General features: G+C 40.9%; 2 protein-coding genes across 4 annotated transcripts; both read right to left on the reverse strand.

Moving 5' to 3' along the window:
• Positions 1-292: 292 nt before the first annotated feature.
• Positions 293-34014, reverse strand: PAXBP1 (PAX3 and PAX7 binding protein 1). Its single transcript, XM_082624949.1, has 18 exons — positions 33356-34014; positions 31784-31912; positions 26622-26798; positions 24845-25066; positions 24224-24327; positions 23100-23317; positions 22402-22591; positions 18437-18560; positions 14932-15031; positions 14729-14844; positions 12672-12871; positions 11056-11200; positions 10291-10412; positions 9384-9460; positions 8717-8783; positions 5089-5235; positions 3027-3181; positions 293-536 (listed from the first exon to the last, which is right to left on the reverse strand). The coding sequence occupies exons 1-18, from the start codon at positions 33696-33698 to the stop codon at positions 419-421; spliced, it is 2754 nt and encodes a 917-aa protein (XP_082481075.1). The 5' UTR covers positions 33699-34014; the 3' UTR covers positions 293-418.
• Positions 34015-47542: 13528 nt separating this feature from the next.
• Positions 47543-68698, reverse strand: EPCIP (exosomal polycystin 1 interacting protein). 3 transcript variants are annotated; one of them, XM_082624815.1, is made up of 2 exons: positions 68645-68698; positions 47543-50972 (listed from the first exon to the last, which is right to left on the reverse strand). In XM_082624815.1, the coding sequence occupies exon 2, from the start codon at positions 50911-50913 to the stop codon at positions 50254-50256; it is 660 nt and encodes a 219-aa protein (XP_082480941.1). In that variant the 5' UTR covers positions 50914-50972; positions 68645-68698; the 3' UTR covers positions 47543-50253. The 3 variants fall into 3 exon arrangements, with proteins under 3 accessions (XP_082480941.1, XP_082480940.1, XP_082480939.1); XM_082624814.1 differs by lacking the exon at positions 68645-68698 and adding an exon at positions 51270-51350; XM_082624813.1 differs by lacking the exon at positions 68645-68698 and adding an exon at positions 51180-51308.
• Between the last annotated feature and the right edge of the window lie 3391 nt (positions 68699-72089).

The following is a 72089-nucleotide window of genomic DNA, read 5'->3' on the forward strand; positions in this document are numbered from 1 at the left end:
TCTGCTGTTAAAAGGCTTACTCTGTAGAAAAACACCACAAATTTCCAGTGTGAAAGTAACTCCATGGTGGTATAAATATATATATATATATATATGCATAATTATACAATTTACACTGCACACATTGTTTACAGAGGACAATTAGCTGAGAGAGTTAATTTAAATGACCATATAAAATACTTCTGTAAACAAAGTATGACAGGCAGTAAGGAAACCATTCACAGACCTCCTAGAAATAATCTGAATTCCTTTCATTCCGAAGAAATCGCATTTAAGGACACAGTATTGAATATTAATAATGTTCTTTGTATTAAAACAAGAGTCAATATTTTACAGTTTAAGAAACTTTACATATATACACATTTTTTACATTGGGAATGGTATTAGAACAAATAGGCTTCTTTTCAGTCTCATAGATCTATTTTCCTTCGATCAAAGACTTAAATTCTTTCACGTTGTGGTCACTTGCAACAGACATAGCATGATCCAGAGCTCGAACACTTGCAAGGAGTTTTACTATCTGTTTTATGTTTTCCCTAAAGGAGAAAAAAGGAAACACAGATCAGCAGGTTACAGCATGTGGAAAAAAAAAATTGTCCATATTAAAAAAAAAACCTGCCTATGTTTAAATGCCCAGAAACAGAGGACCCATTTTCAAAAATAAAAACACCCCAAAATCTCATTCAGATCCATGATTTTCATTAATACCGAGAAAGGAGAGAAAGCACTCTATTGTCTAACTTAACTACCTCAGAGCCCTGCCTTCCATTCCTTCCCAAACCAGAGTCCTAGCTCTCCTAGAGTACACCTGGAACACAAATTATATTCGTGGGTATTCATGACCAACCCATCAAGATCCAGAGTAAGTTCCACTCCTCCAAAATTCACTAATAAAGTATAACCTGGCTTCTTTTGTCACCCAGCTAGAAGTCATTCTCAGTAATCCTCAAATTTTAGCATACATCAGGATTACCTAGAAAAGTGCTAAAACACACATCACCAGGCCCCACCTTCAGAATTCTGTTCAGTAGGTCTGGAGCGGGACCTGAGAATTTGCATTTCTAACAAAGCTCCCAGGTGATGCTGCCAGAAACTACTTTTAACATTTACAATAGTTTGAACCACTTGTGAGAAACAACACACAATGTGACATTATTAGCTGTCTCTTCTCTACAAAATTGTAGTAAAGCACCTTTTAGGGGAGGATTATAATTTTTAAGATTTTGTGACTCACACTCATAAAGTGGAACCTACTTTATGTGCACTGCACACAGCAGGTGCCTAAACAGCTGCTGAAATTCCTTTCCATAGGAAAGTAAATACTGTTTGTTGATATTTACTCCCAAACAAAAACAGTTACATATATAAATCAAAGTTTAAAAAAAGTGAAGTGAATAGGATTTATCTAGTAAAAAACAACACATTGAGAAGAAATATTAGAGCTAATAAATAATAACCAACAGCAAAATGACACGTTAAGGATGAAATAAAAACATAAACCAGGGAGTTCCCTGGTGGTCCAGAGGTTAGCACTCCGAGCTCTCACTGCCAAGGGCCTGGGTTCGATCACTGGGCAGGGAACTAAAACCCCACAAGCCTCACAGTGTGGCCAAAAAAACCCCCCAAATCACCTGGCAAAGATTTTTTTAACCACTGAAGTATTACTATCTACTTTGCTTTTAATTTTATTATAAAAGATAGCAAATTTTCTCTCAAGAAAATAAGGTTCTTTTTCCTGGAAGGGGAACAGGGGAAGAGAAAAAGATTCTGTTAGGCGGTATGACTAATGGTGTAATCAAAATGAAAATGAAACTCTGACATTAGGAAGAATATATGAAACTTTAAAACATAAAATTCGTCTTTGGGAATTCCCTGGTGGTCCAGTGGTTAGGACTCGGCACTTTCACTGCGGTGGGCCTGGGTTCAATCCCTGGTCTGGGAACTAAGATCCCACAAGCCATGCAGCGTGGCCAAAAAAACAAAAAACGAAAAACAAAACAAAAATAAAAATTCTTCCAAATGGTACTAGTTGTTATTATTAATATTACTTACTTTTTATGCTAGAGATCTACCCCCAAATTCCATGAACACCCAAGACAATGTACTGAAAAGGGGGTAATGGTTTGTTCATTCCTTCCTTGAAACCTTGATAAAAAATATGTATAAGCTGCTCCCCATAAATCATGAGTGATGACTTAGTCCATGATATGGATATAGAAAAACTCAACACAGAGTACAAACATCTCAAAATTGAGATATAACCTTCAATATACTTTGGGTTTCAGTGGCTATCTTTTCTAGGGTTTATAATCTGTAAAATGAACCTCCAAAGACCAAGATCCATGACATTCTAAGAGCCTGAGATTTCCCCAATTATTCAAGGGAGGAGACAGAAAAAGCAATGATTCACTTACCAGAAACCTTCCCTTAATATCTTCATAAATAACATATTGAAAAAAGATTAGGTAAAAGTTGCAAAAATGAAAAAATAATGTGCATTTTTGGTAGGTTTATCAATACTAAGTCAATGTTTACAATTTAAAGTAAAATATAGGGCTTCCCTGGTGGCACAGTGATTAAGAGTCTGCCTGCCAACACAGGGGACATGGGTTCAAGCCCTGGTCCGGGAAGATCCCACATGCCGTGGAGCAACTAAGCCTGTGCGTGCACCGCAACTACTGAGCCTGCACTCTAGAGCCTGCGAGCCACAACTACCAAAGCCCATGTGCCTCGAGCCTGTGCTCTGCAACAAGGGAAGCCACCACAATGAGAACCCTGCGCGCCGCAACGAAGAGTAGCTGCCGCTCTCTGCAACTAGAGAAAGGCCGCATGCAACAGCAAAGACTCAAGAGCAGCCAAAAATAAATAAATTAATTAATTTTTAAAAAAAGAAAGAAAAGAATCAAAATAAAATAAAAATTAAAGTAAAATATAAACATGTCTCTACTGAAAACATTTTAATAATACTAAACCTAACAACTAAAGACTCTAGATCACTGTTTCATTCAATAATTACAAATAATTACCTTGCATTTCTTTTTTCCACATCAGAGCACCCGATACTGTTTCTGTAAATTGTATCTGCTAAGTGTACAAGGTATCGACAGAAGTTTTCTAACTGAGAAATAGTCCTTTCTCCTTTCAGATTCATGAACCACTGCTTGGGGAAACAACTGATCACCTGTGAAGAAGAAAGATGTAAACAGTTAAAACAAAAATAAATTAAAGCATCTGAAAGCTGAGTCTAGATAATGCATATAATGTTTTTAACTAGAAGACTTGCTATTGAGCAACATATAACTAATTACTTAGAAGGGATATTCTTTTAAACCTGATTTTCTACCTAAACTACACAAATACACCTAGATATACCCTAATTTTAAACTTCAATATATAGACACTCAAAGCAAAAGATAAATAATTTCTCCAATATTTAAGTAAATTAGGGACATAAAATTGATAACCAATTACTTCATTTTCCAGTCTTCCAGAAAGCCCTAAATGAAGTGAACTGTCCTTTGATCAGCAGCTTTTATTTATTTATTTATTTATTTTTTCCGGTACACGGGCCTCTCACTGTTGTGGCCTCTCCTGTTGTGGAGCACAGGCTCCGGACACGCAGGCTCAGCGGCCATGGCTCACGGGCCCAGCCGCTCCGCGGCATGTGGGATCTTCCCAGACCGGGGCACGAACCCATGTCCCCTGCATCGGCAGGCGGACTCTCAACCACTGCGCCACCAGGGAAGCCCTGATCAGCAGCTTTTGATGTAAGAACATGTATAGCGTAAGTACGAAACTGCAGCCTCTCCCCGTGCCGAACAGTTCAGTAAGTAGGCATCCTTGCTGGCAGCAGGAGCCGTGCTGGCCCAGAATGGAGTGAAGATAGCATCACACCGGAGGGGCAGCCTAGGGCAAGAGCCCAAGCAGGACGTGAACAGGGCATGGTGGCAACCTGGCATGGGGTACCAAAACCTGAGCAAGGGGAGGCTGTTTCCCACCCGGGAGAAAGCAGCCAGTGGGTAGAGATAGCTCCCCACCAAAGAACCCAGGGATGCTTAGAGAAACAACTGATTCCAGAGCTGGGCCAAGCAGGTACAAGGTAAGCCTGGAACATCGTGTGCCAGAAAGCAAGAAAGTGCTCCCCCCAAATTAGAGGACATGCCACAAGGTCACAGAGGTCAACTTGAAGGGACTCACACTAATGAAGTCTAGGACAATTCCTGACAAAGATGCAAAATCTGAATCTATTCATGAGAGAATAACAGACAAACCCAAATTGAGGGACATTCTACAAAATAACTGGCTTATCATCTTCAGAAGTGTCAAGGTATGAAGGTCAAGGAATGAAGCACTCTTCCAGATTAAAGGAGACTAAAGAGACATGACAATTAAATGCAAAGGATGATCTGGGAATTTCTTTTGCCAGTTCCTTTGGATATTATTGAGATAGCTGATAAAACGTGAAAAGGGGCCTAAGGATTAGGTGACAGTAATATATAAATGTTAATTTCCTGATGTTGATGGTCATATTGTAATCATGTACAGGAAAATCCATGTTTATAGGAAACAGACACAAAACGATTTGAGGGTGAGGGAGTATCATGTCAAGAGAATTAGTCTGATGTGGTTAGGTCGAAAAGCCGTACTGTACTTGCACATTTTCTTTAATCATACGATTGTTTAAAAAATAGTTTAAAAAATTATCAAAACTGTATTCACTCACGTATATGAAGTCAAAAAAAATTAACTGAAATTATTTCTTAAATGAGATAAGAGACCATGAGACCATTTCTTTAGTAACACTTAAAATAGCATTCATTCAACTGTTAAAAAATTATCCCCAAATTAAAACGTTTATTAATACCTATAAAAATATTGATACAGATAGATGGATAGAAGGACAAATATACACAGATATAACAGTACAACTTTTTATGTAAAAAATGCTAAGGGGAGATTGTCAACGTTACACCAACTTCGATAATCAAAGCGGCGTTCGTGAAATTCTCAAATCTCTTCCAACAAAGAAAACTTAATCCGTCTTAACTCGTGTGCTTTAACAACTACAATGTGCGTCATTTAACTCACATTTTGGGCTTTTCTGATGCTGTCATCGCCATATTCTGAATTCTGAAAAGCCATGAGAATGTATCTATTTAATAAACCGTCTATTGATAATTCCTGAAGAGTTTTGTTTGAGAAAATGCCATACCATTGAAGAAAATTCCCTAAGAGCTAGAAAGAAGAAGAGAATTATTTTCTCCCCAGTTTTCTTGAGATATAATTGACATGTAACATTGTGTAAGTTTAAGGCATACAACATGATGATTTAAATATACATTGTGAAATAATCACCGTAAGTTAACATCCTTCCCCTCACACAGTTACACATCTTTTTTCTATTCTCTTAGCAACTTTCAAATATACAATACACTATTGTTAATTACAGTCATCATGTTGTACATTACATCCCCAGAACTCATCTTACAACTGGAAGTTTGTACCTTTTGATCCCCTTTATCCAATCTCCCCACAACTCCCCACCTGTGGCAACCACAAATCTGATCTCTGTTACTAAAAGTTTGGTTTTCTGAGAAGGAAAAAAAATTGCGAGGCAATGTAAAGCAATTAAATTAAGTACAAAGTAAATTACTTACACAATAAAACACCTTATGAAATACCCTGGACCATGTCTTGCCAAAGCACTAATAAGCAGTTTGGAAGGGTCTGAATATTTCTGATGATGACTGAGGTTAACTAAAATTTAAATAGTCACACGGAGCTAGTGGTTACTATAGTGGACAATGCAGATACAGAACATTTTCCATCGTAACAGAAAGTACTGGGTGGGCAAATGATGTTGTTTAGATAAATGTCCTCCCTTGAAAATCATGCCTAAACCAGTCCTATCACCCTGCAAAAAGATGGAAATTCTCTTTTTGACTACCACATGGCATGTTTACCAGACTTCATGAACCTGGATATTGGAACTACTTAAGCTCAATACATATAAAATGGAAGCCCCCGCCCATTCCACCATCAAAGTCTAAGTTCCCAGTATTTCTCATCTTAGGAAATGGCAACACTATCCAACAAATCAATCAAGCCAGAGCCTACGTGAGCTGGATCATTCTCGACCCCTCCCTCAAGCTGTCGAACCCCACCTCTCCCCATCCTGGACCTTCCTCTCAGGCCTTGCCGCCACGCCCCTGATCGAAGCTGCCGTCATCTCTTTGTGGGCCCTGCAGTTATTCAACTGACTACAAGCAACGGCGCTGGTCTAGTTCTTCTCCAGCAGGGCTCCGTGAGAGAACTAAAACCTACAGAAAATGATCTGAGTGACTCCTTACATAATTTTCCCCAAGGATGGTACAAGCTAGTACCATTCTAGCTGCATACGCAGTGGAGGCCTTAGGGCATCAGGTATTCATTCTTCCACAGAAACCCAGCTGAGAAGAGCTGCTCAAGAGTTTGACTGGCCTGAGTTAGACTCCCATCTCTACCACTTAACAAAGGGACGAGCCTGGGCAGGTTATTCTGTGCCTCACGGTCCCATCAGCAGAGCCAAGCTCATTGGGCTGATGTGAGGATTCAATGAGATAACGTGTGCTACAGTGCTTGGCACACAGTAAATATGTATTAAGTACTAATTTCCAATTTCATTATTACTATCTTCACCTACTTCATTTCATTATCCCCACACAGAAGCCAGAATATGTTAAAAAGGGCAATATTTTCATGTCACTTCCCTACTAAAAACCCCTCCACAACCCATATAAGAGCAAATGATTCTCAGCAAAGGTACAAAAGCAATTTAATTTTAAAAAGGATAGTCTTTTCAACAAACTGTGCTGGGACAAAGGAACTTCAAGGCCTCATGCCCTATATAAAAATTAACTCAAAATGGATCACAGACTTAAACGTAAAACCTAAAACTATGAAATGTCTAGGAGAAAGGACAGGAAAAAAACTCTGTGGCCTTGTATTAGGCAAAGATTTCTTAGATGTGACACCTAAAGCACAACTCATAACGGGAAAAAATAATAAGTTGGCCTTCATCGAAATGAAGAACTTCTGCACTCTGAAAGACTGTTAAGACACAGACTGCGGGGGGAACTCTTTGCAGATCACGTATCTGATAATGTACATGTACCAAGAATACAAAACTCAAAGCTCAATAATAAGAAAACCCAATTTTTAAAAATGGGCAACACATTTGAACAGATACTTCATCGAAGAACATATACAAATGGCAAGTAAGCACATGAAAACATGCTTGGGCTTCCCTGGTGGTGCAGTTGTTAAGAATCTGCCTGTCAATGCAGGGGACACAGGTTCAAGCCCTGGTCCGGGAAGATCCCACATGCTGCGGAGCAACTAAGCCCGTGCGCCACAACTACTGAAGCTCGCGTGCCTAGAGCCCATGCTCTGCAACGAGAGAAGCCACTGCAATGAGAAGCCCGCGCGCTGCAACGAAGAGTAGCCCCCGCTAGCTACAAGCAGCAGCAAAGACCTAACGCAGCCAAAAATAAATAAATAAAATAAATAAATTTATTAAAAAAAAGAGGAAGAAAAAGGAAACATGCTCAACATCATCAGTTGTTAGGAAAGTGCAAATTAAAACAATAACAAGACACAACTATACACCTAGGAGAATGACTTAAAAAAAAAAAAAAAAACCCTGAAGATACCAAGTGCGGTGAGTGGTGAGAAAGAATAACTAGAACGCGAATATATTGTTGGTTTAGAAAACAGCTTTGCCTAGGTATTTTCCCAAGTGATGAAAACGTATATACCCAGAAAAACCTGTGTGCAAACAGGTTTATTCATAATTACTCCAAACTGGAAACAATCCAGTGTCCCTCAATTGGGGAATGGATAAAAATCAAAACAAAAAAACCTGTGGTATATCCACCATACGATGGAAGACTACTTGGCAATAAAAAGGAGTGAACACAAGATAACACTGATAAATCACGAGTGCATTCTGTTAAGTGAATGAAGCCAGACTCAAAAGGCTAGTTAGTATATAATTCCATTCCTAAGACGTTCTTACAAAGAAAACTACAGGACAATAAAAAGGGGTGGCCAGGCTGTAGGGATGGGCTTGACTACAAAGGGGCATGGGGAATTTGGGGGAGATGATGGAAGCATTATACATCTTGATTTAGGGAGTGAGTACATGTCTACGTGTAAATTAGAGCTCCCATATCATCCGAACTGCTCATCTCTTCCCTAACTCTAGCCATCCTGGCCTTTTCTCAGTTCTAGTATACCTTGCTCTCCCTTACCTCAGGGCCAACTAATAACCTAAATATCACTTCCTCAGGGTGGAGGGGAATCTTCTGTGACGCATCCATCAGGTATCTGTGCCCCTTGTCATATGCCCCCATACAACTTTGATTTTTTTTCAGAATTTATCACACCTGAGATTACTTATTTGCTACTGTCAATTGAGCTTGGTTATAAACGCCATGAAGGCTCTACTTCTATCTTAATTCAGTGCTATATTTCCGCAACTTAGAAGAGTATCTGGTACTCTATTTGCTGTGGTTTAGTAAGGCATTTTGTTGGCTAGTTTGGACCTTACTGGAACTCAGAATACATTTTCACCTCTGCAAACATCAAACCTGAATAAAATTTATTTTGGAATAAAATCAGTTTGTATGAAGTCAAACAAAATCTGAAGTCTTTTAGATAGCCTACAGACACGTACCTTAACTGAAGACCAAAACTGTCGTTGAAAAAACAAGTAAGGCCCAGAATTTTTATTTTCCAAGACACTAAGAAAAAAAGAGAAGCACATCATGATCAAAGTTTTGTGTTAAATGCCACCTGATTCCTAGAAGTTTTCTGTAAGTAAAAGAGGTGAACATAAGAAGTTAACTAATTTTTCAAAATTTCAAACAACTGTACTCCAGAAGATAATTTTAAAAGGTAATGGCGGGCTTCCCTGGTGGCGCAGTGGTTGAGAGTCCGCCTGCAGATGCAGGGGACGCGGGTTCGTGCCCCGGTCCGGGAAGATCCCACATGCCGTAGAGTGGCTGGGCCCGTGAGCCATGGCCGCTGGGCCTGCGCGTCCGGAGCCTGTGCTCCGCAACGGGAGAGGCCACAGCAGTGAGAGGCCCGCGTACCACAAAAAAAAAAAAAAAAAAAAAAAAAGGTCATGGCAATTTATTGTGAGATGCTAAGGGAGGACTATTTGCGTTATGCTGCTTAAGGGAGCAACTTCCCCACTGAGCCACTCTCTTTGGGCTACAGGTTTACACTATGTAGGTAAAGCTTGTATTTCAAACTATGCTTAGTGTTCCGGAGTTTAAGAAGTCTTCTCTGAAAAATAATGGAGAATATTACCATCTTTAATGTTCTTAGGAGTTACTTACTTTTTGGGATACAAGGGCATGAATACATCATCATCTAAAGTTCTCCTCATTCTCAAGAGAAGCGCTTTTAGGTACATCTAAAGAGTTAAAAATAGATCATGCATTTTAATAAGGGTTATGATAAAAGTTAAATTTTAGTAAATAAAAATAAGCAATATTCCAAATCATATAGAGTATTCAATTTTGAGTGAACAGCATCTCAAGTTTTTTAACTTTCCCCCCTGAAGGTCCTAAGGTCTTTAATATTTACTACTTACTCTTCGTTCAGCCCTCATCAATTACCAAGCAATAAAGCCACTTAGAAATCTTCCAACCTCTTAACCTACTACATAAAGATTAAAGATCAGACCTATAATCTGGTTCCTCTCAAAATGAGGTCAGTGAAAATAAAACAATGATAAGGAGTACTTCCTCATATCTAAATAGCTCCTAAGAATGTTCAGTGCGGGCAGCGGCAATCTGAAGTTTTGAAACTTTGTAAAACAATACCTAGTTATTTTACATGCTGTTTAAATGTTTCAGCATTTAAATGATCAATTGTTACCCATTCCAGTAGGTTTTCTTTTCCCTCCAAAAATACAGGTCTTCAAGGGATGTCTGGTTAGTCCGATTGCGAATGGGGGTGGGGTGGTGAGGAGCGTGAGAACAATACAAATGCGAAGCTATCTAGACTAATTTCATCATCCTTCCCAATCGATATTTTGAAACTAAAAACTACTATCTCGAATTTTGTATATTTCAGGCTATAAAGGACAGACGCCTCAAGTGGGAGAATCAGATTTTCTCGTTGGCTCAGAATATAACCACTCATTCTCTCAACTCTTGCTCATTTTCAAAGGGAAAGAGAAGATAAAATAATAAATTAAAAAAAATTTTTAAAACCTTTCATGGATAATAATTAAATTACCTGTGTATTTTTGTTTTCTGCATTCACTACTGAAGGATATCCATTTACTAATTTTAGAGTAATTCCAACCATTCTTGAAGTCTGTGTTGTAGAAAAGGGGTCCCACATATTTTCAGCTATCACTATTAAGAAAAAAAAAAAAGCAGAATGTACTGAGATACAGAAATAAATTGCTGCTGACTTAAATCTGATGTCAAGCAGTCCCCAACTTAGCAATGCCAATCATGATTTTTTTCTTCCTCTAGGGTGTAAGCTTCAGTCTCCTTTGTCCTCTTAACCGTGGGAATGTTGAAGATTAGGCACATGTGGCGAGGGGAAGCAGGATTTCTATATCCTAGGAGATGTTGTGCCAGCATCAAGAATTTCTAACTGAACTTGAGCTATATTTTTAATATCAATATTTTAAATAGGTCCCTATGTCAATGATTCCTAATTTTTTTGTGAGAAATTGATGAAAGTAATGAAACTGCCCCCCAGAAAAATGCATATCCCCCCTGAAACTATGTATTCAGTTTTGCTTCAGGCAGTCCTTAAGAGCCTGAAATTTACCTGTGGATCAATTACTGCCCCCAACTCCAGGCCCTCCCCAAGGTGGTCTTTAAGTCCCAAGTTAAAAGACAAGTACCCTTTAGCCATCTCTGGGTCTGGTGGTAACTTTATTATTAATAATGTACTTTCTATGAGAAAATAGGCTCTGATTAAAAACTCCTGAAAATAGATTTGAAAAACCCAATGTGTTTGAATGTTCAATTCAGTAATCTCTACCTGTTAGTTTAGGGAGAATCACCTTTTCCACAATGGTAGGTAACAGTGCAACATCTACATCGTCTTTTTCTTGCTCTCGCTCTTCACAACCGTAAAACAGCAAAGATTCAAACCACAGCATATTCTCAAAGTCACGACATTTTGCCTAGAAAATATTTAAAAGGTTACCCAAACACTGAAAATAGTGGTTGTTTCTGCTTCTAGCCATGAAAAGAGTAACAGGAACTGGATTTAGCCTTCAGTCGTCAACTGCAAACTGGACAAATATATGAAACATCTATTTTCAGACAATGGACCACAGGCAGTATAGGACTATGACCCCTGAAAGAACGGAATCAAGTGAGGTGAGCTCCTGGTCGGAAGAGGAGATCAGGGTAGGCAACTGCAAGCAGAGCAGTCCTGCTGAGTTAGGAGACAACCTAAGTTCAGGAAGGCTGGAACGCTGGAAGCTGTGGGGCAGAGGAAGGAGCTACACAGAAGGAGAGCTCCCAGATGCACACAAGTGTCTCCGAGCCTCTGCTGGACACTAAGAAACACATGCACAGGGTGGGACCCCACAAGGTCTGGCAAAGAGCAATAAGGAGCTGGGAGCTGAATGGCTCCCAGGGCTTAGATTTTTTTCCTCTTGTTTTCAGGGCTTCAATCTCAGCCTCCTTTTCGTTATAGTTCACATATTCAACCCAGCCCATCTCATTCATGCCCACGGCTCCATCCATAGGTTGGTAACTTAAAAAACCGTATCTTAAACATGACCACTACATGTATACAGACAATTTGAGTTTCCTCTCTTATGTAACAGGCAAAGAGGTCCTATTGATTCCACCTCTTAAATCTATCAGTTTATCTCATCCTCCTGATTTCCATCACCACTGACTTAGTTCAGGGTCCCATTTCACAGCTTCCTCATTGAGCTTTCCCATGATGTTCTGTTTTTCTGGAATCAAAGAACCAAGTTCTTATTCATTCATGTTCATATCTCAGCGTCACTACATGTAATTTTAGTTGACTGAGAAAGACACTGTATAAAAATCGAAAAGCAAGAGACAGTTCTCTTGAGGAGGAACAGAACATAAAAGGAAAGATGGTAAGATTATACCCAGTGATAATGTGTCAATTATAGCCCTGTGGGTGACCTATCTCCCCTGAAAAACACTTTGCTGAAGCTTACATCTCTAGCTTTGAGATTAAAATTACCCAAGGCATCATGGTATATTGCTTTTTTTTTTCTTTTAGAAGAAAGTGTTTTTTGTTTTTGTTTTTTTTTAATTAATTAATTAAATTTATGGCTGCACTGGGTCTTGCTGTGCGCAGGCTTTCTCTAGTTGCAGCAAGTGCGGGCTACTCTTCATTGTGGTGCGTGGGTTTCTCATTGTGGTGGCTTCTCTTGTAGCGAAGCATGGGCTCTAGGTGCGCGGGCTTCAGTAGTTGTGGCTTGCGGGCTCTAGAGCTCAGGCTCAGCAGTTGTGGCGCATGGGTTTAGTAGCTCCGAGGCATGGGGGATCTTCCCGGACCAGGGCTTGAACCCATGTCCCCCGCATTGGCAGGTGGATTCTTAACCACTGCGCCACCAGGGAAGTCCAGTATATTGCTTTTCAACAGTGACAGAAGCCACTCACCTCAAGAGGAGTCCAAGTGAGAAGCTGCAGCCTTATGAGGGGATTGAACAACTTTGGCAAGCAAAGGCCGATGTAAGCATCCTTGTAGGATGTGTAGTATTTTGAACGCCATGCTTCAAACTGGGATTTAATACAATCGATTGAACAGAAACTTTCAAGGACATCTTCAAAAACCTTGCTGGACTCTTTTGAAATGCGATCTAAAAACAACAACAAAAAACCCCCAGAGAATCAAAACTTAGTATGCAGTAGAAAAAACACAGTTCAAATATTTTCAGTGTTTTCTTTGTAGCTTGAGTATCAATAAGATAGGCTCATTAGCAAAGGAATAATTGTTAACTGCAACTTAAAAGAAAAGAACCAGAGATAAGTTTAGGTTCCAAACGTCTATCATGCAAACCACAGTGCAGGTAGTCTCCGTTTTGCATAGTTCCGATATGTACTATTATCTGTCACCACAGTCTAAATAACACCTGTCCCCAAAAACTCAGTTCAAATTTCAAGCACCACGGAATAGTATCTGTGAGTAATTGCATAAAGTACAAACTCTGTTATCTAGCTCTTCAGCCCACAAATCACCACGTAAATGACAGATGTGTAGTATCATTATCAGTGACCAATCATATCTCTTCTTTCAAAGTCTGTTGGTGATTGCAATAACGGACATAGACAAGAATCAGCAACGGATGCTAGGATCTTTAAGTAAAAGGTTACTTAATGCTCCACACGACTTGGAACAGCAGACTCTTTATAATGAAGAGACCAAGTCATGACAACCTACTTCTCAAGATCCATCTTAACACCACGAATAGTGGGCAGCCTAACATTTGCCATCTGGTATCGTGCTGGTACCAGCATCTTGTGTGAAGTATTCTTGCCAGAAAAGCTTTCACCTGAATCTAACCAAGACTTAACTTCCAGTTTACAAGAAATATAGTGACTGGAAGAACAAGTTAAAACCATGAGGAAACAGACAAATTTAGAATGTAGGATGTTTTACAAGATAAGTGGCCTGGTCTCTTCAGAAAGTTAACGCCTTAAACAAATAAAGAATAGGGGTGTGTGTATGTGTATAAGGAACCATGATATTCACTAATTCTACATAAAAAGATGTAACAACCAAGTGCGATGCAGGAACCTTGTGTGGATCCAGGTTTAGAAAATACAGAGTAACAGACATCTGGGCGGGGTGGCGGGGGGCTGTTACGGAGGAGAACTGAATGCAGACATGATACTAAAACTTCTAGGTAATTTTCACAGGTGTGACAATCGTGTGGTAGTTAGGTAGAAAAGCATCTTTTTTTTTTTTTTTTTTTTTTTAAAGAAGACATTAAAGATGTTAAAGTTTTTAGAGGGAAGCGCCATGAGGTCCGTAAGTTAATTTCAAATGTTTCAGCAACACACACACATGTGCAAAGCAAACTTGGCTAAATGATGGTAAGAATTGCTGAATTTGGGTGACAGGTGTATACGGGTGATCACTGTGCTATTCTTTCCAATTTTCCGTATGTTTGGAAATGTTCACCGTAGAAAGAGTGGGAGAAAGAAATAAGCTTATCCCACTAAGTTCCAAAGGGTTCGCAGTCAATATAATTCCAAATAATCACAGCCAGTGGTGGGAAGTAAAGACTTGTACTTGGGGATCCTTCTGGAAATGTCTTCATGTAACAGAACTAACTATTCCTCTTGATTGAATTATTTGGGGCTCCCCAAATCAGGAATTCCCTTTAGGGCTCTGCCAACCTTCACCTTTCTAGACCAGACAGGCTGCATTAGGGCTGCCCCTGGGATCTGAAACATCTTCTTGTCACTTTTAAAAGTCTGTGATTCGAAGAGCAATATCATTTATAATGCAAGTACTAGATGAATCCCACAACAAAGTGTTACCACTAATTTTGAGAACTCATCAATAAAAATGGGTGCACGTTTTTATAATTAAACCAAAGTGCCTAGTTCTAAAGCAGAGGCCACAAAACTTCAAATTATTTCACGGTAGAAACCACAGCCAAGGAGAAAGCACACTGACAATGAATCTCATTTCCAAATAAATGTCTAACCTTTTTCCAGATTGAAATTTGTAATATCTGTAGACGTTTCTTCATCATCACTGGAAAGGCCTTCAAGGTGATCTGCCATCTTACCGGTTTGCTCTCTGGCTTGTCTACGACGAGTCCTAAATAACAAATATCAAGTTCCCAAACCAGATAAAAGAGACTCCTCCCTTCACAAGCAAACCAACAGCAAGCATCTGTAGAATTACCTTCTCGCCTCCCGTTCTGCAATCCGACGTTTTGCATGCTCTTGATACAGTGCCCGATCTCGTCCAAAGGAATCAAGATTTGGTGCCATCAGAGCTTTATCTGTAAAACAACAATGGTTAAAGTTAAAAGCCTTCCTTCAACAATCTTGAGGAAAGAGTTTGCACAGAATAAGCCATAATGATAGACTGCTTTCTAATCTCAACAGCAGGATTCTGCAGTAACCGATAAACCGGATAGTTTTCTAGTTTAGAGCAAATCTCAATATTAATCTGTGTTCCCACAAAAAGGAAGAGAAAAATAAATGGAGAGTTCAACAACACTACACAAATGCAAATGCGCTTAATCCCTGTTCTTATGTCTAAGTAACAGAACTAGTTTATGCTATCATGATGACCAAATAAATTAAAAATCTAAATTACTTGTGTAAAGGGAAAAATAATACATTACTTTTTTAAGGACGAACTTAGGCATCACATGTTGAATGATATGACAGCAGAGACACAAGTAGGAAGGATGAAAAAACAGCTTTGTTGCAGTTTAATCATTTATTCTATTTCATTCTAATTTTTATTTGTAGAAATTTATTCTCTATTACTATTTTAAGAACAAGGGCAGAATCAACATATAGACTGAAAATCATATCTGATAGGACCAAGTTGTGCTTTCTCAAACCCTACTTTCAAAGCACAATTCCCTTACTTCTTTTTCCCCTATTTTCCATCTCTCTTTTTTTAATTTCTAGGGCAATTTTCTAGCTTTAGCTTTCAACCTTCCTATTTAAATTTATATTTGTTACCACATTTTTAGTTTCTGAGATACGGCTCTTCTTCTTAGAACATTCCTTTTCTATAGCATCCTCTACTTGTGCTATGCGTAGGATCCCTTCCAACGTCTCCCTGAGGACAGCAATTATGTTTTAAGTTTTCTCCTGTCACCTGCATTGTCTTTGTTTCCTCAGTCCCTTTGGTTCTACTGCTTGTGTTGCTCCCCATGATCATTAACTACCTCCTACGTAAGAATGAGATTGGAAATTTCGTGGATGTAGGTGGGAGCTGTCTAACAGAGGCACCTCCATCAGATCCCTGGGTACAAGTCAACTTTCTGTTGGGGCCCCCAGACGTTACAGTGTCTCATGGTCTTTTCTCTGGACCCACTCTCTTTCTCCAGAGAAGAATCTTCGAATCTCTTGCCTAGGGTAGAAGGAAGAGTGGGGGAAACATCTGTCTGTGATGCTTCTTCATGTCTACATTGAAGTTCTACGCTATGGAGATATTCTGTATTACATGGGATAGTAACGAGAAGCACAAAACCCAAAGGGGGGTGGCGGGGGAGGGGGAGGTCACGTGCAAAATGAAAGACATCAATTTAAGGCCTTTCCATAGTTTTTTCCCTGCTATCAAAGATGTGTCACTGATAGCAACAACAGGAAAAATAAAACCAAAAATGAGCTGGTATCCACTTCAGTGTATCCTACCTATCCTAGATCCGACTACGTTTAAAAGTTGACTCTTTTAACTGAATGTTTCATTCATCTTCCAAAATAGCTTGGATATTAGGAAGTATGTTCCGGAGTTCAAATTACAAAACAAGATCAGTATCATCAACAAGATGCCTCAGCTCTACCTCAACTGGAACTCCACGACACACCACAGATGAACTGGCTATGAAGTCCCAAACTACAGAAAGGATTCCTGCCTCTTTAAGAGCTACCCTTCATGAAAGAAATATCTCAAAGAACATCCTCTACTATAATAAATACTTAAAACGTTATTATATTTACAGATGGTATAAAATACATATTGAGGGAGATATAAGAGAGTAAGATGGCCCAAGAGATAGCCTCCTTCATTTCGGTAAGAATTACATGCAGTAACTGTGATAAGTGTGTACAAATCTAAACAAATGAATTTCTGGCTCTATTTTTGTTTCCTTAAAAAAAGATCAGAAAAAGAATGGATACGTCAGTACCCCATGCAATTTTTCTCAAATGTTTGGCAATGAATGAATACTCCCTCTAGGACAATACTTTTCACTTTCTCACTACCTTTCACTTCTTTCCAGCTATCAATCTAATTAACATCCAGCATTCAACCCTTACTTCAAATTCCATATAAGTAAATACCTCCAAATTATAAAGAACAGATTATAGGCAGGAAAAAGTATTTGATGAAATGCATGGCTCACCCAACCATTTAACTTAAAAGGAAATTACTTCCCGTCATAGGTACAATGATTACCTGTAATGTGCCCCAGAAATCTGGTTCTGTCTGGATCAAAAGTGATTTGGGCGGGATGCCTTAGTTATTTAGGTGCCCCAAATGGCACTAATCCAATTTAAACGTGTACGGCAAAAACAGAAGGTCAAAGCCATTCATGTGGCTTACATCTGTGTCTGACTCATCTGACGGCCATGTTACCACCTCTTTACGATGCTCCAAAACCCATCCAGCACACAGGAGAATGCTTTCTCAGGCATTCAATGTCTCTCTAATTTAGAGGACACACTATATGACACAGCATTGTTTTCAGAAAGAATAACAGGGCCCTTTGCACTTGGAACACCTGGGTGGTTGTTTAATATGCAGATTACTGGACACCATCCAAGACCTGGCAAGAATCTCTGGGGACAGGACCAAGAAATCCGCATTTTAAATTAGTATCATGGGTAATTCTGATGTACACTTCCATTTAAGAACTGCTGACATAGGGACCGAAGAGATGACAAAAGAAGCCATGAGAAATCCAACGTAGGAAAATTCCTATTACAGCACCCAAGAATATAGAGGGCAATGAAAAAGCAGAATTAAAATGTTTAAAAGATCTGGTTAAAGAATTTCAGCTCAACTATTTAATAAAAGGTTTCCAATTAATTTTGGTTTGCCATAACACACATCATAATGAAAGGAATATAAATTCAATTTCCAAATTTTTACACTAAAATGTCAAGAAGTGTAGGCACCAACTGACTTACTAAAAAAAAACCCACTACGTGAGGCAAACTAGAAAATACAAAAAAATACAAAAAATTTTGCTTTATCTAAGGGGTGAAGCTCAAAACTCCCCTAATCTTGGAGTTGTATCATTTGTTATGTAATAAAGCCCCCTCTCCCATACAAAATTTCCCAGCCCCTAACTCAAAACCTTTGTTGTGCTCAACAACAGCATTTGTATTGGTGTTAAAATGGGGGGAAAATCAATTAGGGCCAAATAGGTACTGGTTTTAAGATAAAACACTGATGATGTCTTTACTACAAAGAATGAAAGAATGCCCGAAGAAGAATAAGATCAATAGAATATTAGTACATGATTTGAGTTCCTTTGCAAAGCTATACTTTCTTAAACACAATCCAAGCACATGTTAATTTTAGATCTACCTGACACAAGAGCAAGGAAATTTGTTTCTTTAAAAAGAAAAAATGCTCTGAGATGTCTAATTTTCAATTAGGATGCACTAAGTAAACAAGGTTGTTTAATGAATAATAAAAACCTTCAAGATGGACTGACTTGAATGGCTTGAAAACTCCGAAGATTCATCTTTAATATCATCTTGTCGTCTTTGGACAAGGCGGGAAGCTCGCTGTTTGTACAGCTGATGTATTGCTGATTCAAGTTCATTAATCAGTGGCACCTGTAAAAATACAACACACTCCGTAACACCAAACTCCTCAGCTGCTTATACATTTGAGGGTTCCATATTATTTCCGGATTTCTGAAAAAGTACCCTCTGGACAGAATAATCATGAATTCTCAATGAAACACAAATAGTAATTCAGTTTTATGATTTCTGGGAAACAGCACTTCTTCTTTTATTCCGTATATGGAGCTATAATGTCCAGTGCCTAGTTATTGGAGCAAAAGTTTGGTTAGGTTAAACACTTGAACATTAGTAAAGAGAGCGAGTAAAGAATCGTCAGAAATTTTAGTGCTTCTTTTATTTTTTTTTTTTGTTTGTTTGTTTGTTTTTTGCTGTACGCGGGCCTCTCTCTGTTGCGGCCTCTCCCGTTGTGGAGCACAGGCTCCGGACGCACAGGCTCAGCGGCCATGGCTCACGGGCCCAGCCGCTCCGTGGCATGTGGGATCTTCCCGGACTGGGGCACGAACCCGTGTCCCCTGCGTCGGCAGGCGGACTCTCAACCACTGCGCCACCAGGGAAGCCCAGTGCTTCTTTTAGAATAAAGTACTTGAAAGTCCTTTTTAAAAGTCCATTTTTAACTTTCTAGCAGCATCATCTCCTTTGCCAATTTTTGTAGTTTAAAATAAACCATTATTGCTGTATAATACCAAAGATGCAATGGCATCTTTGTGGCTTTATTACACATTTAAAACGTGAACTGCATTCATTTACATTAATATGGTGAATAAAATTTCTGGCTATCACTAACCTGTCTAAAATCAATCTATCTAAAACTCAGAAAGTTCTTCTCTTCCTATCAAATGTTTAAATTTTTCCATATTTGTAAGTAAAATAATAAAATTCTTTGCATAAATTGTCAGTTTACAAAGTCAACAAATTTTTCCAGGTTAATAGCCACAGCTAACCATTCACTTGGTTCATATGGAATACAAAAAGCTTACGGAATGAGACCTAACTTAAAAGGAAAAACCAGAAAACGTTCTCTTTATAAATACCTATGCTATAACCAAATGCTATGAAACTTTCACAAACGCTAACAACCACTACACATACCTGAGGAAACCAGAAATTCTAGTTTCCTGATGGTTAGTGCAAATGAAAAAACACATTAGAGTTTGGGAACACTGGCACCAAGTGTTATAGCAGCGTCCTGAACTGAATAGACTGTAAATGGAAAATGAAAAAAGGCAGGTGGAATACAAAGATGTCTGTAATAAAAGCAATTTTATACACTTGCATGATCCCATTGCAAAAGCAGCAAATGTTCACAGAAAGGTCAAACTGATGGAGTTATTTTATTTTTTAATATGCCACACCATGGGCAACAATGTCCCCAAATCTGCCCTGATTATCTTGGTGATATGAGCTGAGCCCACAGACTCTAAAATTAACTAGCATCGATTTTTAAAGCAATTACTGTCATGTTATTGTGACTTACACTTACCTACCCCCTCACTTTTTCAAACTGTGCAGGACTAAAGACAAATGTACCTATGCATTCCTCTAGTCCTGGAGATTATTAACATTCCTCTACTATAAGAGCTACACGCCTGAGGTTGCATCAGACAGAACCTTAGTTATTCAATTTATAGTTAAAATTCCGATAACGTGATTTTCCTGTTTAGGTAATTAAAATGCTTTTTAACAAAGCCCAGAGAAAATTCTACTGAGAATAAAGGCCCTAAAACACATTTTCAGCTCTCATTCATGTTTCTTAACAATACTGATTTATCTCAAGAGTGCACAAGAGTGCACCATGACAATTTCTTTACCCTCTCCAAACTGGAAATTGTTACTGACTATCATTATTTCAAGGCCAAATTTAAGACAAAGAACACAGAAGGAAGATGACTGCAGGAAAACAAAACAATGTAAAGTTAAAATAATCTGCAAAATAATTAAAAATCTAAGTTCAAAACCACTTAAATTTTTATAACAAAAGAGAAAAAAACAAAAGAATGTTTATATTTTGATGGTCTTACCCTGAAACAGTATTTTTATAGTATAACTGGAATGAATATTCAAATCTATCCAACTATTCCTCAGTATTTCCAAAATGACAACTTATGACATTATTAACTCAGCAGCAGACTCAATAAAATCAAATGCATATGAAAATGTCAAAATGAAACACTCATCTTTAAAAGGGAATTATCTGCTTTTCTTTTAATTAAACTGTAGTCACTATATAATAGATACAGTTTAAGATCTGCTCCATAAACATTTATCTAAGTGACTCTGTAAAAATGTATTAGCACAGTCTGAGGGATACTTCCCTAGGAACAGGGTAATCAAGGAGAGATAAAGTACACTACTAAGTGTTTTTAAAACAGTTATCAATTGAAAAGTATATGAACTAGATATTCTACTAGTCTCTTTAACTCAAGAATGGTACAATCTAGTTGATCTGTCAGTATTTTTTATACTGTCAGTATTTTTTAATGCTGTCAATATTTTTTAAGAGTTCAGTTTGCAATTACAAGCGTGTAAGTTTACTCAAGTAAGTTCCAAAGCAAAGACCCAGATACTTCAAGAAAAAGCTCCACAGGGACAGATCTCACTTACAAAGCATGGTTTAAGACAGAGATCCTTTCTCTAGTCACAAAAGGTTATTAGACCTCCCAGCACCATGTCCCCTGGGCTCATTAAGGGCTTTATTAGTAGGAAGGACACAACTGCCAGCTCCGACTTTTATGTCCACTTCTCCTCTTGACTCCAGCCCCTCTTCAGTCAAACCTATGTTTCTTTCTCACCCCTGTATCTGTCACCCTAAGCTACAGATCTGCCACAAGGGATATCATAGCTTAGAATGTAGCTGCTTCTCCAGAAATCAGGTGATAAGAACAAGAACATGAATCCTTCAGAGAAGACTTGGTGGATCTGACCAGACTGGCTGGAACCATTAAGATCCATTTGGAAGACACAGTTTGACACTGTTCTTTAGCCAGCCTTTGGCCTTAAGATACTGAAGTAATCAACGGAGATAATAAACAGTTAAAATACTGTATGCTTACCGATTCTATGCTAATTCATATGGCCAAGAATAACAGAAAATGTGCCTTCTAATCCTGTATCACTTGCAAGTTTATAGAGACAGGATATTCAAAAGCACCATGATTTTACTATTTTTTAAAGAAAAGGCTGTAAAGTCCACAAATGCCTATAAACCAATGCATTAAACAATAACATTTATCTTAAAGAAAAATCAATTAAAAGGCTGTTTGAGAAAAGGATTCTGCGTGCAGCTAACAAAAAATGCAAACAAATGGTACAATAGGATGCAAATAATTGTGCCAACTGACTGTCATACTAAAAAAAATGAACTTGGAAGAAATGAGACCTTAACAGAAATTATGGCCAATGAATGGTTTCTGAAATGGATAAAGCACAGGCTTATTTAGATGAAAACTATTAGCAGCAATGGCAATCAACTTTATCTAGGGTAAAAAAAAGCTAATAAAATATTGCAACTTTATGCATATTTGGAATTACTTGTAGAAACAGTTTAAAGATAAGTTTAGATCTGAACCATAATAAAGAAAATTTCATGAGTCCCTTATATTTTAATAATTCAGGACAGGCCAATAATCTACCATTAAATTAAGGTTAGGATTTGCCAAAGTCTTACTTAAATATGCTTTGAATTATCTTTTTTGTTTTCTACAAGGCACTAGATTACCCCAAGATAGAAGGTTGTTAATGAAGTGGAGAAAATGAAGCATGACTTTTCATCACTTCTAAAGTTGAATTCAGTGGATATTTTCTGAGAAATATAGAAATCTAGACCTCCTTAATTTTGCCTTATTCAAAGAGATTAATATTTTTGCATTCTTACCTTTTCACTGAAACACTCAAGCAAGTCTTGGACATACCCTCGCATTTCTTGCAAAAATTTATACCGTTCACCAATACCCCCAGAAGACCCTTCTAATCTCTCAATAGCCCTGGTGGAGTCCACTCGGCTTTGCAGATGTTTCTCATGCTGCTGTCGATTTGTTTTGTGCAGTTCTTTCATGGAGTCCAACCTTAAGAACAGAAAAGGATAAATATAACACATTTACATCTGAAAGTCTATGCTGTCAGGACTCTTGCAATATTTATAATAATGCATTTAGTTCCACTATTAGAAAATAAAAATGCTTGGAGTGGATCTTTTCATCTGTTCTGCTTTTTTCCTCAAAAAACGGCAGTTTACAGACTTCATATAAAGTTATTTGGTGGGCTAACCAAAATCTCAGTGCTTTGTTTTTCCCCCCATATCTTGACTACACTTTTTCAGAGTCCGAGAGGTGCAAATTCAGAACTGTCTTCAACAAGATCATGGAGTGGTATTTTTAAAAACTTTTCGAGGCTTCCACAGAAGTAATCCAAGAAGGTAGCAGAACAAAGTATGAAGTCATCTTCTGTTTAGCTTTTGAAGATAGGTCAGTGAATCTTCTTTGCCAATATTCTGCATCTGCTACCCCAGACTACATGTTGCCTGAGGGAACGGAAAGCTAGAGGACAGGTCTTTAAGAAGTTGATCTGCCCTACCTGTCTTTAAGCTGTTTCTTTACCAAATCAATAGTAACGGGAGTCATCTCATTACTGGGAGTTTTGAAAGGGACTGTATTATCTGTTTTTTGAGATTTGGCATCGGATGATCCGTAGGCTGTGTAACTATAAGGAATGCCATAGGATGAACCGTAAGGCATTGTCTGATAAGTGTTCTGGTAGTACATGTTCACTTCAGTGGGCTGACTTGCTTGAACCTAGAAAAGAAATGGGATATATATTAAAACTAGTAGCTGAAACTATGAAAAGAAAAATCCCATGCCTTTAGTGTTAAACAAATAAACAAAAAACCACTAACAATAAAAATTACACCCATTTTCCAAATAGTATGTAATTAAAATAAGTAATTGCAGAGCTCCTCAAAATCAGATAAAAGTAGGGCTGGATTCATTTCTAATTCCTATGGGATTACTGGATTCATTTCTAGTAACTTTCGGGAAAACAATAACAAAGAAGTTTAGAGTTAGGGACATTAAATTGTGTCAAAACACTAGCAACAAAAAAAATTTTATGTGATATTTCCACTGTACTACTTACTTCTATAAAATAAATTGTTATAACTATTTAGGAAGATATTTTTCATCTACAGTAAGATTTTTGCATTACTGAGAAATCCATCTTCTACAAAATAATTTTTAAAGACAGAAAAAAATAAGCTCTATCGGAAAGAAACACCTTATCTATACAGTGGTTCCCAAACTTTAGGAGCAACAGTATCACCCAGAGGACTCGTTAAACAGATGGCAGGGCCCCACCCCCAGGGTTTCTCATTCACTAGGTCTCACTCAGGAGGCTGAGAATTTGCCTTTCTAACAAGCTTCCATATGATGCTGACGCTGCTGGCTGAAGGACCACTTAGAGAAACACTTACCTAAGAAACCAGAAATTCTTCCATCATTTGGATGGTAAAAGGCAAAATATAATATAGTTTCTTCTAACAGCTTACTGGGTACATAACTTTATATAATTTTCCTCATTATGTTACTTGAATGAATGACAAAGGATCAGTTCAATGTGCAATATGTTTTTACTTTAACAAAATAAGCTAAAATTTTTTTAAATTTCTTTTTTTAATTTTTGAAGTTTAATTCTTTGGTTCTTACCTGAGGGATATTAATTCCTTTTCTTATCTGCTCCTGTTCCCATCGGCTGAGCTCTTCATCTTGTTCTCCAGTTACTAAAGCATCATCATCACTCCCCTCAATACCTATAGCCATAAGCAGCAAAGTAAATAATTCCAAAAAAACAGCGAGGGAAGAGATGCTACCCTGATATTTCACAAAAATCAAGCAAAACTATTGGCATTAACTCAATCTTACTAAAGTTAAAATGTCTATTATGATCCCTTCCGCATTTGATACTTTTGCTTTTGCTTGTCTTAACACACAGCATACCTTAAGCAAAAGGCAGTATCAATGTAACGACTAAAACCTTAGATAGGTTTCCTAACCTCTGGAAATCTAATGCCTCCTAAGAATGAAGAGCCAATTACACATATTTATGTATGTTAGTTGCTTAGCACAATACTGGTCACACAGTGCTCAGTAAACACTAGCTACCAGAATCATGCTACACTTTTCAAAAAATTCCAACAAGACACTTACACCCAAGCAAGTTCTCTAACATTAAACATAAATAAGTATAGGTACTTTTTATTTGACTGTAGTATCAAATTATATTTAATAGCAACAAAACAGGCTTACTGTCCCATTAAATCAACTTACCTATTTCCTCCGCAATTTTCTGTCTTTGTGATTTTTCTTTCACAGAAAAAACTATACGGCGTTTCTCATCATCATCTTCATCATCACTGGCATCATTCTCATCTTCTCTAACAAGGCGGCCTTTGCCAGGCTCACTATCATGAGGAGTGAAATCTCCCAATTCCCGGGCCATCTGACGCTTTTTCCTTGCAGCGTGTATAAAAGCTGCATCTGGAATTTCTCCTGGAAACAAATGGTGAGGATTAGAAACTATGCAATATTAGGGAATAAAGTTTGTTTTCTTGAAAATATGAAAGATAAGTGAATCTCATCAAGACAACCTTGTCACAGTGATGTTCTAATGTTATCTGCTGGCACCCCCGCCCCCCTTCCCAAACTGTGCTTGCAAAACAACTGATTTATTTTTAATTTAGTTTAAATGAAAGTAAAAGTCGCTAGGGAAACTAAAAAATATGTATAATGGCAATATGTACAGGAAGCGGGGGAAGGGAAAATCCACCAAAGCAGTTTTATTTTAATGGTATATTTTTTCATTTTAAAGAAGTAAACGAAAGCAATAAAATCACATTTATTACTAAACCAGAAAACAAATAAAAACAAAAAAGGTATCTACAATCTTAGACCCTAAAAAACACTATTAGATTTATAGTATATTTCTCTTGCAAATAGTTTTCAGTTGACCTGTAAGCACACTGAACATATAATTCTGTATCTAATTTTTTCTTCACATTAAAACATAAGCTTTTTCCCATGCTGTTTTGCATAAACATAATTTTTAGTGGTTTACAACATTCACTCGATAAAGCATAATCTACTACATAATCAAATTAATTGACATTTTCACCTACAGTAAAAATTAATGCCTTGCTACTCTTCAAATTGTTATTTAAATAGCTATGTAATACCCCATCATGTAAATGCGCCGTAACTTACTAAGCCATTCCTCTCCTGCTAGACATTTTCTAAATGTTGCTCATTGCAAATAACGTTGCAATAAAAACATTATTTCCTTGGATGAATTTCTCGCTATGGAATTACAGGGTCAAAGACTAAGAACGTTTGAAGTCTACTGATCCATATTGTCCAACTGCTTCCCATAAAGACTGTACCAATTAGAATGTTACTATATCTATGTACATAACTTTTCACAACTTTACAAACCCAGAGTAAGCATTTTTATTTTTTTTTTATCTATTATTATTTTTTGGCCACCCTGCGCAGCCTGTGGGATATTAGTTCCCCGACCAGGGACTGAACCCCAGCCCACAGAAGTGAAAGCGCTAGGGAATTCCCACAGAGTATTTTTAGATTTTCTAATGAGTTAAATGGTTACTCTTCATAATTTAAATTTGGCTACTAAGCATTTATTTATTCAAAAGCTGATTAGCCAGTGAATAGCTCTACAAATTATTTCCACAAAGAAGTTAAAGAAAAAAAAAGTGTGAACATAAAACTAGCAGCAATTTTGCTTTTGGTAGCAGTTCTTAAAAAAGTTAAAATCTTAATCTGAAATACATAAAAAAAGGACTTTAGTACCATTTACTTGAAGCCCTACATTTGCTTTGATAATAAAACTGCCTGTCTGAGAATGAACTTGGAAAGTTGGGACGTTTCTAGTTTTCTTACTTTCTGTATTTGCAAAACGAAACAACCTGGCTTCAAACAGGGATGTCATAAGAAACACCACTTAGCTAACCCCTTCCTTAACGACCATCTTCACAGACAGCTCATTCTTGAGGGCTTACTTCAGTTCTAAGGAGGATTTGCAAGTACACACCTGGACGGAGAACATTCAAAGAAGATAAAGCATTTGAAAAGGCTCCGGCAGCCTTTGGCTTTTCTTCCTCCTTCTCGCTTTCCATATCCATTTCATCTTCCCCGTGTTCACTGATGATAACTCCATCTTCTTGACTGGTGTCCTTAACATGACCTGTTTTGTCCAAAGGAGGTTCGCCTACATTTTTGAAAAAAGTAATAAAATATATCTAAAACAAGATCCATAAATTAAGGAGTCACTTCTAATGCAATTATGGGCTCAATTCATTAAAGCTTGAACTGTTTTAATTGTTTATAAAAAACTCAAACCACCGATGTGTGAAAATGAATAACCACAATCAACACAATTGGGTAACAACAATACAGGGGACGTAGGGATGCGTGAGGCCCGGCCCAATCGCTACCTTTAATTTTATCAAAATTTTACTAGTTTATCAAAACTAACTGTTTCTCCCTCTAAACTCTCACAGGTAACTGTTCAAACCTCTTGGAAGCATTATTTCACTTTACATGTCAGTATTTCGTTCAACTCTAAGCCCATGTGAGGCAGCTTTCTATCAAGAACAAAGATTACAGACCAGATAAACCTCTCCGTAATGAACGCTTTATGGGATATCGTCTTAGTTCACAGCCATTTGTCACCCATCATCTGAAGGGTTGAGACCCAAAAGTCACATTTACACTGTGTAAGCCCCTGACCCCACTGCCATGACTGAACGTTTAAGAGTGGATGTGTGACTAAACTTGATTTTTCTGGCAATCTGGAATTGGGACACAGAGACAAGTCAGAGACTAGGTGGCTCTAAAAACCACGTGCAAACTAGGAAGGGAGTTGGGGAGTAGCCGTACTTGGCCACGTGGACAGAGAAGACAGCTCTCTAGTTCTCAGGCCATTCCCGAGGCCAGTTTCAAGACTAGTTTCCTGCCACAGGGTTCCAGGAGGCACCACTGTTACAGTGGTTTACTTTACACCAAACGGTTTACTTGACTTATAACTAAATAGTCCTATTACACCTTCCATCCCAGGCAAAACTCAGAAAATCAGTGTTTTTCACCTTGAAGCACTGAACCTGGCAATGCACACAAGAGGCACCATGAATATAATGGAAGAGTAAAACAAAAGTTCATTCTAAATATGAAAGATAAACTTATTGTTTCCCTAGCATGTTCCCCTCCCTCCCCAAAACTGCTTCAAAAGTTCTTAATTCTTCTCAAACCATATTCTACTTCCCTAAAGAAGAGTGCTGGGGATAATGACTCCCCCCGCTCCCCAGCTTTACTGAGAAGATTTAGGTCATTCTGCTTTAAGGCTCTTTAGTTTTTTAAATTTACCATCCTACCTCGTTAGCCACAGACTCCCTCTGAAGTGACTTCTGAGGCTATGAGATTTTAAAACTCAGTTTAATCAGATGTATAAAGATAGATGTAGTCAAGAAACACCCATTTCCTTCTGCTCTCAATCTACACTACATCAATGGCTTTTATGGACAAAACAGAACAACAAGAAGGTTTACTAGATCAGATATGCCCAGATAAAGATTTCTGCAGACTTCAAAAGATTCAGTGTTTCAATAAGTTGACAAGTATTTGCTTGTGATTGAGCAAATACAAGTCCAAAACATGGCTGACAGGTGAATTTTTGTTACTTGGTCATATATTATCCTTCCAGACAGCTTTATAAAAAGAGATGCTAACTAACCTTTTCTAGGCTCCTCTTGTGCCTCAATTTCTTTGACTACTACTTTAAGAAACTTGCTGTCACAAATATTCTACTTTTTTTTTTTTGTTTTTTTGTGGTACGCAGGCCTCTCCCTGCCGTGGCCTCTCCCGTTGCGGAGCACAGGCTCCGGACGTGCAGGCTCAGCGGCCATGGCTCACGGGCCCAGCCGCTCCGCGGCATGTGGGATCCTCCCGGACCGGGGCACGAACCCATGTCCCCTGCATCAGCAGGCGAACTCTCAACCACTGTGCCACCAGGGAAGCCCCTCTCTTTACTTTGAATGTTTTTTTTTTTTTAGGTTTGCAGCTATTTTATTTATAAGTATACATTTAACACAGGGAAATAAACACTGATATATGGAAGTCTAGTTAATAGTAGTGTAACTATGTATCATTTGGATGATTACATGATTTTAAACAACAAACTACACTGAAAAATTAATGCGATAAAATTCTTGGTCATAATATTATTCAGAATATATAAAGTGAAATTGTGATTGCTCCAAATTTGAAAATGGAAGTGAACTCATTTGGACAATCAGAGTTTAACATAATCTGAAAGGAGGAGGTGGGGGTCAGGCTCTCCCTCTCCTCTCTTCTGTCTACAAAGACACACAGGCTTCTCTTTAGCAAAAGAACTTCTACTTGATCCCAATGGTTTCTTACTGTCCTTTCCTTCTCGCTCTGCCAAACTCCCCAAAGCAGCAGTGCAGACCTGCTGCCCACCCCTTCCTCACCAATTGGCATGCCTCAACCCTGGCAAACAGCCTTTGATTTCTCCCATTCCAAGCTCACCAACTAACCCAAAGGCTGCAGCCACAGCTAATTCATACCGTATCACTGAGCAATTTAGTAAAAGATGTTCCTTCCTCCAAACAGGCACAGAGCTTGGCAAGTAAACTAGTCTCTTTTGCCAGATGCCCTCCTCCGGAGAAAAACACAGCAACCCTGCCAATAGCCCTTCCTCAGCCCTTACTTTTCCTGATCTTTCTGATACTATTTCACACAACTGACAATCATCATCTTGAAATGTTCCTATCTTTTCTCCTTTGGACTTTATGATTCTTTTTTATCTCTTCAGTAAACCCTCTTCTCTATGTGTATGCTTATTACAGGTAGAAGTCTTTGGTCCTCAGGAATTTTTCCTTTATGCTACTCCCTCATCAATTCCATTTACTCTGGTTTTAGTTATCACCTCAGTGAGCACCGTATCTAAATCTACATCTCCAACTCTCACTGGCCATTTCCACTCAAATTCAAGTTTAAAGGTAAACTCATTATTTTAGGAATATCACAAAAGTAGACTGATACTACCCTTCTTTTCAAGTTAATGCACCTCTCTGCCTGTCTAAGGAGGGCTGGGGTAGGAAAAACCCGGGATTGTGATTTGATGAATGAGAAGAGCTACAGAGCGCCATCACTTCAGGGATGACGACCTATAACACAGAGGCTCCACCTTTGGGGAGGACATTAATTGAGTTATTGGGTGAGTAAGAAATCCGTTATATGAAAGTAGAAGATAGAAGAGGTCACAGAAGGTGGCTTCAAAAACCTTGTACTCGCTTCAATTTCTTAACCCAACAGTAAATGGTCCTTTCTCAGTTCTCACTTTTCCTGACCTTCCCTGTTCGATTTCATCGTACACAGTTGGTTCTCAAGAGATCTGGAAAAAATGAAGCAGCTTCCTAGAGTCCAAAATAATCAGTTCCCCTAAAAATCCTCCTCCTCCCACCCGCATTCCCTATTTCTTATATCATACATAATTATTCTCTCAGTCACCTGGCACAAAAGCTCAAATGTGACTATTTCTTTTAAATCCAATAGCTGACTCATACATTAGGTCTACCTTGCAATACTTCTCAAATCATCTTTTACTATTTCTTTCCCCACACCCACAGCAAACATTTTTAACTCATCCACCATTTTCCACTGAGTCAGGAAAAGCCTCAGTCTTGCTCAACTGAGACCTTTTTAAACCCACTACTAACGGATCAAAGCTGGCCCTTGCATTTAAACTGCTTTAGGCCTCCAATCTCTCCCTGTGCCAATCCATGCTGCATGCTAACACCAGGTTTCAAAAGGCATTCATCATGTCGGCATCTTGCAGGCCACTGAAACAGCAACCCTAAATCCCTTACTAGATAGTAAACATCCTTCACAATCTGTCAGCAACGTACCTTTCACCCTAAACCTCCGCTTCCTCCGCAAATCGTCTACTTTGGCCTATCAGGCATACTTGCTCTTTTCCAAAACAGCCTAGGTCACATTAATCTTTAATATCCCCATACCTCCCTTAGCCTTTGGTATTTAAATTATCAAAAAGCCGGCTTCAAATTCCACTTTATCTATGAAGCATTCCTTCACCCAGCTCTAAAAAAAAATGTAGTTAACCTTCAGCGGACACTTTGCCAAATACTGGGTCCAGTTATACATTTAAGTGGTGCTATCTCCAAAATAAGATTGCAAATTTGAGATATAAGGACGTACTTTTCCACATTAAGCCTATAGTGGAGAACTGGGAAATAATAATTCTATCTTTAATTCCATAAAATAAAAATATTTCCCTAAAGCACTTGTAATGAGAATAACTCATATTAGCATATTATAATGGAACCACTTTCCTAAGGATAAATAACTGCTTAAAAATTTTAACTTAGATTGCGAGAGGACATGAGAGATGTCTGTACAACGCAGGCAGGGGCCACACACTGAGAAGTCTTCATCTGTGTAGCTGATAAGGCTGCTGAATGGGAGTAATATCAACATTAGACTTAGGGCATTCCTAAAAGTTCTCTAAGAATTAGGGTTTCCCTGGTGGCGCAGTGGTTGGGAGTCCGCCTGCCGATGCGGGGGACACGGGTTCGTGCCCCGGTTCCGGGGGGATCCCACATGCCACGGAGCGGCTGGGCCCGTGGGCCGTGGCCGCTGAGCCTGCGCGTCCGGAGCCTGTGCTCCGTGACTGGAGAGGCCGCGGCAGTGAGAGGCCCGCGTACCGCAAAAAAAAAAAAGAAAAAAAAATAGTTCTCTAAGAATGAAACCAACTGTGTAAATAACACCAAAGGAATCGAAAACTTGTCTCTACAAAATACAAGTACGGGAATTTGCACAGTACTCCTTCAAATAGGAATAAACCTGTATCTCAGGTTTAAGAGGGAAACCTCCCTTCTCTGTTCAACAGCAGTTGGAACACTAGTAGGAAAACTGGGAGACAATTTAGTCATTGCAGCAGAAACATTCCAGTGGCAACGGTTCTGTCTTTTTAAAAAATGCATTTACAATGCAACTGTGTTATAATTAAACAAAAGAACTGTATCGTTACTCAATCTGTACCCTTGACAACCACAAAGTCAACTGAACAAGTTCACTATACATACCAAATCCATTCAATCCCTGTGAGAGTTTCATTTTGTCATTTCAAAAGAATCATATTCGTTTGGTACTTACTGTCAGCTGATGAGTTGATTTCTGTCTTAATCTTCGATTTTTCAAGATCTTCTTTATATTCTTTCTTAAGCAATTTTACTATCTTTTTGCTATAACTTGATTTCTTCACTTTGAAAACTTCTTCACTTTCTTAAAAAAAGAAATTAAATGAAGTCTGTAGTAACCATTTTCAGACATTATTTTCCATTCTAACTTTCAAATTCTTCCAAATATATACTCATATACGCCAAATCATTACATAACTTGAAATTATTTCAAATCTGTAAGAGGTTCTCAAAAACTGAGTCAACTTCATAAATTAATCTGGAATAATGCCAATTTGAGACTTTTTAAAAGGCAAAACACATGTAACTGCAAAAGATTTTCCTGTGTCCTACTGTCTTCCTTGAATCATCTATTTCAGGAGGAAAAATAAAAGTCATTGAAAAAGCACCTGATTATCATATTATTAAGGTATCCGAAACAAAATATCCAAAATCAAAAGGTGCTAGTTTACAGAGCTGTCAAATCTGAGTAACTCTATATCCATCACAAACTGACATACTGTTATTTCAAGACTAAGCTGAGAGCTAATCACGTTTCAAAAATAAGTTTTGATGACGTATCCATCATCCTTGATTTGAAAACTTTAAAAGTCAAACGCAAACACTTTGCCAAGTTGTCCCTGTATCATTAAAAACAAAAATGTGGCCGTACTTCTCTCAAACTTAAGATAAAAAACAACAGGAAAACCAAAAAGAAACTGTCTATTACTGGAAACAAGAAAGCATCCCGCATCGAGATGCTTCATAACATGGACTTAATTGGGTTATATAAACACACACTCAACACTTCGGGAGGTAAAATGGTTTAAGATTTAAGGCTCATTTACGATCAGAAATCTAAATCCACTGCAGCTTGGCCCCTCACACCAGACTGGATAAACTGCCCTGAAATACCATTACACTGTCTCTCTTCATTGTCCAAATGTCAATGCGAGGAAGGTCGCACATCTGTACCCCTGTTTACTTTTATGGGTAAACTGAGGCTCCGCGATCGTAAGGGACTGGCCTCAGGTGACTCAGAACCAGAGCTTCAACTCCGGGCGTCTGTTCCCAGACCGAGTACTCCTTACACACCCGGCCTTCCTGGTCAAGGATGCCTAACCAGGACGAGAACGGCAAAAGGCGTGAGCACGGTGACCTACAGAGGGCTCAGAGAACGTGCCAAGAGCAGTCTGGGGACCTGACTCGAGTTCTCCCTAAAACACACCCGCCAGTTAAAAGAGGCAGGACAGGGAACACTGAATTTCCACTTGAAAAACTCAGAATGACTGATCTGAGATCCAGGAATAGGAGATGCACGGGAGGACGATGAGGAGGAGGCGGTAGTTAAGAAAAGGCTGGTGGCGGCGCGGGAACACGTCCCCAGCCAGAGCAGAAGGCCGGAGGCGGGGACAGTGTGCAGCGGGTCGGGCGGGAAGGGGCTCCGTTCCCGGGGGCTGAGGCTGGGAGCCTCAGGGAATACGGGGACTCGAGGTGGACGCGCGGGGTAGGGATGTCGGGATCTGGGAGGTCGAAACGCGAAGGTTACCTTCTTCCTCATCCTGGAAACTGAGCAGGCTGGCCCGGGGCACCTCTTTGTTCTCTCGTGGCCTCTTGCGCGGTTTCAGCCCGTTGCCGGGCTCCGCGCCTCCCGGGAAGCAGCCCCCGGCTTCAATCCCGGGGCCCGAGGTCAGCGCGGAGGGCGGCGGCAGCCCCGGGCCCAGCAGCGACTCCCCCCCGGGGGCCCTGTCGCCGCCGCCGGGGCCCGGCTCTTCGCCGGTGCCTGGCGGCGGCAGCAACGGCGGCGGCTCCTGCTCCTCGTCGCGTTCTCGCTCCTCCTCCTCCGAGTCATTCCGCTTACGCACGTTCACTCGCCGGGCCTTTCGGAACATTCCCGCGGCCCGCACGTCTGTCTCCCACCGGCACTCACACGGCGGCCCCTGCAGCGCAGAACTCGCGAAGGCGCACGCGCGCTCCCCCAAGCTTCAGCCGAGACGCGTCTTACCTCCAGCGACAGTGCACCCCTGAGCGCGCTTGCGCTCCCGCTCTCAGTACTTGGAGAGAACTCCGCGCCTCTCGCGAGAACGTCAGCTTTTTGCACTGTCCTCTGTCGGCGTGGAGGATTATCGGCATGGAACTCTGAGACTCCGGTGCTATCCGACGGGTCACAAAGAGGATCATAGAGATTAGAGGACAGAGTAAACCCTGCTGTCCCTCAGCCCAGGGAGCTGCAGTGCGCCTTCTGCGCTTACGTAGTCACGCGAGGAAACCTCCCGCCAAGCGCTGGGAGGGGCAAATAGAGAAGGAGGAGGAGGGCAGGAGGAGGGGAGGAGGAGGGCAGGAGGAGAGGAGGAGGAGGGGAGGGAGGAGGGAGGGAGGAGGGAGGGAGGAGGGGAGGAGCCAGACGGGGAAGCCAGCTTTGGCGAGGGAAAGTGCAATCCGGAGGGTGGGATGTTAACTCTCGAGACTGAATTGAGGTGTGGTATGATAATTATGACTAACTCTACTGAGTAATACTTCGTATTTCTACAGCTTTATGGCTACCGAGCACTTTCAAAAACACTGAATCTCATTTAGGATAAAATGATCCTTGGCCTGATATTTTAGCCACCTTCCCTCTGTTACAACGAAAGCAAAAGTGTTTTTGGTGTTTTCGAAAGAATGCCAGGCTTGCTAGCAGTTCCGAAACCTGGCTGATTTCAGAAACAAACGGAAAGAAAAATCGACTTGAGGGTTGGAGATGGTTGTGACACATTTCAGACTTGTGTCACACAGTAACAATCTTAACTGCCAAGGGCGGAACCGGGTATTTGACTTTGAAGTGGAACTCACCTGCTTTCTCATTGTGCCACCAAATGTAGGCCCTTTTCCTTCACCTATGTGCATATATGCGAATTTTCTTGTCTCAAAATTCAAAAGGTAACAAGGGGCATTCATTCATATAGTGAACCCCCCCCCATCTCTAGAAGCCTTCCAGTCGCGCCGGCAATGTTAAAAGTTTCTTATGATCCTTCAGAGATATTCTATGAACCTAAAAGCAAAGATGTATATTTTATGAATTACCCTTTTTACACAATGTGCAAACAGTGCATTTTTAGTCTGACATAAATTGGAGATCAGTTCATATCTGTTCATAAAACATTGTCTCTTCTAATACCCACCTGCATAGTGATCCATGGTTAGACTGTACCATAATCTACTTAACCAGTCCCATTAAAAAATTGGTATTAATGTTATTTCCAGTCTTGCTGTAATAATCAATGCTGCAATGAAAAGCTTCGAAAAATGGTCACTAGTAGGATGAACTAGTAGTGGAATTGCTAGATCCAAAGATGTGCGTTTGTAATTTGGCTAATTCTAAGTTGTTCTTTAGAGCAGCTGTGCCAGTCTGTACTCCTACCAAAGTGCCTACTTGCCTACACCATCCTGTCAAAATTTCACTTGAGATTTAAGTTCCAAGTTGAAAAAGATCCCAAGCTCAAGAATTTCTATGTCATACACATCTGCCTCTGGTTTTCTTTGATTGGATTTGAGATCTGCCCACCCATGACTCACTTTTGGAAACTGGCAAGATGATCTAGGCTGAGAGCGTCCTCTGTAACATTTTCTTCCAGTTAATAGGGAACGTTAATAACATCTAGCTTCCATTCTACTCAAATTACTCTAAGTTCTTATATTCTGGCTATTCAGCATTGATTTAAGTTCTGATTCCAGCAGTGTTTCATTGGTGAAATTGAACTCCAATTCCTATCACAAAAGATTCAAATTGTGCCTGGTCAGCCTCTAGACACCAGCTCCAGAGCCAAGAGACAGATTTGCAGTAACTTGATTAGGGTAGAGGTAACAAAGACAAGGTCTGGAGGACTTAAGGACTATGTTAATATTTTGGCCTAAAACCTCAGAAAGATCTTCCACTGTACAAGTGGTGATTGAATATGGGTAGAGAGGAGACCACTGGTCGTTTTAAAGCAAGCTAACAAATTAAAAGGCAACATGTTTTTATAACTTTGACAATCTACCTATTCAGATAATTGAAGGGCAAAGTTAAACTCTTAGAAGTTATCTTGCTGCCAAAGCAAGCCAAATGTCCTTCTAGAGGTTATAGACCCTGTGGAAATTAAATCCTGAAACTGAGTAGCTGCTTTTTTTTTTTTTTTTAGATGTTGGGGGTAGGAGTTTATTAATTAATTTATTTTTGCTGTGTTGGGTCTTTGTTTCTGTGCGAGGGCTTTCTCTAGTTGTGGCAAGCGGGGGCCACTCTTCATCGCGGTGCGCGGGCCTCTCACTATTGCGGCCTCTCTTGTTGCGGAGCACAGGCTCCAGACGTGCAGGCTCAATAGTTGTGGCTCACGGGCCTAGTTGCTCCGCAGCATGTGGGATCTTACAAGACCAGGGCTCGAACCCGTATCCCCTGCATTAACAGGCAGACTCTCAACCACTGCGCCACCAGGGAAGCCCTGAGTAGCTGCTTTAATTGCCTGTCATCCAGTATATTATCTGAAACTAATTATTTTATAAAATGCTCTGTGCTTTGAGTATTAAACTGACTAATTTGTTTATTGAATACAGTATGTCATCACTATTTTTTTTTTTTTTTTTTTTGGCCATGCTGCATGGCACGTGGGATTTTAGTTCCTGCACCAGGGATTGAACCCGAGCCCCCTGCAGTGGAAGCTCGGAGTCTTAACCACCGGACCTCTAGGGAAGTCCCAAGTGTGTCATCACTATTTAATGTTGGAGTGCTTTTAGTATCTGGGAAGACAAAGACTGCTTCCTAAGAACTCTTACATCCATCATTTTGCTTGAATCAATCAGTTAGTTCAGTGCTTTTTTAAAGTTATCTTTCCAAGCAATAATTCTGATTAGTTGTTTTTTTTTTTTTCACCAAATTGTGACTTTACATGGATTAACTGGCCCATAAATTCAGACAAAAAAGGCAAACTACTTTTGTTTGTTTTGTTTGCCGACTCAGACTCTGTAGTCTGGAACGATAGTTACCAAATGCAGGTCTATGAACCTGTGAAGTTTTCCCTAGGCAGCTGCCAGATGAGAAGAGTAAGAACAGTCTGTTCATGTAGAGTAGCCAGATGTCCTTTCTTGGGGGGAAAAAATGGTCCTTTATTCAGAGACTGTCCTTCTCTTTCCCTGTTAAGATACTGAAATCGCTATCCTTATATGAAATAATGATGATAGTATATGGTATGATGATGATAGTATATATAATGATGAAATATATAATGGTGAAATATATAATATATATAAATATATAATATAATATAATATATAATAGTGAAATATATAATGATGAAATATATAATGATGAAATAATGATGATAGTATATGTTTGTTTGTTTTTATACCCTTATTTGGCAAACTAAAAAGTAGTGAAAGCTATGAGTCCTCCCAAATCGTTTATTTTATCTAAAAATTTTATTTGGCAGGCAAATAAATAGTCTAAATAATAGTCTAATCTAATAGTCTATGAATCCGTGATCTACAAATTTTTCTTTTCTTCCTAAAACTATAACTCAATAATTCTGTTCTGGAAAAAAAAAAAAAAGCTGAAGAAATCATTTAATTAAATTATGTTAGCCCTTGCCTTGGCGAAGACAACTCTGCACTAACTTAAAGTAAAATGTAAGCTTCATGGGGGAGGAGATTTTATGTTTTGTTCACTGGTAGCTTCAGAGTACCTACCACAGTGCCTGGCACACAGTAGGCAATAAATATTTGTTGACTGAATGGTACTAGACATTATCTGTGTATTTAGTTAGTGATAAATGTTTTACCCTATGTTGATATAAATCAATATTTTCAACAGCTTACATCTCTTTATTCTCAAAACAAGATCACAAGACATTTGTTATAAGTTGCTGGGTAGATTAGTTCTTAAAGTAGTTATAGATACCTCCCTCTCTGCCTTTGGGAGCTGCCTCCTTTGGGAGAAAGGCACCCCACCCAGTGAAGGCTGGAAGACTGGTTACATTGTACTGACTAGGCAAAGGATGGGGACCTGATCCAAGGTAGGCCAATCAGGTTCTCCCAAGATTTTGCACTTGAAACAGAGACAATGAGTCCCTGCTTGTGGCTGGACTTGCAGTGAACTCAGAAGCTGTAGGAAAGCCATAAATTACCATGTCAATTCAGGAGCTGAGAAAGCTAGTCTGTGTAGAAGGAGAGAAGGATGAAGCAGATGTGCTAGAAATCAGAAGAGGACAAAAAGAATAGCATATGGGATTCTCGTGCCTTTCCCGGTTCCTACTCTCAACTCTTCTTAAAGCAGGACTGCACTCCTGTTTGTGGGTTCCCTTATATACCCCCAGAATCCTTAGAATAAATGTCTTTTTGTTTTGTTTTGTCGTTGATGATGTTTTGTTTGTGTGTGTGTTTGCTTAAAGTAGTTCAAGTTTATTTCCATTAATGAAAAGCTAAGAACACTAGGACCAAAGAGTTCTAATGAAATAAGCAAGAGTTATTTTAATTTTGTAGTAATGGTAATTTTATCCAACTTAGTAACTCTTCAGTTATAGCTTTTGTTCAGAGAGGAGCTTTTCTTTCTTCCTTTTTTTCTTTTTTTAAGGTATTCATAGAGGTATGCTCACTGACATTTAAGCAGTGGGTTAAAGTGAGGAAAGCTCTTTACCTTGAAAGTATATAGTTATTGTAATTAAAGAGAGACAAGTATCTCCATCCAGAGCAGGTAAATGGTCCTCTTAAAAATGTTAGAAAATTTCTATATTCTTTGTCTGAAACTGCATTTAGCAATTGTATCTAATTCAGTAAGATTACCTTTTAGTCAAACCATGATTACTGATGGGATCCAGATTTAAAAGAGTCAGACTTTTAAAAGTTAAAAAAAAAAATTGTTTTTTGCCATATTAGTATCCCCAGTGGAAAGCCACTCAACTTTTATAAATGTATTGGCAATTCAACTGTAATGGCTATTCCTTACATTTTCTGAAATGACAGTTTTTCAACAAAAAGAAAGTTGGTGAAATTTCTCTTCATCCAAATTTAGAGTAACATAAAAGTAAACGATGTTTTATTTCCTTGCATGGAAATACTGAACTTATTCAGTATTTTAAAAATACGTCTTCTACTTAGACCGGGTAATTCTATTATCATCCATTCATTCAACAATACTTATTGAGCATCTGCTATGGTCTGGGCACTATGCTAGGCAATAGGAATCAATATGAACAAGGCAGATGTGTTGTTATAATGAACAAGAAAGGTGTGTTCTTTCGCCTTCTGGATCCTTAGTCAGGTGCTGAAGACAGATAATAAAACATGTAAAAAGCCGAAAATTTATTACGATTGCAGTTAATATTATGAAGTCAATAGGGTATTATAATGCAAAAACCACGGATATAAAATCATAAATTTCAATTTGATTCATTTTTTTCCTTTGTGCCAATGGCCATTTAATTATTTATTTATTTTAAAAGCTTTATTTATTATTTATTTAATTTATTTTTGGCTGAATCAGGTCTTAGTTGCGGCACGCGGGATCTTCGTTGAGGCACGAGGGATCTTTCGTTGAGGCGCGTGGGCTCTTTGTTGTAGTGCTCGGGCTTCTCTCTAGTTGTGGTGCATGGGTTCCAAAGCGCATGGGCTCTGCAGTTTGCGGCACCCGGGCTCTAGTTGAGGCTCGTGAGCTTAGTTGCCCCGCAGCATGTAGGATCTTATTTCCCCAACCAGGGATCGACCCCTCGTCCCTGCATTGGAAGGCGGATTGTTTACCACTGGACCACCAGGGAAGTCCCTTGCCGTTTAAATATCTTCATCATTAGTAAATATGGAAAGATTTCTGGGATTGTGCAGAGCATTTTCCTTCAAAATGATTACAATTAGTAGCTCCAGGATGTCTCTTTTAAAAAACTTTTCTTTGAATATTTCATGCAAAGTGAGGAGCAGCTGAAATCATTTTATCTGTTTAGTATTTTATATCTTCTAGTGTTAAAATGTAAAAGAGTATATAATTCATAATCATAGTACCTATATGATATTTATATTACATTCACAATGGACACTTTATGAATACATCTAAGAACTATACAACCAATGCAAAAGCAAAAATAGTGATGCATCCTTTCTGAGAGAACTCACTTATCTCTGTTAGCTCAATATCATTTGTACATTACTGTCTTTCCTTCTTGGGGAAAAAGTCAAAAGCAGATACGTTATTAAAGACAACAGAGTTGGGGACTTTCCTGATGCTCCAGTGGGTAAGACTCCACGCTCCCAATGCAGGGGGCCCGGATTTGATCCCTGGACAGGGAACTAGATCCCACATGCATGCCACAACTAAGAGTCCAATGTTGCAACTAAGAAGCCCACATGCTGCAACTAAAAACAAAATCAAAAAACAAAAACAAAGATCCTGCATGCCACAATGAAAATCCCGTGTTCCTCAACCAAGACCTGGTGCAGCCAAAATAAATAAATTAAAAAAAAAGACAACAGGGCTTCCATGGTGGCGCAGTGGTTGAGAGTCCGCCTGCCGATGCAGGGGACACGGGTTCGTGCCCCAGTCCGGGAAGATCCCACATGCCACGGAGCGGCCGTGCCCGTGAGCCATGGCTGCTGAGCCTGCGCGTCTGGAGCTCGTGCTCCGCAACGGGAGAGGCCACAACAGTGAGTCCCGCGTACCGCAAAAAAAAAAAAAAAAAAAAAAAAAAGACGACAACAGAGTTATAAGTATCTCTTCTGGGTATAAAGACAAAAGAATGTTTCTTTTTTCTGTGTTATTTAGTTTTACTCTAGGGCAGCAAAACTATACAATAAATACATAGTAACATTATAGTATGATTACAGAGGGAAGCATCAAATCAAGCTTTGAATTTTATTTTTAATGTTTATTTATTTATTTATCTTTTGGCTGCGTTGGGTCTTTGTTGCCGTGCGCGGGCTTTCGCTAGTTGTGGCAAGTGGGGGGCTACTCTTCGTTGCGGTGCACGGGCTTCTCATTGCAGTGACTTCTCTTATTGCGGAGCACGGGCTCTAGGCACGCGGGCTCAGTAGTTGTGGCTCTCGGGCTCTAGAGCGCAGGCTCAGCAGTTGTGGCACCCGGGCTTAGTTGCTCCGCAGCATGTGGAATCTTCCCGGACTAGGGCTCGAACCCGTGTCCCCTGCATTGGCAGGCAGATTCTTAACCACTGTGCCACCAGGGAAGCCCAAGCTTTGGATTTTTGAAAAAACTAAGTTGACTTTAAAAAACAACCTTTGTCTGATTTTAAGAGTACTACCTGCATTACTACATTTTAGAAATTTAGAAAATGTAGAACAATACAAAGAAGAAAATAAGAATCACTTATAATCTTAACAGTTAATTTTCGGTGAATTTCTTTCCAGAATTGTTTTATGAACATTCACTCATTCATTCTTAGTGGCTTCAACATTCCAGTGCAATATCTACTTGGAGTTAGTTCTCTAACCTCCTGACTCTAATCCTCCTATCATAATCATTGCATCTTGGACCTCCTCCAAGTTACTAGGGAGTTACTGGGAGTCTTCCCCAGTGAAAGCTTCACTTCCATCCTTCTAGTTTGCTTACTCTACCTCCAGTCCAATGAACCCATCACTTTTCACTGCCCATCCTCTTGCTCCTGCCTTTGTTTCCCTCCTTATCCAGATTGGATTTCATGGGGACAAGATTATAGTCACTCCCCTGCAACAACTTCAACTCCCTTTCCCCCTCCTGCTTTGTTGTACTCACCCAGCAAAACCCTAGTCATAGTTGAGCCAGACTGTGGCCTTCTCTTTATCTGTCCCTGAGTGGCTAATTTTTCTTATTTTCTCTTAAATTAACTACAGACTTCAAATGGACACTAAATACATTATTTTTCTTTGTAATACATTATTTGAATATGCTTCTCAGTCTCAATCAGGCAGATGAAGTAGTCAAATAATGTGTAAGTTTATATGGGATTTTTTTTTTTTTTTTTTCTGTACGCAGGCCTCTCACTGTTGTGGCCTCTCCCGTTGTGGAGCACAGGCTCCGGACGCACAGGCTCAGAGGCCATGGCTCACGGGCCCAGCCTCTCCGCGACATGTGGGATCTTCCCAGACCAGGGCACAAACCCGTGTCCCCTGCATCGGCAGGCAGACTCTCAACCACTGCGCCACCAGGGAAGCCCTATGTGGGATTTTAATAATATAATCAGTGAGCTCAAATATATAGATAGATAGAACTTTGTACTCTCCAAACAGAGTCCATTTAATCACCTACGTCATCTGTGAGACATTTATAAGTGTCAGTCATTAACCTGGCTACCAAAAACAAAAAAACAAAAAAAACCCAGACCTGACAAATTCTTCAAAATAGAGATTTTTTATAGGGCATGTTTTCCAACCAGAGAAAAAGTTAAATGATATACCAAATTCAAGAAGTTGAGTGACACTTTCTAATTAAAAAAAAAAAAAAGCCTTAGCTACTTGGAATTAATAAACCATCTTCTAAATCTCTGAATCCAAAAGGAAATAAAATATACATTATCTAAAAACTCTAGAAATTAATAAAAATGTTGTTTCCATATAAACATATATGGTACATAGCTAAAGGGGTACACAGAGAATAATGTATAACTTTAAGTTTATAATTACCAAAGTGAAAACAGAAATAAAGTATTCAGCCTCAGAAATGACAAAGGAAAGAAAAACCCAGTAAAACAATTCAAAGAATGTGTGGAGTAGGAATAGTCAAAGATAAAACAGTAATTAATAAATTAGAAAATAATAAAATAAATCCCAAAACATAGGAATTTCAAGGAAAAACCCAAGCTTAATTAAGGAAGAATACAGAACACACATACGTATCCCCACAACTTTACATATAACCAGACACGAGGAAGAACCAAATTAATCATGAGAAAATGTGATACGGAACCCAGTGACAATACATTTGAAATTCTACAGAAAATGTGTATTCTAGCAAAATACAAATTTCACATCTGACTTAATAGCTCTTAGCAAACCAATAAGCAAAGAAGAAGCAGGAAATACTTTAAGAGGTAAATTGACTTTTTTTCTTTTTTGAAGATATTGGGGGTAGGAGTTTATTAATTAATTAATTAATTTTTGCTGTGTTGGGTCTTCGTTTCTGTGCGAGGGCTTTCTCTAGTTGTGGCAAGAGGGGGCCACTCTTCATCGTGGTGCGCGGGCCTCTCACTATCACGGTCTCTCTTGTTGCGGAGCACAGGCTCCAGACACGCAGGCTCAGTAGTTGTGGCTCACTGGCGTAGTTGCTCCGCGGCATGTGGGATCCTCCCAGACCAGGGCTCGAACCCATGTCCCCTGCATTAGCAGGCAGATTCTCAACCACTGCACCACCAGGGAAGCCCCTATCTAGTATTTTTAATGTTCCCTTGGTCAGTGTGCTTTCCCATACCAGGAGAGTATTATGTACTCTTCTCAAACCCTTCATGCTATCCCCAACTAATAACTACATAATTCTTTACTGAAAAGAGAGAACCATCAGAGGGAACCACATCTACAAACCAACTTGCATCTGTACTCCTCTTCCTTGCCTCCACTCATGAAAATGAAAAACGTGGCCTTCTCCCTATCAAAGATGAATTCATCAACTTGTGCTCAGAATTCTATCCCCTCAAAGGCTTCACTCTTTGGGCCTTCCTGTCTTCTGCCTCATCAACACTTTGTACTGTGTCATTCCCACCAGCATGCACACTATGTTAGTAAGTCCATCCTAAAATTTCTTTTGACCCCTCTTTCCAGCCTCTGCTCTGTTTCTCTGGTCTCCTTCACAGCTAGACTTCTCCATACACTTGTCTTCACTAACTCCAGCCCTTTCCTATGTCCCATTCATTCCTCAAACCTCTCCAACCTGACTTCTGTCCTTACAACTTCACTAACACTTCCATTATTGAGGTCACCAATGACTTACCTCTCGCAAAGCCAGAGGACCCTTCTATGTTTACCTTATTTGACCCATCAACAGCCTTCAAGGGAACTGACCCCACTCTCCTACTGAAAACACTGTCCTCTCTATGGTGTGCTGGGGCTGGCTCCTCTAGCTTACAGAGCTGATTCTGCACATCTCCCAACTTCAAGTTCAGCGATGCCATACTGTAGCTTGAAATTGGCCATGGTAGGAGTATTTACACCATGGAAACCAGCAAATGCCTCAAATTGGACTTCTTTTTCCTTGAGAGCTGATTATTAAACGTTTACCAGAACACCATTCCTTCAAAAACATCCCAGACTCATGTTATTTCCTTCCTCACTAACTTTGTCAACCCTTTATTGGCTCTCCTCTAAGTGATCCCTAAGTATTCAGGTGCTTTATTGTTTGATCCTGGGCCCTCTTTTTCTCTCTCTTGTTAGGTGACCAAATTGTCCTGTGGCTTTAAATACTCTTATAGTAAGGATAATCTTAGGCCTGTGACCAGTATGGATCAGGTAGTAAGCTGAAGTTGAATTCAATTAAATGACAAATAAGTATTCTCCTTTTGAGAAATTGCTCCTGGCTTGATGTAAGCCCTAATAGAGACTGAATATTTAACCATGGGACACCAAGTGACCATATGATCTTAGTTGTCCCAAATAAACTGAAGTTATCTGATCTACTAAAAATATAATGATGGGCATGCAAAACAGCCCTCTATAAATGAGTGGAAGTCATATATATGTGACTGGATGCTAGCGATCTTGAAGACACAAGCAAGTTGAAAGAGTACTTACCTGTTCTCTGTGCTTTGTTGCTCTTACTCTTGATGCATTGCTAACTGTCCCTTGAGCCATACCTATGACCAATTGATTAAGGAAGACAAAATTCAAGTCTAGAACACATATGGTTCCACATGACGTGCTGGCATCATCTGAAGTGGGCTCAGTAGCATTATAGCCCCAATCAGGCATAGGCAGGAGGGAAGTAGTGAAGGGAAACCTTCCCAGCAGAAGAACACCAAGCAGTTCATCTCGTTGTCTGCTTTGCCTGGAAAGAACATGAGTAGAACTACAGATCTATTCTGACTCATTAGTAGTAATTAATGGCTTGGCTGGATCACCACTTCTCAACTGGTGTTCCTACAGACAATTAGCTATAATGCCCAAAGGTATCCATTTTACGTAATAAATTAATTTATCTTGTATGCATCTAGGTGTGTTCCATCTTGGGAGAATTGAGAGAATAGTCGTTCAAATCATTTTCGATATGATTTACTTCTCTCACAAAACCCAGAGGAAGAAAGGCTGGGGTGAATGTTACAGGACTTGGAAGGAATAAGACAAGGAGATGTGGGGAAGAGTTATAAGCATAGACTCAAAATAGGCACAGGTAAGAGGACGTTTGTGTCTATGTGAATACTCCGAAGTGCCCCCACCAAAAAGGGTGCTCTCAATAATAAGGTGGGTGAGATGACTCATTCTATAGATACCAGTCTACCTCTTTCCCTAGCTATTCCTGTGCTTACCCAATGGGCTCATGAACAAAGTAGCCATGGTGTCAGGGATTAAGGTTTGTATGGATTCAAATGGACCTCTGATCTGTTTAGCATCCAACCTGTCAACAGCAGAGACCAATCTTGATTCCCCAATATGGATCACTCCCTGGGAGGACGAGCCAATTTCATTATACTAGACCCTTTCCATCATGAAGGGGACAGCAGTTTGTTCTCACTAGATAAAATGGATGCTTATTCTATGGAGTTGCCTTTTCCTGTTTGTGCCAGTTAATTTTATGTGTCAACTTGACTGGGCCAAGTGATGCTCAGACAGCTGACAAAACATTATTTCTGGGTGTGTCTGTGAGGGTGTCTGGTAGAGGTAAGATCACCCTCACCAGTGTGGATGGGCAACATCCAATCATTTGAGGGCCTGAATATAACCAAAAGTCAGAGAAAGAGATATTTACTCTCTTTGCTTGAGCTGAGACATCTATCTTCTCCTGCCCCCCTTTTTTTTTGTCCATGCCGCACAGCATGCAGGATCTTAGGTCCCCAACCAGGAATCAAACCCGCACCCCATGCAGTGGAAGCACGGGAGTCTTAACCACAGGACCACCAGGGAAGTCCCATTCTCCTGTCTTTTATAGCTGTTGGTTTTTCCCCAATTCAGAATCCAGTGGAGATTGCACATTATTTAGTTGTCATGACTAGTTAGTCTCCTTCATTCTAGAACAGCTCATCCCTTTTTTAAAACTTTCATGACACTGATATTTTTGCAAAGTCCAGGCCAGTTTTTTTGGTTTGCTTATGTGTTGTTTTTGCAGAATGTTCCTCAACTTGGATTTGGATTAGATGCAGGTTTAACATTTTAGGCAAGAATACTACATAGGTAACGTGTCCTTCTCAGTGTATCACATCAGGCAGCCCATGATGCCAATTTGTCCCATTAAGTTCAGTCACTCATTTAGGGACCTTTCTCCATCATAAAGGGACCATTTGTGGTTTATAAATAATCTGCAGGATGATAATACTTTTAGACAATATTTCATCCAATCATTTTAGCATCCATTAATGATTCTTTACAGAATTAATTATTATTGTGGTGTTTGCAAAATGGTGATTTTGTATTTCTATTATTCCTTCTATATGTATTAGTTGCCATTCTTCTGTAAAGTAGTACTTTCCCTTCCCCATTCCCACTTCTTTCTTTTTTTTTTTTTTTTTTTTTTTTTTTTTGCTGTACGCGGGCCTCTCACTGTTGTGGCCTCTCCCGTTGCGGAGCACAGGCTCCGGACGCACAGGCTCAGCGGCCATGGCTCACGGGCCCAGCCGCTCCGCGGCATATGGGATCCTCCCAGACCGGGGCACGAACCCGCATCCCCTGCATCGGCAGGCGGACTCTCAACCACTGCGCCACCAGGGAGGCCCCCACTTCTTTCTTTTTCTCCCTCCCTCCCTCCCTCCCTCTCCTCTCCTCCCCTCCCTCCCTCCCTCCCTCCCTCCCTCCCTCCCTTCCTTCCTTCCTTCCTTCCTTAGTTTTGACGGTACTAACTCATGGAATTTTTTTCAAGTCAATATGCTAAAATCCACTCTGGTAATTGATCATATTGATGCTCAGATGGTCCCTTTGTGACCAGTGGAATCCTTTAAGCTGACTTCTATATTTTTTTATATGTCCCCATCAGTTGATTGAGCTTTTCTTACTTTCTGTCACATTAAGATGTTCCAGGCTCACCCTTAAATTTTTGCTGCCCTAGCCCTGTGGAATCAGTTATTTCTTCAAGGCCCTATTTTCTTTTTTAAAAATATTTATTTATTTATTTAGGCTGTACCAGGTTTTAGTTGCCGCCTGTGGGATCTTTTAGTTGCGGCGTGAACACTTAGTTGCAGCACGTGGGATCTAGTTCTCTGACCAGGGATCGAACACGGGCTCCGGGCGTTGAAGTCCCGGGGTCCTATTTTCTTTGTTGTTGTTTTTTTGTTTGTTTTAATGGGGAATGGTTTTGAGGAACCAAAATGTAAGTATCGGTGTGCTTTTTGCTACAGGAGTGTCATTGCTTCTTGGCCCTCTCAGTGGATAAAGCTAAGAAATATGTCTTTAAAATGTCTTTAAAAACACTACATATCAGGGTTTTATTTATTGTTTTGTTGAGTGTGTTGGGAAAAATGTTAACAGTGCAGACTAAACTTAAAAATGTATCATGTCCGTAGCCCTTACATTGTGACTAGTCCCCTAAATTGAGGAAGATTTCCTCCAGTATTTGAAACCAATTATTTGATTCAGCAAAGAAGTTGCTTACATCATTGACTAACAAGTGACGTTCCCACATACGTCTTTATTGTTTAACTTTCCTCTTACTCCTAACATAAATGAAAATATCAACCAACACTTATGCCAGAATTATACTTGCTCATCAATTGCCACCCTAGGTTGGCTTTGGATACAAGATTTTGGCAAAAATCAACTAAAGCATTCTTTGAGAGTTAATTGCGTACAGAGTTTATAATGAAGAGCATTACACATTTTATTATCATTTGTAAATTTTGTGCTACACATCCTTTCTATCAATAAAATTTATAATAAACTTATGCACATTTATATCTACACACAGACTTTTGGGGGGAGAGCTGGTGGTTAAACTTTTACTAGCACACCACTGATCAGAGGTGACAAATGGCTAGTCCCAGACTCCATGGGGACCACTGACATAGTCTGACCCACACAGTGGTATTTAAAGCAACAAACAAAAAAGCAGAATAATGTGCCAACATTTACAAATCACCTGGAGTTCCTAATTCCCTTGAAGGATCAGATCTGGCCCTGCTGTATTCTCCCATGGCAGTGACACTCAGCCAGCTTGCACTGCTGTGGACCCTTCAGGTGGATGTGCATGCTCAGCTTGCCACAATCCCCACCACTCCCTATTGTCCTCCCAACCCTGTGACTGAGCACCAAATGCCCTGTTTCCCCATGTATATGCTTATTTGTCCTCTGTCAGCACAACCTGAACTGCATTTCAGTCTGGAAACCTGGCAACCTCAGGCTTGATTTATAACTTAATTAGCTTTCCTCCTCTATTGATTTAAGTCCCATTGACCCACAATTATTTCTTATAAGCATCACTTAAAACACATGTGAAAGGGCTCTGAAACTATTAAAAGCCACCAAATGGGAGATATGTACATTAAGATGCTCATAATGTCTAACGTCAGTTAATTTTATACTTTATTAATAAAAATCTGTTAAAATTCAATTTGTTACATTTTCAGTAACTAATGACAGTAAATATATTTATTATTAATCTTTTCACTTGTATCTTTCTTGCCATTCTTTCTCCCTCTGTTTTTCTTCTTTTCCATCACTTTAATGTTACCTCTCAAATACAATGTCAGTAATGAGGTCATTACATTTTTCTATTAAAATTCATATTTGGTCTTAGTTTTGGCCTAATTTAAACACTGACATTATAGATGCATGCTAATTAGCTCGAATGGCCAAATCCCCCACCAATTAAGCAAATGTAGACATTTCAGGTTATTTCAGTCACCCTGTGTTAAGGTTAAGAGAAAAATGTGATGAATGTGATGTAAAGTCGTCAATTCCAAGACAGCCTGTCATTTCATAATAGAACTATTTCTTATTATGATATCATAAATTCAGTAATGTTTCAAATTCTTTGCACTCTGAATTTAGACATTTATACCATAATTGCCACAGATTCTTTACATTCCACTTTGATGGTAAGTTGGGTCTCTGGGAGAGAAGATTTTTTTCGTACAATGATGAGTCAGTTTAATTAATTTTTAAATGTATTTATTTTTTATTTTTTTGGCTGTGTCACATGGCTTGCAGGATCCTACTTCCACAACCAGGGATTGAACCTGGGCCCTCAGGTGTGAGACTGTGGCATCCTGACCTGGACCAGCAGGGAATCCCCAAGTCAATTTAATTAAAAAAAGAAATATGTTGTGTGAGTTCCTTGTATCAATGCACATAAAACCGTTTTGTGTTAACCCCATCATACAAAGTATCTTGGCTTTCCAGTCTTAAACTTCCAAATGGACCGAGTGCTAAAAGTTCTTTCATTAATTATCTGTTAGTAATCTGGACATATTTACCCATGGGAGTAATGTTATAAGGGACTGTTACATTCCCAAGCTAGTCCCTAGTGTAGTCAAACATAGCTCTCCTGGTATTAATCTAAGTTCTGATTTCTGGAGCAGGAGGAGGAGGAGGGGGATGAAGACAATGAGAGGAAAAAGGGGGAAGTGGTACAGCGGGGCCAAAGATAGGAGGCAAGACAAGAGAAGGACATGAAGGACTAGAAGAGGGAAACTTTCCCTGGGTTTAGGCCTTGCTCTAAGGAAAAAACCCAATGCACTTGGCTTTTGTGACTTCCAATTTTGATTTCTGTATCCCTTCCTCAGGACCCTAGTGCCCTCATTGGGTCCTAAGGTCCCACCCTATCCTCCAAGCTTCAAACCTCCCTCACTGAACACACTCACAAGACTACCCTTTCTCAATGTGAATATTCTTAACAAGATATTTGGAAAATACCAGTCTAAGAGAACCTAATCATTTTGTGGCACTCATGGTCTCAAAATGCTGAAGTCTATCATTCTCTACTTAGGGGAATTCCAACCTCTCTAACAAAATGAAGCAAAAAAAAAAAAAAATTAAGGCAATGTTTTGAAGGAAGACGCCTTTCTTGGGGGTCATCCCCTCTGCTGAGCTCCACTAAGCAGTTCCTGGGGTGTACTGGTCTCTCCATTTCTGATCTGACATTTCTCCACCTGCCCCCAAGTAGCAAGGACCTAGCCTCTAGCTGGCCCTCAAGGCTCATTTCTGGACTGAATCAAGTAGGGTTTTTGGCTCTTTTTATTTTGTTTTACCATGGATGGGTATGAGCAGAGCAGAGAGGGCCGGCAGAATGGGGGCTGGGGATGAAGTGAAGTGGAGGATAGGAATACCCATGACCTTGTTCACAGATTCCTTGTTGAAATGTGCCAAAGGTCCCAAAGGTTGGACACAGCTACAATGTTAGTAAATGAATGTGACAACATAGCTTCTGTTGCTTAGAATTGGGAAGGTTTTAAAGTAGGAAAAGTAGGGGAAGTTGCTGGCCACGCTGGCAGAGTCTGCAATACTGTATGATTTTAAGGATGACTCCCTGTTGAAAAGTGCCATATCTAAGAAGGAGATATACATACAGGTTTGCCAGCCTTGGTGTAACAACATGGGCTTCTCTCTGGATTCTCTCTCCCCACCATCATGGATGAGTAAACTCTGCTCTGGGGAGGGATGCTTGGCCTCGGTGCTGATGCGAAGCCTCTTCAGACCACAAATAGCCAGGTACTCAGTGGGGAGAATGTTGGCACTGCACAGAGAAAGCTTCAGGTCCCGGACCAGCGTGAAGTTCAACAGGGGTCCCAGGGCAGATGTGTCTGTGAACCAGATGGTCAAATGGTCATTGTAGCTGGTTTGCTCGACTGCAAAAGGCAGGACGGTTTTACAGCTGCACATCAGGTTGGCCAAACTGTAGTCACAGTCACGGATGTCTGCAGAGCAGCTGCACTTCCGAATGGTGTTTTCCTTCATGAAAATTAGTGTGCTGTTCTTCTGAGCTGTCGCGAAGCAGTCAAGTGCAAAGACTCCCAGTGCACCGATCACAAGGAAGCTGCACCCAGAGGGTGGTGCCATTCTTGTCTCAGGCTGGGCCAGCAAGCTTCCCCTTCATGAGCCGATTCATTGGAACTCACCTGAAAGAAAATGTGCAGCTCTGTGATCACAGCCTCTCATTAGAAATGTGCAGCTTCCGGAAAAGGAGCCCCCTGAATAACCCGTCTTAAACTTTCTCTCTTGCAGTTTCTAGCAAAAGCAGGCAATGCTAGGAGCCCAAGTGCAGGCAATGCTCTTTTCTCAGAACCTCCTGGGAGGCCTCAGCCAATCCCATGAACTCTGCTCACCTGAGCTGTAAAACTCCCCGTGATGTCTGTTGGTACTGAGACTAACATGCCAACAAGTAAGCAAGAGCAGATGCCGGACAGGAGACCTACCGCAGCCTGTCTGTGGGCAAGGATTTGGAGTGATTTGAGTGCGCACATCCTCCAAACTTCCCGTTGCCAGTACTGAATACCTGTCTACTCTCTAAACAGGCACATATCTCCACCCCCACCCCCCCTCAGTATCTGACTTCCTGGAATTCAGGAGACAAACAGTTTTCCTTGTCGGAATCAGCTACCCACGTGCTACCTGTGAACACAGCATGAATACCGGTGAAACATTTAGTTAATGGTAAACTTCAATTTCTAACTAGACAAACATGCTCCCCTCGATCATATTAATCCGTTTGTAGGACCATTCATACTCTTCCTGGTCTCCTAGTCCAGTATTAGAATCCACTTTAACTGTGTTACTCGACAATGAAAAGATTAATCACACACCAGTTAATCACAATGATCCTGATTTATCTACTCCTTTCCCAGAACAAATTTTATAAATTGACTTTATTAAATAACTTGCTATAGGGCTCCAAAAGGAAGCAATCTATAAGCACTGTTAAATGACCTAAATAAGGTAGGAATGCATGTTTAATTTAAAGAGCAGCCCTGATGTCCAGTTTGGGGGAAAATGCCCTACAGTGCCTGGCATATAATAGATGTGTGGCCTTCTTTTATGGTGTGATTGGAATAAGCCTCACATTATGAAATAGGGCACCAGATTTCAGTTTTGCAAAACTAAGGAAATTTCTCCTGAGTCAGCTGATGACTGAACATACAGACCAAACAATTCAGTTCAGTGCATCTATACATATGGTGGTGGGCATGGCAAGATACTGGGTATAAGACCTCTGAATAGGGGAGTCCAGAGCTAGTGATGGCCCCCTGCAGGAAGCATGGTAAGGAAGGATTGATGGACGGTCATTCCAGGGATTTAAACATGTGTCCAGAGAGGATGGTAACAGCAGGAAAGAAGCCGGGCAGACCTGCATCCCTCGGGGAGCAAGATGAGGCTACAAGGTGGCAGAGTAAATCCATGTGGAACCTAAGGTGGGGGGCGGAGCTAAAAATGCTGGGGTCAGGGGCTTCCCTGGGGGCGCAGTGGTTGAGAGTCCGCCTGCCGATGCAGGGGACACGGGTTCGTGTCCCGGTCTGGGAAGATCCCACATGCTGCGGAGCAGCTGGGCCCGTGAACCATGGCCGCTGAGCCTGTGCGTCCGGAGCCTGTGCTCCGCAACGGGAGAGGCCACAACAGTGAGAGGCTCGTGTACCGCAAAAAAAAAAAAAAAAAAAATGCTGGGGTCAGGTACACAGGCAGGCAGCACAAGTCCATCAGCAGGTTGGTGGAGTGAGTGCTGGGAGATTAAAAATCAGCTCAGCCAAGTAAACTTGAATGGACGGTAAGACATTGGTTCACGGCAATCATAATACATCCATTCATTCAACAAATGCCCATTGGGAGTTTACTAGGTGGCAGGCACTTTGCTAGCCCAGGGGATACAGCCCAGAATAAGACAGTGAGCTTATGTTCTAAAGGACTTGATTCTGCTTCCAGAGCCCAAGGTGGGTCAGGCCTACGTGTGAGGACCAGAGGCTATGAGAGTAGGGAAAGGGAAGGAGGCAAAGGCAGGAGTCAGGTAAGGCCAAGCAGAAGAAACAAAAATGAGCAAGAGGGCTTCCCTGGTGGCGCAGTGGTTGAGAGTCCGCCTGCAGATGCAGGGGACACGGGTTCGTGCCCTGGTCCAGGAGGATCCCACATGCCGCGGAGCGGCTGGGCCCGTGAGCCATGGCCGCTGAGCCTGTGCGTCCGGAGCCTGTGCTCCGCAACGGGAGAGGCCACAGCGGTGAGAGGCCTGCGTAACGCAAAAAAAAAAAAAAAAAAAAAAAGAGCAAGAGCCGGACCCTGCCCCAAGGGCTCATCTGCAAAAGAGGAAGACAAGGAAGGCTGAACCGAGAAAGCTCTCCTGAATGTACACACAAATATAGGATCACAGGAGAGAGGTAGGCTAAAATCCATTCGGGAGACTGGATAAGGTGTTCGATAGTGTTTGTGTTTATTTTGAAGTTGGCACAGGGTTTTCTTCTTTTTTTTTTTAAGTATAAGTAGTGTTTTTATTCTTTCTAAAAATGGATTTTTCAAATGGGTTTTTAAATTAATTTTTATTGGAGTATAGTTGATTTACAATGTTGTGTTAGTTTCAGGTGTACAGCAAAGTGAATCAGTTATACATATACATATATCCACTCTTTTTTAGATTCTATTCCCATATAGGTCATTACAGAGTACTGAGTAGAGTTCCCTGCGCTATGCAGTAGGTTCTTATTAGTTATCTGTTTTACATATAGTAGTGTGTATATGTCAACCCCAATCTCCCAGTTTATCCCTCCCCCACCTTTCCCCTTGGTAACTGTAAGTTTGTTTTCTACATCCGTAACTCTATTTCTGTTTTGTAAATGGGTACATTTGTACCATTTTTTTAGATTCCACATATAAGCAATATCATATGATATTTGTCTTTCTGTGTCTGACTTACTTCACTCAGTAGGACAATCTCTAGGTCCATGGCGCAGGGTTTTCTTAAAGGATTTATTCATTAGTTCATTTTGTAGTAAAAGAAAGGGCTTTGAGAAACATGTAGAATTCTCCCTGAACGAGAGGCTTAACAGTTTTAAATAGTGTTAGGGCTTCCCTGGTGGCGCAGTGGTTGTGAGTCCGCCTGCCGATGCAGGGGACATAGGTTCGTGCCCCGGTCCGGGAAGATCCCGCATGCTGCGGAGCGGCTGGGCCCGTGAGCCATGGCCGCTGAGGCTGTGCATCCGGAGCCTGTGCTCTGCAACGGGAGAGGCCACAACAATGAGAGGCCACCGTACCGCAAAAAAAAAAAAAAAAAAAAAAAAAAAAAAAAATAGTGTTAGAATGTGGTGGCAAACACCCCACTTAGTCAGGAACAGTGCATAATTTATTAAATACAGATAATTTTAGATGATCACCTGTCCCAGATTCCACAGGAGGTTTCTAGGACTTCATGTCCCAGTAACCCCGTCATCCCAGAACTAGGAATGCTGTCATCAGTATCAATGGCCTGCTCTGACCCCAGCCTTAGAGGGAAAGGGAGGGATGGGCATCTATACATCAGCTGGAACCTGGTGACAAAAGTGTCTCCCTCATTCTTTTAGGTGCTGTTACCATTCAGAGGCGTGCATGGAAGAAGACAAGGGGTAAGAAGGGAAAAAGATATGGATTTCTTGGAGCTCTCCAGTGGAGCTGGAGATCCCCAAAGGGATTTGTGAGCAACTTCCTAGCAGTCAAGGCCCTGGCTGGGCCTCAGCAGCGAGGGCGCTGCCTTCCGGACATCAGGGAACTTGAAGGCCAGAACAGGGAGGCCAGATGCCTGAAGCCTCATGAAGGGTTACAGAGGGGGACAAGTATCCCTGGTAACCAGTTGATGGGGTTTCCACAGAGAGGCTAGTTGGACATTTTTCTCCTACAGTTTTTTTTTAAATTTTTATTGGAGTATAGTTGATTTACAATGTTGTGTTAGTTTCAGGTATACAGCAAACTGCATCAGCTATATATATACATATATCCACTCTTTTTTCAGATTCTTTTCCCATATAGACCATTACAGAGTAATGAGTAGAGCTCCCTGTGCTATACAGTAGGTTCTTATTAGTTATCTATTTTATATATAGTAGTGTGTATATGTCAATCCCAAACTTCCAATTTATCCCCCCCAACCCTTATCCCCTGGTAACCGTGAGTTTGTTTTCTATATCTGTGACTCTACTTCTGTTTTGTAAATAAGTTCATTTGTACCCTTTTTTTTAGATTCCACATATAAGCGATAGCATATGATATTTGTATTTGTCTGACTTACTTCACTCAGTATGACAATCTCTAGGTCCATCCATGTTCCTGCAAATGGCATTATTTTGTTCTTTTTTATGGTTGAGTAATATTCCATTGTATATATGTACCACATCTTCTTTATCCATTTCTCTGTTGATGGACATTTAGGTTGCTCTCATGTCTTGGCTATTGAGAATAGTGCTGCAGTGAACACTGGGGTGCATGTATCTTTTCGAATTATGGTTTTCTCCAGATATATGCCTAGGAGTGGGATTTCTGGATCATACAGTAGCTCTATTTTTAGTTTTTTAAGGATCTCCTTCAGCTTTACCATGGATTTCTTTCTTCAGGTTTGTTGAATGTGGATTATGAACACCCTACTTTCACTATGTATCTATTCATCTGTAGGCAACTTCCAGCCTGGCATAAGCAGAGTAAGCACAGATACATCACATTGCCCCTGCCCCTTGACCTGCTCCTGCCCATGGTAGGGGGGGGCACTGTTGGGAAACACACTTTTTTCTCTGGGGGTTGCTCAGCTTGTAGAAGGGAAATACGAATCTATTGGTAACTGCCTTGTGTCCAGAATGGGTGAGCTTGAGAATGAAGCCAACACAGAGGAAAACAGAGACAAGAAGTAGAGAGACATTCGTAACAATCTTTTTCTCAGCACCCAGATCAAGCCACGCCTGACATTCTTCCTTGATTTTTTAAAAATATATGAGCCAAGTTTTTTTTCCCTACTCAAGCCAATCTGAACTGGGATATCTATAAGAAGCAATTAAAAGTGTCTTGGGGGCTTCCCTGGTGGTGCAGTGGTTGAGAGTCCACCTGCCGATGCAGGGGACGTGGGTTCGTGTCCCAGTCCGGGAGGATCCCACATGCCGCGGAGTGGCTGGGCCTGTGAGCCATGGCTGCTGAGCCTGCATGTCCGGAGCCTGTGCTCTGCAACGGGAGAGGCCACAGCAGTGAGAGGCCCGCGTACCACAAAAAAAAAAAAAAAAAAAAAAAAAGTGTCTTGGTACACTGACATTTGGTACACTATGCTTTTTTCAGTCACTTGGTAAACATTTGTTGAGCGCTTGCTTTGTGCTAGGCACTGTGCTAGAAAATCAAGCTAGTAAGAGCTTCGTCAAGGGGTTATACCCCAGTCAAAGACACACTGGAACCAATGTGATAATAATTATAATAACAATTTGTATGGGATATTAAGTCTGTACCTAGGACTGCCTGGGAGTGGTTAAGTTCATAATATCTGATTTGAGAAATATTTCTTGAGTGAGAAACATAAAAGGAAAATTACCTACGTAATTAGCATAGAGTGACCAGAATTTTTAAAATCAAAAGTAGGATAGAGGGATTGACAGGATAGGAGGTTGGCAGGGGTGGCAGTGGGAAGGGGCAGTTGAGGGGTCCTGTGGGGCTGGAATCCTCTGACTTCCTCTGACAGATCATTTCTCAGCATCCCAGCTTTTTGTGGGCTCCATCACTGAGATTTGCAGACTGTGTCCTGATATAAGCCCCCTCCACACCCCTAAGGTTGGGACATAGGGAGGGCCAGAGGCAAAGGGAGGGGCAGGGCGCCATTCTGCTTATGCCATGCTGGAGTCTGCCTACTAATGAACAAATGCACAGTGAAACTAGGGTAAAGGTTCATTTCTCCCTTACATGCAGCCTAATTCCATTAAAAGGGGGGTGGAGGCAGGGAGGGTGTGCTCCGCTCCACAGTCATTCAGTGACCCAGGCTTTATTTATTTATTTATTTATTTAGACCAACTTCTAGGGCTCTCAGGTCCTCCATAGTATTTTTTTCTTTTTTTTTTTGGCCGCACTGTGCGGCATGCGGGATCTTAGTTTCCTGACCAGGGATCGAGCCCATGCACTCTGCAGGGGAAGTGGGGAGTCTTAACCACTGGACCAGCAGGGGAGTCCCCTCCACAGTATCTTCTGCCCACATTTCATGGGCCAGAACTCAGCCACATGGTACCATGTGGCTGCAAGCAGCTTGGAAATGAAGCCCAGCACTTGGCCAGGAGAGGAGAGGAGAATGTGGGTATTGGTGGGCACTAGAAGTTTCTGACATACCTAGGTTGTGAGATACAATGAACAGCTTTATGCAACCATGACAAAAGAAGCTCAGGTGGTGTCAGTCCACCTAAGCTTTTCAGGCAAGATGCTGAAAACAAGGTATGGCCATTAAATCTTTGATCATTGAATCACTGAACATGTTTAGAAACCAGAGCTCCTATTCAGACTCACTTGAAATATTATTTTTAAATCTCAGTTGGAGAAATTCTGAGAGCAATTAATACTAGCAGCTAGCTGCATGAAAGCAAAGACTCCTGAATTGAGCAGATACAGACATCAGTTACTTCAAAACAAATTCCACACAGATTCCTTCTCAATCTAGGATTACACCCAAAATGTAGATAATGTTTATACTTGGCTCCAAAAGGAATGTTTCAAACTGGACTAGTTTTGTTTATAAGAAGGTATTACTAGTAAGGAGATATTGTGTCAGCGGGAGGATCGCATTTGGACCATTTGCCTGAAACAGATTTGAAATGTCATGAAGAATGATGCTTTGAATTCGATAGTCTTAACACAAAAGACAAGACATACGATTGTGGGAAAATAGAGTGACACTCTCCAAATCCTTACTGCAATCAAAAATTGAGTGATTTCAGATTTTAATTCAGATGTAAGTTGAATTGGAAATTAGAAGTGATTTTTTTAAGTGCAAATAGAATTAAGGGAAAGACTCCATTGAAGAAACTGGAGAAGAGAAGCAGACACTGATGAGATGCTCCAGCAAGAAGCAGACAGTCTGAAATATAAATCTGAACGCAGCACGGGGAAGAAAGGGAGAAGAAATCCAGCGTCTGGACATCCCAAGAAACCTGCTTTGAAGCAGGACTTGTGGAGCTAAGTGAGGATGTCTCTCCCAAATGTAATCCCCAGAGTGTGTCCCTGCAAAAATCCTTGAAGATTTGGAGGTGGTGAAAATGAGAGGAATTCCTGAAAAGGAGACAATTTGGAATCTTAGGTGTATCCCACAAAGTGAGACGTGTACCCATACTCTTGGAGTGTATTTTGTCAAAAGGGCACACACTGCCTGCTGACGTGGACAGCAGTTAAGATGGCCTCGCTCACTGCTGGAGTCTAATGGGTTGCTCAAGGAACATCGCATGTACTCTGGGAACAAACAACTGGACAACTAACTATAAGGTGATGTGCATGGTGAGTGCTTATTAAAGACACAGACCAAGTGTTGGGCAGGGAGAAATGGGAAAGGCTCCCAGAGATGGTGCTGTGTGGACTGAGAAGAGAGGGGATGGGGTGAGGAAAGCTGAGGTGCTGCATAAATAGAGGAGTTGCTTGAGCAAAAATCTCAGACTAGAGTACTTGGCATGTCTTGGGGCCATGAGGCCGGGACTGTGCCAGCCAAGCTAAGCGGTTTGATCTCCAAACGTTTCTGATCTTCACCCCACCAATAAAACCCCTCCCCAGTAGATATAGTTTTTAATTTATAAAGGTATTAGAAATACCACAATTATACTATACACGAAGAGTAGAATTTTAAATACTTCAGATGAAAAATAAAAATGGAAGTTTGAGTATGGTCAGCTGTACCCCACTGGCTCGTGTACTCCCTTGGATGTACACACCCCCTTTGGAGGCCCCTGCAAGAGGCAAAAGTGAGGCGCTGAAGGTTTGTAAGCAGGGGAGACCCGTGTAGGTCTGTGCTTCAGGACGTTCATGGAGGTGCCAGGTGGAGATGGAATTAGAGGGGCAGAGACCAGAAAACAGTGAGTTCTAAGTGAGAAAACGCTTTTCTTTTGTATTTTCTTTGAAGGTTTCTCTCTCTCCATTTGCTGACTCCAGGCTCTCCAGATAAATTTATTTCACTCTCTGGAATCCTTGAGGGGGTAGAGAGCACAAGAGAGTGGGATTGAGGAGGTGGGAATGAGCTCGAGGCTCCTGCTCTGCTGTCCCCTTGCTGTGCCTTCCTCTTCATGCCTTGGTCATCCCCTCATCCACCCTTTTCAGATGCCTGGTGCTAAAACCCCACTCATACAGAGGTCTAATATCACTTGGTTAAGCCTTAGTACAGACTTAAGTAAACACATTCTTGCCCAAGGGGGTTGCGCTTTAAGCCTTATCCCTACCTTGCCCCTTGTTAGAGGGATAGCGAGGGTTAAATAGAAATACAGGAGAAGTGTGGGCTGAGACTCCTTTCTAGGACCCAGAATTGTGTGGCCACCTGTTCTCAGGCCCAGTTCCCACTCGTCTGTGGCTGTGCCATCACCCTTCCCATGGAGGCCAGGGAGGACATGTTGGCTACTGTGTGTTCTGTGGATGAGAGGCTCGCAGAGATGCTGGATGAAGGCTTTAGGTGGAGGACCTTGAGAATGATGTTTTGAAACAAAAAGATGTTTAGCATCTTCCTTTTCCTTGGCCCTGCTCCACAAGTGCACTGCAGGAGGCAGTTTAGAGAGAAGCACTACGTAAGATGATGTTGGAAAGAGGAATAACGTTCTGATTGCTTAATATTTCAAGGCTTATAATGTTGAAAGCTAATTTGGGTTTCTCCCCCATGTTTTCTTACTAGGAGAAGTGTTGTCTTTTCTTTCTTCTTCACATTCCACAACGGCACACTCCCCGTCCTTGGTACGAGCCACTGAATTTTCACACACCCTTCCAAGGGATTCTGAAGTCACCGCCTTGTTAGGTCTCTGTTGACAAAAATCACTTCCCCTTCATCAAAGTTCACATGGTCGGTCGTGAGAGCCAGGAAGCGGGGTTCGCTGTGATTCTGATGGGATCAATTTCTCATTTGACTTATACAGTAAGACCTACACTATTGGCTATCATCGGATAGCTTTCCTCATCTAGAAAAAGAGGAAATACAAGTTCATGTCTCCATAAGTTGGAATTTAGGCCAGATTAGCTTCAAGCATGCAATTCGGGTCTTCAGGGGACCCAATTTAAAGCATTTTTATGATTGTTAAACTCACTGAATATTTTTGGGCCAAAGAGCTTTTCTGAGTCATTTTTCTCAATACGGCATGGGAATGATAATACCTAGCATACAAGGTTATAATAAGAGTAAAGCAAGGTGCATGTCAAAATATATAGTGTATTAGTGCTGCTCTGAAGTACTATGACTACTCCTCATAAGCAACTATAATACACAGAGTACTATAGTATTATTCATAAGCTATGTCATTTTGTAATGTCAGAATTAGAGTGATAATAGGAATATATATATATTTGGGATATTAGAACATCCCCAAAGCCACCTTCCCAAAAATCTAAAGTAATGGTTAATTTAATGCGCTGCTTGTATTGAAAATTTGAACAGAGAACAGGCTCAGCATAAAACAAAAATATCTTTCTGTATCGTTTTTTCTTGAACCTAATTTACAAATGTCCTCCTGTAAATTCTGAGGAATGCGAGGCCTTGAAATTATTAGTGAGCAAGTCTGGTGAATGGAAATAACTGTCCGATTCCCATTTCTACTAATTTAAATGTGTGTAACATGTTTACAGAGACAGCAAGAGTATGGAATATGATCAAAACACTTTCTTTCTGGGCTTCCCTGGTGGCGCAGTGGTTGAGAGTCCACCTGACGATGCAGGGGACGCGGGTTCATGCCCCGGTCCGGGAAGATCCCACATGCCGTGGAGCTGCTGGGCCTGTGAGCCATGGCTGCTGAGCCTGCGCGTCCGGAGCCTGCGCTCCTCAGTGGGAGAGGCCACAGCAGTGAGAGGCCCGTGTACCGCAAAGAAAAAAAAAAAAAGCTCCTCACTCAAGGATTATAATGGTTGCAAAATAGTGATTTTTCTAACTCCTTCATTACTTCTATGTATTATTGATAGTTGGCATTCTACTCAAAGGAGAAGCTTTTCCTTCTCCTATGGGTGAGTTTTACTTTTGTTTTTCAGTGTTTCTGAATTTCCTGTGAGTCTATATTGCTTTAAAAAGACGGGGGAAGGTTCTACGGAAAGGAATCTGTGCATAAAGATAGACTTATTTCTTCCGGGGCTTCCCTGGTGGCGCAGTAGTTGAGAGTCCGCCTGCTGATGCAGGGGACACGGGTTCGTGCCCCGGTCTGGGAAGATCCCACGTGCCGCGGAGCGGCTGGGCCCGTGAGCCATGGCCGCTGAGCCTGCGCGTCCGGAGCCCGTGCTCCGCAACGGGAGAGGCCACAACAGTGAGAGGCCCGCGTACTGCAAAAAAACAAAAACAAAACCAAAATACTTTCTTTCTGATCTTCTACTGTGCTTGCTGGATATTGTGGTGGGCTGAACAATGGCCCCTAAAGATATCCATGTCCTTACCCTTAGAACCTATGAATATTACCTTACAAAGCAAGGAGGATTTTACATACATGATTAAGTTAAAGACCTTGAGATGGGGAAATTATCCTGGATTATCTGGGTAGACCCAACGTAATCACAAAGGTCCTTCTAAGAGGGATACAGGAAGAGAGAGAGAAGAAAAAGTGACAACAGAAGCAGAGATTGGAGTGATGTGGCCATAAGCCAAGGAATGCCAGCAGCCTCTCGAAGCTGGAAGAGGCAAGAAGTGGATTCTCCCTTGGAGTCTCCAGAAGGATTAGCCCTGCCAATACCTTGAATTTAGCCGAGTCAGACTGATTTTGGACTTCTGACCTCCAGAAATGTGAAAGAATAAATTTGCGTTGTTTTAAGCCACTAAGTTTGTGGGAATTTGTTAGAATGGTGATAGGAAAGGAATACAGAAGTTATGGGGAAACAAAACCACCCAATCAAACCACTTTTGGATCAAGCACACTAGCTCCTCTTTATTCACAGCCTTGCAGTATTCACTAGTTGTGTCATGTGTCTTATTACTCTCACTAGACTGGATCATAAGCTCTTAGGGTAACAATGTCCTAAACTCCTTTCCATTCTTCTGTAGTTCCAAGCTCGGAGCTGTCATAGAGTAGCCGCCCTGTACTGCACCCAGCCCAGTCTGAACAGGTGCATCTGGACACGTCTTATGAGTTCACAGGGTGACCGTATTCAGGTGCTTATTTGTATATGTAGAATTGTTGAGAAAAAAGAAGGAAGAATAAAGATGATGTGTGAGGGTCTGGGGCAGGAATGAGTGGAGGGACGGGACAGCACTTGTCTCTTCTTTTTTTTTCTTTTTTTTTTTTTTGCGGTACGCGGGCTTCTCACTGCTGTGGCCTCTCCCGTTGCAGAGCACAGGTTCCGGACACGCAGGCTCAGCGGCCATGGCTCATGGGCCCAGCCGCTCTGCGGCATGTGGGATCCTCCCGGACCGGGGCACGAACCCGCGTCCCCTGCATCGGCAGGCAGACTCCCAACCACTGCGCCACCAGGGAAGCCTGACTTGCCTCTTCTTAACCCAGACTAATTAAAGCCTTGGGCTGAATCCAGTGGAGTTGTAGGCAGATACTACATGGACGGCTCTCAAGAACTCGGAGATGCGGGGCACAGTGGCCCCTGCCCAGGTGAGAAAGTGTGACACTGAGCAGGGCACAGAGTCATTCTCCCCACTTCTGCACTGAGGGCAGCCCAGCTCTGGCACAGAGAGGGATGAGGGGCAGATAGCATCATTTGGCCTCTCCTGGAGGACAGACTGGGATGTCCCCAGACACTGCTCTCCAGGCAACAAGTTAACAGGGAGCCCCATGGCAGTGGCATGTGGGGGACAGTCAACATCCAATGGTGGCTGGGGACAGAGCACATGAAAGGACCATTTGTGAATACAGGTGAGGCACTCCTGGGGACCCCAAGAAATGATTAGAGGAGACTCTATTGTGTAGACATGGGGGTGGGAAGGAGGCAAGGACCTGTATCAGGTAGATGGGAGCACAAACCAACTAGATACAAGCGATTAGTATTAATTAAACCTTATTTGTGCCCACTGGTTGGTGAAGCCAGGATCTCTTCAAGTATCAATTGGATTACTGCTTTCAGATTAAACGTGGTTAATGATAGAAATGAACTAAAGTGCTCAAAAGCGTCTAGACTAAGATAATTAAGAACTAACTGGGGACTTCCCTGGTGGTCCAGTGGTAAAGAATCCGCCTTCCAATGCAGGGGACGCAGGTTCGATCCCTGGTTGGGGAACTAAGATCCCACATGCTGCAGGGCACCTAAGCCCTCGTGCCACAGCTACTGAGTTCGTGTGCCACAACTAAAGAGAAACCCGAGCACCGCAACAAAGATCCGGCGTGCCACAACTCAGACCTGATGCAGCCAAGAAAATAAATACTTTAAAAAAATAGCTTTATATATATATATATATATATATATATATATATAAAGCTATTTTTTAAAAGAACTAACTGAAAAGCAGACGTTTTATGTTTTGAAAGCATTCAGCTTAATTGAATGTTGATTTCGCCCATGAGTTTGTCTATTGGATGCTGGAACAATTGCCCCTGGTACGCTGTGTCAGTCAGATTTCTGATGTGAGAGACCCCTGGTCTTCACGTTGACCATGGGTTCCCCAGTCCTTAGCGCCTGACTCATAGAGGCACTCCGTAAATATTTATACTATCCAAATAAATCCCTATATTAGCTAAGTCAGAGAGGCATGTTATGGATCCTTTACTTCCTCTTTTACCTTTTACCGCCTGGAATTGTGGAGTGTATCATATCAAATTAGCAAGCAAAATCCATCTTCTTCTTTAGCAGGAATTTCAGCATGTGGTTCAGCCATGACAGAGGAAGTATAAGGAGATTTTGTGTACTGGTGAGAGGGTGGCAATTTATGCTCAATATCTTATGTCTTGCCTGTGAGTCTCCTTGAAGGTCATCGAATGACATCTGGCGAAAGACCCATGAGGCATCCCCAACCTCTTGTGACTTCACCAGTGAGCATCGACTAAGTTTGCATTGCCTTGGAGCTTTTCTGTGAATCTGATGGGGACAAAGGGTGGAACACACTCACCTAGGATAGGGACCATGAACCCCGAGTCAGGACCCCAGATCACTGTCCTTCTCCCTCACTCCACATGACTTCCCCAGGCTTAAGGGAGGCATGAGCTGAGTTAGTGTATATTGATCTCACACATATTTGTGGGCATCAGAAGCCATTGCCTTAATTGCTCTCCATTGAGGGATTATAATAACCCCTGCTGCAAACTTCCCCACAATCTAACATTTAAGCATCCAGTCTTGGGAAACTAATTCACGGAGAGCTTTGCTCAAATTACTGGGCCTGTATTATATGAGTGTGAGGTTGCCAAGGAAAATAAGTCTGAGTAATCCCTTTGCTAGGAGATGAGAAACCAAAAAATGCTGGCAGACCTTTAATATTTTAATTATCTGCTTCCAGAACAATAAAAAGGGATTCAGGTCTTCCACTTACAGTTGTACATTATTACAGCCCATAAAATACCTTAAACTATTTCCTTGAGATGTAAGCCATAAGCTTTTTCCTTTTGTCTGTATTCAACCATTAGATTTTAGACAAGTAAGAGTTAAATTTTTCCTTTAGTGGTTTTAGTTACAAATATTGGAACCAAAGGTAATTTGAAACTTGTTGCTTTCTTTGAAGATTTTTTAGGGTTTTTACGTGCCTACAACTAAAGGTAATATGGGATCCTGGAACAGAAAAAGGACATTAGGTATCTAAGAAAATCTGAATAAAATATAGATATTAGTTAAGATAATAATAATGTATCAATATTGGTTCATTAATTGTGACAAATGTATAATACAGTAATGTAAGATGTTAATAATAGGGGAGACTGGGTGCAGGGTATATGGGAACTCTCTGTGCTATCTTCACAATTTTTCTGTAAGTCTGAAACTATTCTAACATAAGAATTTTATTTGAAAAGAATGCCTCCTGACCTCATCGATGACTCACTGAAGGTTATTTCTGTGACAAGAGCAGAACTCTAGTGGATAATATGGTCAACACAACTTGGGCTAAACTGAATGCCCATGAAATGGTGACTAGGCATGACTCCAAAGGAATCCCATAAAGCTCCTGGACGCAGAGAAGATCCTGGCTTCCTAATGACCTTGGAGCCCAGGCAGTTCAGAAATGCAAATGAGAAGTGATCATTTTATGGGAAATGGATCAAAACTGGAATGGAAAGGCATCAGGGAATATTGTTAGAACAAGTCCTCATGGATGTGTGTGTGTGTGTGTGTGTATTGTCTTCTTTTGTGTGTGTGTGATGCCTCCCTCATGCTACTTATGTTGCCCCCTGCGTCAGGAGTGTTTTCTATTTCTCATCTGCTAAGAAACCACCCTCATCTCTCTCTCTTTTTTTAAAATTTATTTTATTTTATTTATTTATTTTTGGCTGTTTTGAGTCTTCGTTGCTGTGCAGGGGCCTTCTGTAGTTGCGGCAAGTGGAGGCTACTCTTCATTGAGGTGCACAGGCTTCTCATCACAGCGGCTTCTCTTGTTGTGGAGCACGGGCTCTAGGGGCACAGGCTTCAGTAGTTGTGGCACGTGGGTTCAGTAGTTGTGGCTCGCGGGCTCTTGAGCGCAGGCTCAGTAGTGTGGTGCACGGGCTTAGTTGCTCTGCAGAATGTGGGATCTTCCCGGGCCAGGGCTCGAACCCATGTCCCCTGCATTGGCAGGCGGATTCTTAACCACTGTGCCACCAGGGAAGTCCCCCCCTCATCTTTTAAACTGTCTTCACATCTTTCATGGACCTTTAGTAGGCTAGATTCATGGATGACAGTGCTTGCCTACCTCAGACCTCTTATAGGTCCACATCAGTTAACCATAAAATAAATTTAAAACCAATCTTTTGCAAGCAAATTTATAATTATACAGAGAGCCCAGTGCCTGTTTTATGTTAGATTTTTTAAGCCACTCTAAGCTGGCTGTTCTTAGGGTCATTCCACTGGAATGATTGTTATCAGATTCCCAGTGACTCCCACCCCCCAAATGTGCCAAAACCAATGGTTAATGTCCTCTTCTCATTTTGCTTGACTTCTCACCAGCATTCAACATGGTTGCCAGCTCCCTCCTTCCTGAGCAAAGACCTTTCTGTTCTTCCTTGACATCACATGCTCCTGGCTTGCATGCCCCTGGCTTGGCGCCTGGCTCTCTTCTCTGTGTATATCCACTCCCTTGGTGATTACATGCTAACCCCTGGATTTCACTATTATCTATATGCTGATGACTAACGGCTCCCACACCCTTCCCTGAGCTTCATGCTCATGTATCCAACATCTCACTTGAATAGCTCTACCTGAATAGCTAACAGACACCTCAGACTTAACTCGTCAAATATACAACTCTTGACTCCCAAGAGAGTTCAGACTACTAGATAGAGAACAGATGTTATTGTATTAACATTTTACTACACACACCTTTATTGCCCCTCAGCCCTGTGTTCCCAGGGCGAAACTAGCTAAATATAGAAAACGGTCGTCGATAAGAGGCAATGTACTTTCAAATAAGAAATGTGGGAGTTCCATGCGTGTTGAAAAATGACTGAAATTAGGAACTACACATATTTTTCAAAGATTAATAATATTTAATAAGTGCTTCTTTTGTACCAGGTACTGTATGAAGTATTTTACATGTTTTATTTCATTTAATCCTTACAGTAATCGTAAAGGGAGATATTATGGCCCCATTTTCTTATCAGAAAATGAAGACACAGAGAGGTTAAATAGCTTGGCCAAAGTCACAGAGCCAGAAGGAAACAACTGAGATTTGAACCCAGACAGCCAAATATACTCTAAGGAGTCATGGTGGATATTACAGTTTCATTTCCCACCCCAGGGTCAAGTTCCTACTCACATGATGTTCTGTGCCTCGGATTCTATTACTAGACTCCGTGGCCTCTAACCTCAAGTGTGCATAGAAACCTCACACTAGATGAATGGGAAATAAAAGGAATGAAGTGAGTTCTATTATGTACAAGCATCAGAACACTTTTTTTTTTTTAAAAAAAAGAAATGGTTGGGGCTGCCCTGGTGGTGCAGTCGTTGAGAGTCCGCCTGCCGATGCAGGGGACACGGGTTCATGCCCCGGTCTGGGAGGATCCCGCATGCCGCGGAGTGGCTGGGCCCGTGAGCCATGGCCCACGGGCCTAGCCTGCACTCTGCAGGCTCAGCGGCCATGGCTCACGGGCCCAGCTGCTCTGGGGCATGTGGGATCTTCCCAGACCAGGGCACGAACCCGTGTCCCCCTGCATCGGCAGGCGGACTCTCAACCACTGCGCCACCAGGGAAGCCCTCTTTTTTTCTTTTTTTTTTTTTGGCTGCGCTGCGTGGCTTATGAGATCTTAGTTCCCTGACCAAGGATCGAACCCAGGGCCCTGGCAGTGAGAGTGCCAAGTCCTAACCACTGGACTGCCAGGGAATTCCATAGACCCTGAATTTTAAAAGTGGATCATATACTAGGTTCAAGCAATAAAAATATTGATGCAAAAAAGAAAATTGGGAGTGCTATGTCAACTGTTGAAAAGTATTCATTTCCATAGATACTGTATTGAATCTGTTATTTTCAGAAAATGCCCAATTTCTGTCAAACAACATGATGAGAAATCTTTTTTTCCTTTCAAACATTATGTTTAAATAATGCATTACATTGAATTGTTTGGTATAAAAATAAAAGTAAAAAACTTGTGAAATATCACCCTTTTCATTAAAAAACATTTCAAGCAAATGAGGTCTGAAATTTTTGGTAGTTTTTAAGGACAGGTTTCTATAAATATTATGTACAATTCTTTTGAAACATTTCCTTTCCTCAACATACACCAACACACTTATTGCTAAAAAACTGCCCCAAAACATATTTATTAAACAATGAATATATGCAGAACTGTGTAAGGATTACTGGTTTTGATTAAAATATCCCCACCACTGTTTTACTACAGTACTTATCGTGTTTGTTTCACTTTTGAATACAAGGACCAATTTTTTAAAAAGTTAACCAATCCAAATGTTGATGCTCATCTAAATTTGGTTTCTTCTTGTCTTCCTATGTTTTCTTATGAATAGTGTGTAAATAAACAGTAAATATAATACCATTAGATAAAATCAGAGTGAAGAAACAATAAAAGCCAATGTTTTGAGAGTTCCTAGTTTTGCTGGTGATCACGGTAAGGAAAAGAGATATGACACAAATCTCTTTCATTTAATTGTTATTTAGCATTAAAGACCAGGAAAATATAGCCGGATTTTTTTGTTTTCTTTTTTTATTTTATTTTAGCCAGATTTAAAAATAGAAACAGGAAGCTCAGATTCCACAGCGATATTTGTTATATAATATTAACCTAAGTGAGTTTATCTATTTAGGGACTGAGAAGACCATTTCATTCTTTGCTTAATGTACTGAAAACATTTCCTTTTAAAGGCAGAATCTCAGTAAAGAGCAATTCATATGCCTGGAATCTTAAAGGAGTGTTTCACGGTGAAAGTGACTTATAAGTATGCGTTATATTCAGGAAATGCAAACGCTACAAGAAGAAGGTGGTGCCGATGGTGATTCTTCAAACCATCACAGAACTTTCCTGCCATGCAGCAGAAATTGTGAAGCTATTAAAAACTGTTAAGCTAGACATGCTTTTCAAAAAAGAACAGAGAAATTACTTACATCTCAAGCTCCACTGCAAGGCTGGCTCCGCCACTCCCAGACCTCTGCCTGATGCTTCTCTCTGGCTTGACAGCTGGTATAATCTGCAAGGCAGGAAGGATGGAATGCCTGTTCTTGCACTTGCTGTTCTTTTCCGTTTTCAGAGGGCCAGTGACCCTGGTCATTTCCATGGCAACCAGAAGGAAGCTGCCCACCTACCGGTTTCATGAACCACACAGTGGGAGACAACCCACCTTGGTGACTGCTGGCTACCCTTTTGGGGGTTCCAAAGTGGAAAGTTTCCAGAAGAAATGAAGGAGACTGCTGCTCTATGCTGACCTGAAGGGCTAACAGTAATGCAAGAAATTCTACTTTAGCAGGAAATTGAATGAATTAAGCGTAGAGCATGGAGACTCCTTGATGCTTTCACTATCATGATTTGTTCCACTCATTTTGGCCCAATGAATTGTTACTTATGGCAAATGCCTGAACTAGTATAAAAATTGTCCTATTGTGGTTGTTCCAGAGAGAAAGTGAACTCATTTCAACTCCAAAGTTGTAGTCCTAGAGTTTATTACACTATGTGAAGTAAGTCAGACAGAGAAAGACAAAGATCATATGATATCACTTATCTGTGGAATCTAAAATATGATACAATTTTAGTATATGTGCTGCCAAAGCCAGCACTAAAATATGATACAAATGAACTTATTTACAAAACAGAAACAGACTCACGCACACAGAAAATAAACTTATGGTTACCAGGGATTTCCCTGGTGGTCCAGTGATTAAGACTCCACGCTTCCAATGCAAGGGGCGCGGGTTCGATCCTTGGTTGGGAAACTAAGATCCCGCAACCCCCCCCCCCCCAAATAGCATCATACAACTATGGTTACCAAAGGGGAAAGGGGAGGAGGAGGGATAAATTAGGAGTTTGTGATTAGCAGATACAAACTACTATATGTAAAACAGATGAAGAACAAGGTCCTACTGTATAACACAGGGAGCTGTACCCAATATCTTGTAATAACATATAATGGAAAAGAATATGAAAAAGAACATATGTGTGTGTGTGTGTGTGTATAATTGAATCACTTTGCTCTACACCAGAAACTAATACAACATTGTAAATCAACTATACTTCAACAACAACAAAAACCAAAGGTGTTGTCTTGTTCTCTCTTTTTTAGTTCCTGTTATAAAAATGTTAAAATCAAATAAATATGTAAAAAACATTCTATTACATTAATTGATGACGGCTCACTATGGAAGAAATCAGGTGAATGATGGTGATGGAGAAAAGTTTTTCTACTTAAAAACGTTAGAGGGCTTCCCTGGTGGTGCAGTGGTTGGGAGTCCGCCTGCCGATGCGGGGGACGCGGGTTCGTGCCCCGGTCTGGGAAAATCCCACATGCCGCGGAGCGGCTGGGCCTGTGAGCCATGGCCGCTGGGCCTGTGCGTCCAGGGCCTGTGCTCCACAACGGGAGAGGCCGCGGCAGTGAGAGGCCCGCGTACCACAAAAAAAAAAAAAAAAAATTAGAAAACTAGAGCAATTTATTTAAATTACTCAGATACAGATTATCCAGTACATTAAAGCAGAGAGCACCTCCCTAGGGAAATTTATTCATTTGTTTATTATTCATCTGGTGAACCCTTTCTACACTCTTGCATTGTGCCAGAAGCTTTAAAGGACAATAGAGATAAATGTCATCATTCTTGTCTTCAAGGAAGTGAAAGGCGTGACTATATATGTTGAATGTGGGAAATGTTTGAAGGGAGGTACAAAGAAAACATGTAGGAAATTTGGAAAATGCAGGACTACATTTTGGCAGGGAGACTGGAGAAGTCTCTGTGGAAAGGTGCTTGATCTGGGCCTGAAAGGGTGGCTGGATATGAGTAGTCGGATATGGGAGAAAAGGGCAATAATGCCTCATGGGGTGATTCTTTAGGCAATGGAGGATGTGAGCTGATGGATGTTTCCTCCTTTCTCACCTCATACAGTCCTGACACATACATCATCAAGCTTCTCAGGTGGTCCATGGGATCAAGCAACACAGGCAATTAAGAAAATTGCTGGAGCAAAGGTTTCGAGATGGGAGAGCACCTACGAGTGTTCTTTGAAAGCCAGTGATACATATTTAGAAGCAAGGGAATTAAGAATAGAGAGAATCCATTATTGTTGGTGTTTAGTTTCAGCAAAGCAAACATATTAATTTTACCACATGAGGCTAGTGGAACATGGACTTTAGTTCAAATCTTGATTCTGCTACCTTCTAGAACATTATTACCTTTTAATTTTTTATTTATTGCAGTTAGTTGATTTACAATATTGCATTAGTTTCAGGGGTATAACATAGTGATCCAGTCATTCTTTTTTGCAGATTATATTCCACTGAGGTTATGAAAGGATATTGAACATTATTATTTAAACTTTATAAGCCTCAGTTTCCTCATCTATAAAGTGGGGATAGCAATATGTCATTGAGAGGTTGAGGTGAGGATTAAATGAGATGATATGTGTGGCCGGGATGCCTAGGATGGACAAAGGGAAGGATGACTGTCCATACACCAGCTTTCCCAACTTTCCAGAAAAATTGTGGCTAATACAATGCCTTGGTGCACTCAACCTCTGTGCCAACGCTTTTCTCTCTCGCTTGCCTCTGCTACAGAGATTGGAAAACCAAAATAGTCAATTTGCAGAGTCCTCAACTGCCATGGCAGCTGGGGCTCCACACATGATTTAAGTTTTATTGATCCTTTATCCTTAAGTTGGAACTGAGTCACAAGGAGAGAGGACCACGAGCGTTTGTTTGGGAACTGAGTTCAGTGGGGAGCCAGAGAAGGGTTATGAGCATCTCTGTTGCTGGCCTGGGTCTCGGTAGAACTGGCCTAGTCTGGGAGCTAGTGCTGTGGGGGGGTGTTTTTTGATTGACTTGCTTCCAGGTTGTGGCAGATGCCTTGGAGCCGGTGACAGTGGCACTGGTTTCCTGTAGGAGAAGATGGCCTCTTAATTCAGCAACTGCCTGATTATGGAAGGGGAAGCAGCTCCCTTGATGACTCAATTCTATGGTGGCATTCTGAGTTCAACTAAAGTCTTTTCAGCCCTCCCCAATGATTTAAGAACTCTCTGTATAGCTTAAGGAACTCCTTGTGTTTAAACCAGCTAAAGTGGACTCTGTTGGCTCTAATCGACAAGATCCCTGAATGAAACACTAGTTCTGGCCAATACAAGGTAAGTTTGCTGGTACTACCTCTTCTGCTGCTTCTTCCTGCTTGAACACAGACACAGATTGGGGGAGTAATTCCTATCGCTGAGGACAGAGCAGGAACGTGAAGGAGGCTGGTACCCTGAGGACACTGCTGAATCCCTACAGCAGCTCTGTACCACCCAGTCTTCAAGACAGAGTTAATATTACCTGCTCACAGTTATTTTAATGACTAACTGGGATAAACTACACACAGTATT

This window comes from Mesoplodon mirus, assembly GCF_964341445.2.
Source record: "Mesoplodon mirus genome assembly, chromosome: 6".
NCBI classification, from domain to species: domain Eukaryota; kingdom Metazoa; phylum Chordata; class Mammalia; order Artiodactyla; family Ziphiidae; genus Mesoplodon; species Mesoplodon mirus.

Bases quoted from the DNA above. Each gene is read 5' to 3' on its own strand.
- PAXBP1 (XM_082624949.1), bottom strand. From the start codon at position 33,698: ATGTTCCGAAAGGCCCGGCGAGTGAACGTGCGTAAGCGGAATGACTCG. The intron at 25,067-26,621 runs GTGTGTACTTGC...ATTTGTTTCCAG, and splicing joins TTTGAATGTTCTCCGTCCAG to GAGAAATTCCAGATGCAGCT. The intron at 15,032-18,436 runs GTCAGTCCATCT...GTTGTTTTACAG, and splicing joins GGAGTTTTCAAGCCATTCAA to ATAAAGCTCTGATGGCACCA.
- EPCIP (XM_082624815.1), bottom strand. From the start codon at position 50,913: ATGGCACCACCCTCTGGGTGCAGCTTCCTTGTGATCGGTGCACTGGGA.